General features: G+C 37.7%; 1 protein-coding gene and 1 long non-coding RNA gene across 2 annotated transcripts; both read right to left on the reverse strand.

Moving 5' to 3' along the window:
• Nucleotides 1–16,530: 16,530 nt before the first annotated feature.
• Nucleotides 16,531–19,893, reverse strand: LOC110897056. The gene is made up of 9 exons (XR_002568400.2): nt 19,674–19,893; nt 19,357–19,445; nt 19,138–19,267; nt 18,767–19,059; nt 18,563–18,664; nt 18,364–18,480; nt 18,157–18,276; nt 17,199–18,064; nt 16,531–16,723 (listed from the first exon to the last, which is right to left on the reverse strand). It is a non-coding gene; the product is annotated as an uncharacterized LOC110897056 (long non-coding RNA).
• Nucleotides 19,894–21,769: 1,876 nt separating this feature from the next.
• Nucleotides 21,770–49,524, reverse strand: LOC110893426 (cellular nucleic acid-binding protein homolog). The gene is made up of 2 exons (XM_022140537.1): nt 48,952–49,524; nt 21,770–21,799 (listed from the first exon to the last, which is right to left on the reverse strand). The coding sequence occupies exons 1-2, from the start codon at nt 49,522–49,524 to the stop codon at nt 21,770–21,772; spliced, it is 603 nt and encodes a 200-aa protein (XP_021996229.1).
• Between the last annotated feature and the right edge of the window lie 22,565 nt (nt 49,525–72,089).

A 72,089-nucleotide genomic window follows, 5' to 3' on the forward strand; every position in this document is an offset into this window, starting at 1 on the left:
TATAAATTCATTTATTTACATAATCAAGTTCCGATTTTCTAATTTATATCCAAACTAGGTTAGAACCCCGTATATTACACGGGTTTATTAAATGTAATTTTATATATTATATAATAAAAAAGTTGTATCTTTAAAATTATATGGGCTGAGTAAATATAATTTTATACACAAAATAATAAAAAATTTATATGTATAAGAACCATTTATTACACGAGTTTAATAAATGTAATTTTGTATTATAAATAATGTAAAAGTTATATATCTTTAAAAAACGTGTATATTATATGGGTTGAATATACATGTTGAATAAATGTTATTTGTGTACTAAATAATAAAAAAAGATATATCCTTAAAAAAACTCTATGTATGACACGAGTTGAATAGCAATTAATGATAAAATATTGGTACCAATTCTGAAAATTTGATTTATAAATTATGTAACAAAATCGATGTTACATATTTTTTAATAATAAAATATAGTATAGATAAGATTTAATATTAATTTATTAAATTTACTTAATTAATATAAGATAAGCAAGAAAAAAGACGAGAAAACAAAAAATTAGATGCCTTCAATGATTGATACGTTTCACACATTAATATCTTTTTATTATATGATATAGATAGATATAGATATGCCAATGAAGTAGTGGTGTAGTGGTTGGGGAAAGAATTTGTGTTCCTTGTGACCCAGGTTCGATTTTCACTCTCCTCATTATTTTCTAAGGGCATCCAGGTGAAGAGCGAATACGGGTGGCGCCGGTTCGACTTGGATGGGAGGCGAGGTTTTACCGATTATTCCACTATCGTGCCTTCGGGCGGGTGGAGGTCGGGTTTCCGCGCATCTAGGAAGAGCTAAGGGATGGCGGTGGTCGAGTAGTCGACCTTGGCCACAGCACCCGATATCACGGTGATTGACACGTCGTTCCATGCCGTTAAAAAAACGATAGATATAGATATTACAAATTAAGTTAAGTGAATTATATAAACAAAAAATAAATATACTATTATTTTCAATTAGGTAACCATATAATGGATAGAGAATACATCATTTTTATATAGATTAATAATTTGAATAGATATAGATTGTATTGATTTTAATAGATTATGTAATGTTATCTTGTAACGAAGATAGACAATTTTTTTAATTAAGAAAATAAAAATAAATATAGTATTGATAAAATTTAATATTAATTTATCATTTATTTAATTAATATTATATAGTATTAGATTAGACTTTAAATTTAATTAAATATTATTAACAATAAGAATTTTTATTAGATTAGATTAGATTAAATATTATTATTATTATTATTATTATTATTATTATTATTATTATTATTATTGTTATTATTATTATTATTATTAATAAATTTAATCAATTGAATGAGAGAATGACAAGTGTCCCCCAAATGGTTTCTTTTATTATATAGTACTAGCGGTAAGACCCGTGTGCAAACACGGGTCGTTTCTTAGAAAACCATGCATAACACATATTGATAGAACATATAGATAGGTATATAGACATTGTACCAAAATGTGTTAGATATATCAGTTACATCGATTAAACATAGATCATCGTTTGAGTTGAGTTTTTATGAATTAACTGTTTCATTGGTTTCAAACGGGTTAGATACGGTTCTGTGATTATCAGTTGAAGTATAATATTTTACGGATCATGGTTTGCAAGTGTTACCTAATTCATCAGCAGGTTATATATAAATTAGTAGACCTGCAGAATATACAAACAACAGATCTAAGATTCAACAGAATTTGTTCGCAGAATCGGTTCGTCCGCAGAATTATATCAGCAGATTGTTGTTTACGAATCAGAATTGTTCATCGGCAGAACCTTCATCCGTTGTTATTTGCTGATATGATTTATCCGTGGAATTTCAGTTTATTCACTGTATAATCAGTTTATTTGTTGCAGATTTGAAGGTCATTTGGTGCAGAATTAAAGAACATTCGCTGCATTAACTTCTATACGCAGAAGATGGTAATCTGTCTTGTCTATCCGTTGAATCTGTATTCAGTTCATTCGCTGCGGATCAGTGTCCATTTTTAGTTAACGCACATCTGAGTTTTAGATCCGCATAAATCTGCATTTGCGAACTTTCATTCGCAGAAGTTAACTCTATCTGCAGAACTAAAATACATCTGCAAATACGTTGTTCATTCGCAGAGTTAAAATTCATCCAGTATCATTAGAGTTTTTGATATACTTAAAGTAAACTCAATGAAAAAATGGTTGGACCTCTTCCTCTCAAGTATAATACAGTTTATTTGTTGCAGATTTGAAGGTCATTTGGTACAGAATTAAAGAACATTCGCTGCATTAACTTCTATACGCAGAAGACGTTAATTTGTCTTGTCTATCCGTTGAATCTGTATTCAGTTCATTCACTATGGATCAGTGTCCATTATTAGTTAATGCACATCTGAGTTTTACATCCGCATAAATCCGCATTTGAGAACTTTCATTTGCAGAAGTTAGCTCTATTCGCAGAATTACAATACATCTGCAAATACGTTGTTCATTTGCAGAGTTAAAATTCATTCAGTATCATTAGAGTTTATGATATACCTTAAAGTAAACTCAATGAAAAAATGGTTGGATCTCTTCCTCTCGAGTTGGAGAATTGCGTTCGTCAGTTCCTCCACCGTTTGCTTCAGTTCTGGTATCTCAGCATTCATTTCAACTGAATTGTATTGCAACCTCGACACCTTGGCCTCGACTCTGCCAACAATAATCTAATCATTTGAAGTTGAAGAAAATCAATTTAGGAAGCTTTATTCATTAAAATGCAATACCTTTATCAGACTCTGTTACATTCGATTTCGACCTCTTCCTCTTGAGTTTGCGAATTGTATTTGTCAGTTCCTTAACAGTTTGCTTCAGTTCTGATATCTTAGCATTCATATAGGTTAAATCGTGTTGCAACCTCAACACATCGCTCTCGAGTTCTGCCAACAATAATCTAATCATTTGAAGTTCAATAAAATCAATTTAGGAGGCTTTATTCACTAAAATGCAATACCTTTAGCTGACTTTGTCACATTGTTATGTTTATCTTCAGAGATTGGGCTTTCACTTTTCTTCGACCGCTTTCTTTAAAAAAAACTACGGTCACCCCTTACGCAAAACAATAACAAAAAATAAAAGACTGTCTGTTCAACGAATAACTAAAACTACTTGTTCAGTCCTCTCATTTGACCTGTTTTAAATCCTTTTTATCTTCTAATTCATCAAACTTATAACATTATGCCCCAAAATAACCACTGTTTGCAAAAAAAAGGTCTGTTTGACCAAAGTCAAACCACTGTTTTGCAAAACTATGATTCTTAGTGGTTCAAAAGTCTGTTTGACCAAAGTCAAACCACTGTTTGAGCAAAGTCTGTTTGACCAAAGTCAAACCACTGTTTACAAAAAAAGCAAGCACTGTTTTCTCCATAAAACACTGTTTTAACCCTACAGTGGTTTCAAACATCTGTTTTCATCCATCTGTTGACCAAAGTCAACAGATGCATCAACCGCTGTATCAACAGACGCATCAACAGTAGTGGTTTTAATTGATTTGCATTAGTTATGAAAATATAATACAAAATCATCGATTTTTAAAAGTGAAGCACTTGAAAAAAATAAAATACAGTTGACTCACCCTGCTCATATTCTCGAATGCGCCGCTCAATATCATCAATGCATGCTTTCATCTGCACATTCCAACTGGCATCTGGATCGTTATCGAAACTGCAGAGACGTGGGTTGGTTCCCGGTGCTCTTTTAAGATAACAACTATTACTTAGTGATTTACCCCATATAACCGTTTGATCTCTCCTCGAACTGCAGAATTAGCCACTGTTCCAATCTATAAAATTTTAAAATGGGTGTTTTTTATTTGTATTCATAGGGAATCGAATCGGTAGTTTCAAATGTATCAATAGTTTAGACCACGGATTCTCTCTCGTCAATCTTACAAAATACAAATTTTACTTTTTAGTAAAATTGTTTTGAAGGATTACTAATTTAAAGGTACGAAACCCATACCCTTGAACCAAATATACTCACAAATTATTAATCACATGTATATGCGATAAAAATTATGGGTTTGGAGTGTTTGGATGTAAAAGATGATAAGTTTTAACAGCTACTGTGAAACTGATTATGACTCGAAAGTAACAGGTCAAAAAGGATAAACTTTATACGCGTCGGATTAGTTGACTTAAACACGTTCGCCATTTATTTCTACTTTATTTTAGATAATTATTTCTACTCTATTTTAGATAACAATTTATATTCTATTTTAGATCCATGAAGCGGGATCCCCACACATGAAGCGGGATCCCCACACATATGAATACAAATGGTCCATTGGGAACAATAATTTCCAGGTACATCTGGAACTTTTTTATTACCCATTTACCCGTTAGTGGTAAAATGTAGCCCAAGTCGACCCATTCATATGTAAATGGATCAAAATAATTGTAACCTCTAAAATATACTGCCGTATGGTTGACAAGAATGATGATTTATGGGCTAACTTGTCCTCCATAGGATGCATTTATGAGAGTGGTATTATCTTTCATCACAATTAGTTTCCCACCAAAACCAAAAGTAACCAACGCATGAGGAGGGCGACCAGCAGATGACCTTCCTGTAGTAGAACCATAAGATACCTGATGACCACTCTAAAACGGTTGCTGCATATAACTTAACTGGTTCTGGTATTCGTACGCCTTTTGGACATTCATGGTCTCACTTTGCTCAAAAGGCTGTCTCAAAGACTGACTATAAGGAACAGTGGATTGAGACCCAGAAACTGCAGGGAAACCATTATTAACCTTGGTGATGGTGGCGTTGGTGGTTGTTCCCGCATAGTCGTAAAATTTATCTTGATTAACATGGTTATCTACATGGAAATTACTGCCATAGTGATTACTGTAGGATCGGACTTCGACCTAAATGAGTCGTTCGGAAGAGCTCAAATCCGTTTCAGCGGCGGAAACAAAGAAACGGACGTATACACAGCTTGTTTCACACTTTAATCCTCTCGTATATTGATATTACAGCTTTTACAGTAAGAGGAAATACCGGCAGCACCTCGGTATCAATTCTGAACTTCGTTACAAATGAAATCAACAATGAACCTATTTATACTAGTTAGGAACCGCTCATAGTGACATGCCACAAAGGCGGTTCCAACACTAAACCGTAAAGGCGGTTCCACATGTTGACCTTATAAGCGATCCGACAAGTTCCGTATAAGCGATCTGACATCATTTGACAAAAGAACGATTCATCATGACTGCATAATACACGATCCTCATCATTTGACCTACCATCTTTTTGTCTTTAGTAAATCTTCATGGTGGATTCTCATTTGACCATCATTTGGTCCAATCACAATCAAATGTTTTATCATTTTGTCTTTTGTGGAACTTTGTAAACCTTTTGAAGTATATATTATAAACGGCCATTTCTTGAACTCTTGAATCATGACATCACTTGTGATGTCACCTAGGTGATGTCACTCGTGATGTCATGTCCGATCGGATCCGCAACGAGACTGAGACTCGATATTAAGACGTAGTCGACAGATGACTGCACCAACAGACTCCCCCTCAGATGTTGACGAGTCTTAAGTGTCGAGTCTTCAACGACTTCAGTATTTCTCACAGTCTTTGGACTTCTCTCTCTATCTTCAGAATCTTCAGGCTCCCCCTTTCGTCAAGCTTCCGTGCTTTTGGGATCGACACCTGGCTTTGCGTATCAACAGATTGAATGTTGACAGAATCTTCAGTGAGAGTCTTCAACATGACATTCTCGGATATAGTTCGGTCTTCTTCAAGAATTCTGCCTGGATTTAACTTTCTTTGGCTATAACCTTCATCAGACTCCCCCTATCACTCTGCTAGGATAGTTGTCTGGGATTTTGTTACCACCATCGAAATTATCTCCTGGCTTCTCTCTGTTCAGCTCATCATCTGCATATATCTCCAACACTCTATCACAAACAAATAAAGTTGTGATTCAACTTAATGAATCAACAAATCATTTGAGAATTTTTACAATTTAAACACTGATCACAAATTTGAAACATTTCAATTACTGATTCAACCTAATGAATCATTTTAAACATTTCAAACGATTTAACCAACCTGTCTGTTCATCAAGTTTAGCCTTTGAGATTTTGAAAATCAGCTCTTCACCATCAGTTGTCGAAAATCCTTTTGGATTTTTGAAAATATGAAACATAAATGCAAAGACAGAAATTTAAATGCAAAACAAACATATTTTTGTGAGTTTGTGCAAGAGGATCATATCAGTTTTTGAGACATAACACAAGCACCGTTAAGCTTTTAATCATTTTAAGTTCTAAACGATTCATGTAGATTGACGATATAATTGTCCTCTTAAATTTTCATACAATTTTCAATCTATTCAGGATACTATTTAGGTATTTTATGAACTTAGTTCAATTCATGTGTCCCACCTCTTGAATATACTCCCGTATCCAGAATCCCAATATTCAGTCTTACAGGTAAGAACACTACAATGATGTCTGTACATAAATTAAGGGAAAGATGCGAGAACTGAGGGATCTCAGGTCAGAACTTCCGTTCAGCAGAGAGATATCAGCTTCGACTTAGCAGTGTGTCCCCTTTAGAGGATCTTTTCAGCTACAACAGATGATTATCAATTTTATTGTCTAATCAACTGAGGGCTTTATGCTATGTTTCAAGCATTTTGTGGAAAGTATTAGCCAAGGACTAGGTCAGAACTACCGTTCAGCAGAAGTCCCGGAATAATACCCCAGACATCATAGAGTATAAACACCTAGTATATCAGAATACGAGACCTTTCAAACGTGATTTCAGGGGTTACCTATATATCCAAGTAGTGTTCCCCATGAATTTCATAAGTTTGAAATTTTAGGTTTATATCCCGAATAAATCTACTAAATGTACAAAAACCTATCGTCACATCATCAGTGAGACCGTTTATCACATTTTACATTACATTTCTTTAGCGTGCTGTGATAGTCCAACTGATTTACTATCATTTCCTCTTGTTTTGCAACAAAACTCATTTTTACAATTTTTAATGTTTTTGACATTTTCAAATTTTCTAATTTTTTAAAATTTTTCTCCCCCTAAAATCAAAATATGTTTCAATTTTGATTTTCTGGGAAAATTTGAAACAAACTGTACAAACTTGACAACCTGATGAGAATCACTTCAATTCTCTATCCACCTGGCATAAACAATCAGAACTCCCCCTCACAACAAACTATTTTCCCATTGTGATTTCAAAACACTTAAGTTTGTTTTAATCAAAATGGCTTTTCCGGAAAACTTAGTTTGTTTACCAAACAGTTTAGGTACGGGGTTACTTCATCATCTTGTTTTCTACACAAAAGTAGGAAAATCCAAGTACAAGTTAATGTCCTTGATTTACCATATGCAGTCCAGTATCCTCTGTACCACTTGTAAAACATTCACAAACACAACCAAACCTCTTTACCGTTTGCATGATTGACGTTACCGAATAAAATTCAAGAAAGATGCCGATTCATGATCCACGATACCATCTTGGGATCTCCGGCAATTCCTGCAAAATCTTCAAACACAGATTTAAAAAGATGCCGATTCATGCTCCACGCTTACAAACCTGGGAGCTCCGGCAAGTCAGGTTTTTCTATTTGAAAAGTTTCACCAAGCCTGACCAGCCTTGGGTGATTTTGAATTCTTATTCAACAATGGTGGAAAGTTTTTCTCATCCATTGTTAAGCTAGAATTCTCGACCTTTACTTCAACACATGGCTCTTCTGGTTTTACCATACCAGAATCATTGCCTGAATGTGGCTTGTCTGACTTTGATGAGTCAGATTCATCGCCGACATGTGGCTCCTTTGTTTTTGAAGAAACAGATTCATCGCCAGGAAGTGAAAACTTCACTTTCTTCTTCTTCTTATCCTCTTTAGTCCTCAGATTTGTATCTGAAGAATTCATCTTGCTTGACTTTGCAGCCGAGGAAATTGATTCATCGGAACTCTTCTTCGAGCTGTCGGATGAACCCGAGGACAAAATTCTCTCTAAATACTCTCTTGCTTTCTTCCTCTTCTTTCTCAGTCGGTCTTTCTGCCCTTGAGACAGCTTCACTTTTGTTTCTTGAACTTTAGATTCTTTGACCTTCTGTTCTTTGACATTTTGGCCCGAAGCTTTCAATTCTCCGGACTTGACAACGACTGGTTTCTTCTTTGCCATTTTATGAGACTCGGCTCTCAATCGGTTATTCGATCTTCTTGAGCAATCTCTGGCAATGTGACCTTTAATATTGCAGTTATAGCACCTCCTGGTCTCATAACTCCAGTACTGGCAGTTAACAGCAATGTGTCCGTGATAGCCGCAGCTGTAGCACATTCTGTTATCGTACCGTATACCACCTTCACACCAAACGCACAGATCATAGCATTGTCTGGCTTGGTGATATTCCTTTCTCCTCTTGATTGTTGGATTTGTCTCTTGAGCACTGTGGTCAAACCTGCACCACTTATTACCAACAATTTTTGAATTTTCATTTTTTACTTTTTGTAATTTTTTCTTTTGATTGGATGATCGATCTGATGAACTTTTATTATCTTTTTGTTTCTGTTCCACTTTCTTCTTCAAAGGTTTCTGTTTAGAACATTCACCTTTTTCGGTCGATTGCAAAACAGTTTTCTGAAATTTTTCTTTCAAATTTAAAAACAATTTTTGTTTTTCTTTTTTAACATTTTCATCATCAGGTGTCTCATCACAATCTTCAACTTTGACAGTGTCAAAGTTTGTGACATTGTCACTTATTGGACTTCGACCTAAATGAGTCGTTCGGAAGAGCTCAAATCCGTTTCAGCGGCGGAAACAAAGAAACGGACGTATACACAGCTTGTTTCACACTTTAATCCTCTCGTATATTGATATTACAGCTTTTACAGTAAGAGGAAATACCGGCAGCACCTCGGTATCAATTCTGAACTCCGTTACAAATGAAATCAACAATGAACCTATTTATACTAGTTAGGAACCGCTCATAGTGACATGCCACAAAGGCGGTTCCAACACTAAACCGTAAAGGCGGTTCCACATGTTGACCTTATAAGCGATCCGACAAGTTCCGTATAAGCGATCTGACATCATTTGACAAAAGAACGATTCATCATGACTGCATAATACACGATCCTCATCATTTGACCTACCATCTTTTTGTCTTTAGTAAATCTTCATGGTGGATTCTCATTTGACCATCATTTGGTCCAATCACAATCAAATGTTTTATCATTTTGTCTTTTGTGGAACTTTGTAAACCTTTTGAAGTATATATTATAAACGGCCATTTCTTGAACTCTTGAATCATGACATCACTTGTGATGTCACCTAGGTGATGTCACTCGTGATGTCATGTCCGATCGGATCCGCAACGAGACTGAGACTCGATATTAAGACGTAGTCGACAGATGACTGCACCAACAATTACCAACACAAAAAAACAGTAATAATGTAAAAAAGTCACATACTTTGATGCTTCTTCATAGCTAACGAACTTGAAAGCAGAGTTTGGGACAATACGAGCACAATTAGTGCCATTTTCTTTGAAAAGTCCACGAAAACCCTCTGTCCTCCATATATATTTGATTGCATGAGGGTTTTGAACATGCAAATAAATTCCTCCAAAATGAGTTAATGGCCAAAAAGTCAACTTTTCATCATATTTCATTAAGAAAGATCCATTGTTAGGCCATTTTGAAAAGAAAAAAAAAGACAGATTACTTTAGTTACTTGCCCATTAAAACAAAAGAAAACATAAAGATAGATGATCAACCTGGAGCAAGATTTTCAGTCATTCTGGAGGAGCAACATCAGTTCTTGATCTGCAACAAAACACAACCAAATAAACAAACAGCTTGTTAGAAACAAAAGAGCTAAATAATGAAAGCTGTGAACTAAATAATGGAAGCTCGAGTTGACAACTGAAAGTGATTATTTCAACTTGAATGGTCTGTCACACCCCTTTCTTAAGCGGAAGCACAAGGTGTGATCATGAAAGGTTCTCATTGCATACGAAAGGTAAACATACTACATGCTCGAAAAATAACTTCAAATACTCATACCATTACATTACTGAAAACATAGATTAAGTGTTTACATCACGTGACAACATATTGTCTGAAAAGTTTACAACTTTATTTAAAAGCAAACTTAAACGACATCCACTTTAGTTACCTGAAATACATGTGAGTGTTGGAAAAAAAAACGTCAACATAATGTTGGTGTGAATTCATGCAGTTCTTGTATTGAACGTTTGTATACTTTGTATGAAAAACATGGTATGTATCTCGTATAGATCAAGTATTCTTTTATAAATCAAGTATTCATGTATAAATCAAGTATTCATGTATAAATCAAGTATTCTTGTATAAATCAAGTATTCCTGTATGTATCATGTTGTTAATGGGTTGCAAGGCCATTAACATGTGACACGACATAGGAAGCAACCAAACCATAGGCATTTTTCTATTTGTCGATTCACGACGGAGACACAAAAACACTACTCGGTACTAGTTATCACCAAGAGTGGGGCTGCCCGGAAACCCATTAGATCTAACCTTTTGTTCTGCGGTCTTAGTATGTACACGATTAATGGTGCTTATGATACCCTATTTGTGACACGATTTCTCGTATCATTTCTTGTATCATTTCTCAAAACGCATCATACTTGGTACTAGTTATCACCAAGAGTGCTTCTTGTTTTTATATCATACCATTTATAGACATTGTAACATTTGTAACATGTATTTCACCCCCGAAGTTATAAAACTAAAAACAGTTAAAAGAAAAGGGGGAGCATGAACTCACAACTTTGCGTTCCTGCGTCGTAAACTTCACCGGATTTGCTTATCTAGCGTCATGACCTAAAAGTGTTTTATTAACGTTAGTTACTAGACTTGTATCGCACAAGTACAAGTCACTATCTTTTATGTATTTGTTCTTGTGTTAAAAATAATTTATATTTTTAACTATGTGTCTTACTTACATTATTTTCTCAAAAAAATAAATATAAGTATCTTGTATTTTTCACCCGAATTATGTATTTTGTTTAAATCTTCATTTCATGTTCATAACTTGTTCAAGTCATTTATTCTATCAAGTAATATATTTTCATAAATATATTCTCTTGTATTTGTCTAAGTATGTTGTATGTGTATTTTTGTATTTTCACTCCTTAGGAGTATTTAGTGTATTTTCAAGTCCTAATACACTATCACGTATAATACATACTACATACACTTAGCACAAAATTTGGTGATCAATATATATATATATATATATATATATATATATTCAAAAATATACATACTTAGTATCAATTTTAATCTTGAAGAAATCATCATTTCTTTACACAAAAGTTAGGGAAACCTTGGTAAATATTTTTAGATACATTTTTAGGGAATAAGTTTGTAACACCCCAACCCCGCTAGGGCTGATGTGTCACTCTTACAGATATCAAAACCAAAAACCAATCCATAGCATTAAATAAAAGATCCTAATTACCTTTATTACATTACTGAAATAAAAAAAAAATCTTGACTAGCAACTTCCTAACGCTCTTCACTGAAATCCCCGATCATCCCATATTACCTGTAAAACAAATAAGAAAAAAACACAAAAAGAAAAATACGGTTGAGCCAAAAATTGCTCAGTAACGGAGAAATCAACAGTACAAGTAAAGTAATATCAGCGGGAAGAAAAACATAATAGAACTAAGACTGTACTGAAACGATTACTGACACGGGTACAGAAAACAGATGCAGACGGAAGACTGATATACTAACCAATCTAAAACTTTAACGAAAACTGATACGGAACAAAGTCAGCCATACATATAACTGATATCGAACCCAACACAAAACCGTTGTAGAGACTGGTACGTAGCTGAACACGATGACTAAAATCTTTTATCTTGTATAAACGAACATATTGAAAACCTTGTTTAAATAATCTAGTATCTGTATAACCAGAAAAGTTTCTAACCTATTATTCATAGTTCGTAAATGAAACGTTTAAACAAATCCAAGAAATAATAACTATCAAATATTTTAAACAACGTTTAATAATGATGTTATTTTTTTTAAAATAAGATACTTGGCAAAAGTATTTTCTTTTATATTTTTTTTTAACTTTGAAAAGTTATAACGTAGAAATATAATAAATGTCGTAAACTGGATTGCAAATGAAATACTTATAAAAGTTTCGTAAACTGACATGGAAAGACGATACAGAATCAAAATCAAATACGTAAGCCTAAACATTTTAATACCACTAAAAGTCTTATAATATTTAAAAGAAAAGAATTGTCGAACTATTATCTTTAAATAAATGTTTAGATTTAAATCCATCTTTATTAATTAATCAAATTTCATAAGTTATTATTTAATTAAATAACTTTATAAGTTATTATTTAATTAAAATAACTATTTGTATAGCTTTTGATATTTGTATTTAATAAACAAAATAATCTAGATGACTTGAGTTTAAAAGTAGAATGACTTAATCCTTGCGAAATTTCTTAAACCGATAAGGAAAATGGACACGGAACAAAGATAGATTCAATGACAAATATCGACAGGCACCGAATCAAATACCAAATACAGATATTGTGGGACACAAACTAAACGTATAACACGAAATCTAAATCCAAACTGAGACTGATACTGATCGAGACAAATCAGATACAAACCGTACAGATACTAAGTCAAAACAGACATAGCTAATACATAACAGAAACGGATACCGGACACAATCAGAAGCATAATTAACCCAATACACGATCGGAAACAAAACCGGATGCGTACAAACATATCAAACATATCAGAACAAATACTTAACATATTCACATACAGAAACAAATACTGACTTACACGACAACTATATATCAACAAAATAAATCGTGTAACACAGAAGCACCCAAAGCCAAAAACAGAAACAGACTGGTACACAGCTAGCTAGTCCATGCACCTATGAGATGGTGAGTGTGGCGTTCACCCCTTATTCCATCTCCAGACAAACAAACTCAAACTCAGAGCTAAGATCGATCTATACGCCTCTAGTGGCCAAGATGCTACACATGCACAAGCTAGAGACGCCGTAAACTTTGATTACGCACTTTCACGATAAGTGTCATGCCGTTAACGCCCAAACGGCAAGCCAGACATGCTTGGGTGACAGAATAAAAATACTAAGGCCTTATAATTAATTTACAGGCAACTGAAAATAAGACTAACAGGAACATGCGACCATGATACAAGTCTGAGGTATGGCATGCTACAACACACTAACAAAAAGTGGACAGATACAATACTGACTCAGATAACGTATCACATATCAAACGAATATAGGTATCAAACCATGACAATCAGACTCTAAAACAAAGATAAAGATCCATACTAAAAGTAATGAAAATAAAATTACGTTACGATATCAAGACTTGAGAATTCGTACCCGTAGAAGGAATTGCAAATCATACTACGATGGAAACAAACAAAATCCGTACCAACGAGTAACGAAAAATAGAATTATACTATGATGTAAAAGAAACGGAATCCGTACCTTGATTTAGCCAAGCAAAGAAAAAATCCAAATCGATTCGTCCTTAAAATATTGCAAACCTAAATCCCGTAAAAAAAATGAGTTTTTTTTTTATTTAATCTAAAATATCCTTCTTTAGATTTTCCGGCGACCAAAACTAATTTACCCAATAATGAAATACGCTTTTGGTTCAACAATCACAATAACTAATTTAATCACCCCGTTTATATAATATAGTCTATTATGTCCAGATTAATGTATATATATATATATATATATATATATATATACACCACATTCTCATATTCACACACACGCATGCACAACCAAAACACATGCTTAGACCACATTCATGCACATTAGACACACACATTCATGCACACAACTCACATACACAGTGCATTTGGACTGAACACAGAGCACTCACATCACACATCATACATGCATGCATACACAATTGAATATATACATCATATTCAAATTAAAACAAAATTCATACCCAGAAACACAGTAACGAAATAATATTATGATACACACACCCCTCACTCAAAATCAACTCTCCTTCTATCGTTCTTTTTTTTTAAGTCGCCGGAAAGATCTGTTAACCAAAACCCCAGTACGGTTGATATAAGAAAATTTAGAAGACCAAGAATTTGATTTAGTACAACTCTTAAATCTTACCGAAATCGGATGAAGCGACTAGAGACGTCGGACCGACGGAATGGAGTAACTGCGCTGGCAATTCACCATGGTCGACTATATGATGTGTGGCGACATGTCTGGTTCGTGGAGGAAAAGTGGTGCGGCTGCTTAATCGTCGGCAAAGTGTGAGACGGTTCGCGTGGTGAAGGTGAGCAAGGATGGCGGCTAAAATCCTTGTACAAATGATGGTGGTTTTGGTCACGGACTGAATCGAGACCGATAGCGGAGGCGATAAGGCTCATGGCAGCGCAGTTAAATCTGATTCGTGACTAATAGTGGTGGTGGTTTGTTGGTGATGGCGGAGGTTGCGACGGTGGTGCTTACGGTGGCGTATGGCTAGTACACGACGAACATGTAGAGGTTCTAGGGTTGAAGGGTTTGTCACAGAAAGTTAGGATATGCAAGATTTTCGAAGATAGATTGGCTGTGTCCATATACATTCCATGGGTTTATAGTCATTGAGCAATTAAAATCCTTTAAAGATGGAAGTGAAATCTCAATCAAAGCTACACCTATTTGTCAAATAAATTATTCCTTAATTTAATTCTCTTTTAAAGTTCAACAATTCTTTTTTTTTTTTTTTTACTAGCATTTCCGTTTCTTAATATTCACTTTATGGACTAATAAGTCCCAAGTATTTATATATTAGATAACACATGCATATTAATCCAATTTATATTATCGTTATTATTATTGATAAATATGATTACTACTATTTATTTTCTAAGATAATAATGCCCGACATGTTGTATTATTTGATATACATACAAGCTGGTTAATTAATATGTATTAAATAAAATGTCTGGTACTTGTAGATATAATCACTTAATCAAATTTTACGACACATTTAGTGTAAGATCCAACATATTTATACAATATTTATTATTTTAGGGTTTTTGAATTTTAGTATATTACAATTCTACCCCTCTAAGAAAATTTTCGTCCTCGAAATTGTTAAATACGGAAATTTATGAACTATTAACATAACAGACACGGAACAAACCTTCAATTTCGTAAGATACGCGAACTTTTCCACACCAAGAGTACAATGTATCTGAATGAGAGATAGACCAAGACTGAAACTTAACAAATCAAATTTCATACATAGTAAACTGACATATGGAGTACTAAGACACCAACATGTTCACATATTGGGAAACATATGGTGTCTTCCATAGTAGATTTGCATTTAGAGTGATCCTTCCAAAGAACTTTAACCAGAGGAAAAGAATATCTTGCGTATAATACATTCATTTCCGATAAGAACATATGGTTACCGCTTTACAGTTAATGTGGTCAAGCAAAACAAAAGGAACGAACATGTTACTGTATCAAAATTTTGGTACTTCCATCTTCCATACTAATCAAATTTGTGGGTCTAATGCTTAATCTAAAGTAGGTCTAATAGAGAAACGATTAAGCTATAGTGTAGGCTTTCGGTATATACTAGCCTTTTACCCGCGCGATGCAGCGGGAGTGGTGATTTACAATAGGATACTCGTTTCGCGTCAGCTTATCAGTCGTGTCGTGATATATTGTATAGTACTTAAGTTAGTTTTCTTATTCGTGATATGTTGGCACACGTTTTTATGTTAGTTTATCAATTCTTTAGCGATATACCTTTTGTTCATTTTTTTAGCTATAGGTTCTACGTGATCTAACTATGCCTTGAATGTTTTTGGAATTTTTGAACTGAGTACGAAGAAAATTTAAGGTTGTTAGATACGTTTAGCCAATTTGTTAATTATGACTAACTATGTAAAAGGGAAAACTTTTTTTTTCTAAATACTTAGACGGGTTAATGGCTCAACCCGTTTTTTATACGGCTACAAAGCTAAGAGCACAGTTGAGACTGCGTTCAACTTCTTTAATGCGTTGAGTGACGTGGCATTTGCATATGCGGGCCAACGTGGTGTTGGAAATTCAAGCCACAATTCCATCACCCCCGAGAAGCCTTCAAAAGGTCATATGTGGAAGGGAGTGATTGTTGCCTATACAGTTGTTGCCTTGTGCTATAACAAAATGGTAAATTAATACTATAATAACTGAGGTCGCAAGCAGTTCTATACTAAAAATTCCTATGCAGTTACAACAATCAAATACAGAGTCAACTAATAAAAGATCATTCACATATGCAGAGAAATCAAAACCACATGAAAATGAATGTTTAATAACACCATTCTATAAATTCTTTTTTTTCTTTTCTTTTTTTGATTTTTTTCAGTTCCTGACCAGGCTTAATAGCCAGAAATCATTCTATACATAAAAGATGATACTAATTATTCTAAAACACTCAATCGATTTTGCCTTCTTCCACGTCCATATTTATCTGATGACCTGGAACAACAGTTGGTGGTTCGAGCTCACCATCATTGTCTTCTTCGTGTTCATCATCCTGTTTCATGTACCGATTGAGCTGTTTCAAAGGATTGCTGGACCCAAAGTTAAAACTGTCTAACGCGTCCAGTGACCCATGATAAAGGCTTGTTCCGCATCTGGATCTAAAAGATTTGAAATCTTGCCATTTTCATCTGGCCCGTTAACTCCATCCATTTTCTCCATTAAGTCAGGGGTATTTCTGTCTTTTCAATTAACTTAAAGGTAATTTGGTCATTTTCACTTTATGTACAAGTATTCACTTAAAGAGTAATTCGGTCTTTTTCACTTTATGTACGAAAATACCCCCGAATTAACGAAGAAAAATGAAAAGTGTTAACAAGCCGGATAAAATGGCAAGATTTCAAACCTTTTGGATCCAGATGCGAACAAACCAACCTTGGACAAACGTTGCAAAACTGGCCAAAACTCTGGGACAGAAATGGCATTTTACTCTAATGTTCTTATTCGATTATCAAGGTAAAGGTGGATACCTTCAATAACGCCTGACGAGCTACTTCCCTCTCGAGGTCTCTCTTTCGCTTTGCCTCTAACGCAGCTTCTGCTTCTGCTCGCCTTCTTGCGTTTTCGGCAGCCTCTGCTGCCGCTTGCAACCGAGCTTTTTCTGCTATTATACAAAAACAATGTATGTAAAGACCTAATATCATCCCATAATCATTCAGAAATGTTACAATAATAACTTGAAGATTACAACTATGGTAATGCTCATTTTGTAACTGAATATCTGATGTGCCTAATTTGGTAATTCTAAGGGCCATCATCTTGTACTGCATAATTAAACAAAGTAAATAATGGTCAAAATTATGAATCAAAGTGGTCAACTCAGTTTATATTATTATATCCACTGGGTAAATCAAGTAAAATAGAGAAACTTGGTTAAAAAGGAAACGGGTCAAATGGGTGGCAGATGTCGAAAGTCACCTAAAGCGTTTTTTAATGCACACCAATTTATAAAAAAAATATTCATACTATAATTGAAATAATATTAGAGAGTTTAGTCGTACTTTAGTTTGATCTTACTTTACACCCGGGTGTTTCAGGTCAACCGAAACTGAACCGTTTTGACCATTAATAAAAAAGAATACCCTTTCTGACAAGAATACAATAATCACTCGTTTAACCTGTATTGGGAACCAGCCCATGCAAATTAACCCAAATTGACCCGTTTTGGCCAAAATAAAGAATTTCTCTTTTTGACAAGTATAAAGAAATCCTGTCCCATGCAAGTCAACCCAAACCGACCCATTCTCTATGATGAAGGTGGAATGATCCGACATATGCCATATGATCCTGCTTCACTTCATAAGCCTGCTATGTAGTTTAAAGTGTCCTCAAACTCCTGAACCCAAGTAAAAATCATTTATTAATCTAACTGGAATAGTGTAAATCCTTATGAATTGGTCGATTTAGGTTATGGTTTACAGTCGTTACAAGAGGCACCCAGATTTGTCCACTCGGTAAGGTCCATTGGTGGCTAAGGTTTAAGCGAACTTCACCGCATTCGAACATATGTGGATTGATAGCATAACCAAAAGAGCGAAGGCGGAAAAGCTTTAAGAAGAAAACAAAAACCATAATAATAATATAATAATAATAATAATAATAATAATAATAATAATAATAATAATAATCACACACCACTGAATAAATGTAACCTCTTTTGTGTAACCGGATAATCGGATCAGCTGCGAATCACGAACTCCTCGTTAGAAAAACACTGCGGCTTGTTCGCTCCGGCAACAGTGGTTTCACAACCTACACGCGCGAATGGATCTTTATAATATGCTTAACTAATATTTTATTTTATTTTAAGTCAAATGGAGATGATGAAGCTGACCTTCCAACAAGCAGAAAGTACGTATGGAACGTTAACTGTATAGTATGTGATGGTCTTCTCCGGGTAGTTGAGATCATCAACAGTCAAGATTGTTTGCAGCAGCTGAAATGCCAAAACATCAAAGTTCGTTAAAAATCTGTGTGTGGATATATGTACCTTTAACCGGTTCAATGTCGAAAGCTTAAGGCCGTTCATATCTAAAACCTTCATGCACTTGCCAATATATTTTCCGTGCCTTTTAGTTGCTTCCGGCTACAATGAATTCAGTAGGGGTGAGAATTTCTAACATGACCCGACACATGAGACGGAAATAATTAGGTTTGGGTTCTCATATCTAACTCGTTTAATAAACGGGCCGTGTTTGGGTTGACATGTGTAACCTGTTTAAGCAAACAGAACGACACGACGACATGCCATCTAACGGATTCTAAATCGAGCTTCAACGCTCTAGAACGTGATTCTCGAGGCCGGTTTTTCGATTGATAATAGCCAAGAACCTACAAAAAGTATTTAAAAATAAATAAAAATTGGTTATACAAAATGCAAAATAATTAAGATTCTTGATTCTTGCTGACCTGTATCCAGGGTGCACCTTTGCTGACATCGTTAAGAGAAAAATCTTGACTTCTCGCTCCAACAAGTTTGGTTTCTTGTAATCTTTTGGGTTCACAAACTTTATAACCCCAAATTTCTTTTGGGTTCAACCTAATATTATAGTGACATTATTATCTGCTAAAGATCTGAAATCTAATGTGATAAGACTAAGCGTAATTTACTGGACTTAATATACTAACCCTCTTTCTATTAGATATATAAACTTGATCAAACTTCCCTTTCCAAGTGATTTCCATCTTTTCTTTTATGTACATGCCTCCGTAGAAGCCTGCATGAAACAACAAAATCTATGAATATCAGTTAATATTACATGACAATCAGATATCTTATAGCACGTTGAATCGATAATTTTAATCATTAAAGCTAAATGCCTACATCATACTCTCCAGAAGTCATATATTTATCGAATAAAGACGGCAAAGGAATTGGAAGTACGCTATCTTGAAGCAGGCTTTGACCTCACAGATCTGGTGAGAGAGAGAGAAAACGAGGTTACCTTCATCGATGTGGTGAAATCCTCACAGATCTGGCGAGATCCGAGAGAGAGAGGCCTGATGAAGTCACAATCGCCATAGAGAGAGAGAGAGCAGAGGATGAGAGGATGAGCGGCGGACCAAATGAGAGAGGAGAGAAACCCTAGTTTGTGTGTTTAGTTTAGGAGAAAGGGTATAAGTGGAAAGTGAAGTTTTCTGGTGCTTAAAAGACTTGTACATCATGCTTTAGGGGTGTTTTATAGAAATTTTAATGACTTTAAGAAGTCCTTTGGATATGTATATTATATATAGTATAGATAGTATAGATATGTCGCCAGAACAATCCAAACGTAACCAAAAGTCATGTAATCAAATCTAGAAAGAAGTTCAATGTGGTATCCGAATCTAAAACAATTCAGGGTAAGGCAAGAGCGACGATACAAGAAAGCGTTAACTGTGGCTAAACTGAATGTAGGTGACCAGTCCGATGCAGTAAACTGAGCTAACCAGTGCGGTGGTGATCACGGTGGAGTAGCGCGGTGACAGAGCTAGAGCCATGGTTTGAATAGCGACTAGTCATGGTCATGTTTGCAGCGACGTAACACTCAATGACGGCTGGTATTTGCGATGGTGGTTAAGGCGGCCAATCTCCGACGACCGGAGGGTATTGTTCAGGTCCGGGTGAAATAGAGGTGATGAACGGAATGAGATCTCTAGTCATAATCTCTTAATTATTGGTTGGTTCTATACATGGACTTCAAAATTCGATAAAATAAATAATAATAAAGTTTGAGTAAATGCTATGAACGAGAACAAAAAGTAAAAAATCATGTTTCTTTCTTTCTTTCTTTTCTTTTTCTTTTTTTTTTTTTTGTCAAAAACAAATTGAATTTAGGTTGCATGGATTTCATGGCTCAAAATACTGATAGCTTTCAAATTATATATATTTCTTTAACCACAAAAGCCAACTTACACATCTAATTAATAAAATTTCATCTAGTACATCCATATTATCCATTTCAAGAATAATTAGAGCTTTTGTTTACTACATGGTTATTAATTTTTATGTTTTTTTTTCCAAGTGTTATAATTATATATAAAACTTCGTATTAAGTATGATTTACGAGCAAATTCAACTATAACATATACGAAACATACTTTAAATCTCATCATAGTTTCAAATATGAAACATACTCAAAATGTCAAGATTAGTAATATTCCAAGGTTGAAACTAAAGAGAGGTTATCAGCTCTACGAAATCGGATATGCGCATCATAAGTATGTAAATGTGTAATATCAAACAACGTGCAATGATCTTTATTAAGTACGATGAAATCTTAGGATCTTAAAACATTCAGATAGTCATCGATCTACATAATAGGAATCTAAAAGCGCACATATGTACCTGTAATTCACGATTACGTTCATGACCGTAATCGTCAGTTACCTTACATCTGTGCCCTAATGGTCATCCCGTCATGCATCTCAATGGTCTATCCAAAATGTAAGGAAGATAGAGTGACGATATATGAATCATGGTCAATTACTAGATGATAGCTAAAGTAGGTGTGCCGATTACGCTAGGATATAAATTAATGTGAGACACTCCTTGAAGCACGTACGGTAACAAGGTCACTATGGCACGTAGTCGAGTTCGTTCGATGTCTTCGTTCGATGTCATACTCACTCCAATCATGTTATTCACCAAGTGTCAGGAGGAATTCGATAACGAAACCGCAATGACTAGAGAATATGCTAATTATTCGACACGGTCAAAGCACATAATATGCCAGTAGCAATTACCCATATAAATTCCTACAACAAATAGTTTCAAAGACAAAAGCAAATGAATACAAGGATTGATCAGAAGTGGATATCCTAAACCGACGTCTACCCATTACCTCACATGTTTAATTTTTAAGGTTTAAGTTTTCTACAGGAAGGAGCCTTAGCTCTGATACCATAATTGTAACACCCCAACCCCGCTAGGGCTGATGTGTCACTCTTACAGATATCAAAACCAAAAACCAATCCATAGCATTAAATAAAAGATCCTAATTACCTTTATTACATTACTGAAATAAAAAAAAAATCTTGACTAGCAACTTCCTAACGCTCTTCACTGAAATCCCCGATCATCCCATATTACCTGTAAAACAAATAAGAAAAAAACACAAAAAGAAAAATACGGTTGAGCCAAAAATTGCTCAGTAACGGAGAAATCAACAGTACAAGTAAAGTAATATCAGCGGGAAGAAAAACATAATAGAACTAAGACTGTACTGAAACGATTACTGACACGAGTACAGAAAACAGATGCAGACGGAAGACTGATATACTAACCAATCTAAAACTTTAACGAAAACTGATACGGAACAAAGTCAGCCATACATATAACTGATATCGAACCCAACACAAAACCGTTGTAGAGACTGGTACGTAGCTGAACACGATGACTAAAATCTTTTATCTTGTATAAACGAACATATTGAAAACCTTGTTTAAATAATCTAGTATCTGTATAACCAGAAAAGTTTCTAACCTATTATTCATAGTTCGTAAATGAAACGTTTAAACAAATCCAAGAAATAATAACTATCAAATATTTTAAACAACGTTTAATAATGATGTTATTTTTTTTAAAATAAGATACTTGGCAAAAGTATTTTCTTTTATATTTTTTTTTTAACTTTGAAAAGTTATAACGTAGAAATATAATAAATGTCGTAAACTGGATTGCAAATGAAATACTTATAAAAGTTTCGTAAACTGACATGGAAAGACGATACAGAATCAAAATCAAATACGTAAGCCTAAACATTTTAATACCACTAAAAGTCTTATAATATTTAAAAGAAAAGAATTGTCGAACTATTATCTTTAAATAAATGTTTAGATTTAAATCCATCTTTATTAATTAATCAAATTTCATAAGTTATTATTTAATTAAATAACTTTATAAGTTATTATTTAATTAAAATAACTATTTGTATAGCTTTTGATATTTGTATTTAATAAACAAAATAATCTAGATGACTTGAGTTTAAAAGTAGAATGATTTAATCCTTGCGAAATTTCTTAAACCGATAAGGAATATGGACACGGAACAAAGATAGATTCAATGACAAATATCGACAGGCACCGAATCAAATACCAAATACAGATATTGTGGGACACAAACTAAACGTATAACACGAAATCTAAATCCAAACTGAGACTGATACTGATCGAGACAAATCAGATACAAACCGTACAGATACTAAGTCAAAACAGACATAGCTAATACATAACAGAAACGGATACCGGACACAATCAGAAGCATAATTAACCCAATACACGATCGGAAACAAAACCGGATGCGTACAAACATATCAGAACAAATACTTAACATATTCACATACAGAAACAAATACTGACTTACACGACAACTATATATCAACAAAATAAATCGTGTAACACAGAAGCACCCAAAGCCAAAAACAGAAACAGACTGGTACACAGCTAGCTAGTCCATGCACCTATGAGATGGTGAGTGTGGCGTTCACCCCTTATTCCATCTCCAGACAAACAAACTCAAACTCAGAGCTAAGATCGATCTATACGCCTCTAGTGGCCAAGATGCTACACAAGCACAAGCTAGAGACGTCGTGAACTTTGATTACGCACTTTCACGATAAGTGCCATGCCGTTAACGCCCAAACGGCAAGCCAGACATGCTTGGGTGACAGAATAAAAATACTAAGGCCTTATAATTAATTTACAGGCAACTGAAAATAAGACTAACAGGAACATGCGACCATGATACAAGTCTGAGGTATGGCATGCTACAACACACTAACAAAAAGTGGACAGATACAATACTGACTCAGATAACGTATCACATATCAAACGAATATAGGTATCAAACCATGACAATCAGACTCTAAAACAAAGATAAAGATCCATACTAAAAGTAATGAAAATAAAATTACGTTACGATATCAAGACTTGAGAATTCGTACCCGTAGAAGGAATTGCAAATTATACTACGATGGAAACAAACAAAATCCGTACCAACGAGTAACGAAAAATAGAATTATACTATGATGTAAAAGAAACGGAATCCGTACCTTGATTTAGCCAAGCAAAGAAAAAATCCAAATCGATTCGTCCTTAAAATATTGCAAACCTAAATCCCGTAAAAAAATGAGTTTTTTTTTTATTTAATCTAAAATATCCTTCTTTAGATTTTCCGGCGACCAAAACTAATTTACCCAATAATGAAATACGCTTTTGGTTCAACAATCACAATAACTAATTTAATCACCTCGTTTATATAATATAGTCTATTATGTCCAGATTAATGTATATATATATATATATATATATATATATATATATATATATATATATATATATACACCACATTCTCATATTCACACACACGCATGCACAACCAAAACACATGCTTAGACCACATTCATGCACATTAGACACACACATTCATGCACACAACTCACATACACAGTGCATTTGGACTGAACACAGAGCACTCACATCACACATCATACATGCATGCATACACAATTGAATATATACATCATATTCAAATTAAAACAAAATTCATACCCAGAAACACAGTAACGAAATAATATTATGATACACACACCCCTCACTCAAAATCAACTCTCCTTCTATCGTTCTTTTTTTTTAAGTCGCCGGAAAGATCTGTTAACCAAAACCCCAGTACGGTTGATATAAGAAAATTTAGAAGACCAAGAATTTGATTTAGTACAACTCTTAAATCTTACCGAAATCGGATGAAGCGACTAGAGACGTCGGACCGACGGAATGGAGTAACTGCGCTGGCAATTCACCATGGTCGACTATATGATGTGTGGCGACATGTCTGGTTCGTGGAGGAAAAGTGGTGCGGCTGCTTAATCGTCGGCAAAGTGTGAGACGGTTCGCGTGGTGAAGGTGAGCAAGGATGGCGGCTAAAATCCTTGTACAAATGATGGTGGTTTTGGTCACGGACTGAATCGAGACCGATAGCGGAGGCGATAAGGCTCATGGCAGCGCAGTTAAATCTGATTCGTGACTAATAGTGGTGGTGGTTTGTTGGTGATGGCGGAGGTTGCGACGGTGGTGCTTACGGTGGCGTATGGCTAGTACACGACGAACATGTAGAGGTTCTAGGGTTGAAGGGTTTGTCACAGAAAGTTAGGATATGCAAGATTTTCGAAGATAGATTGGCTGTGTCCATATACATTCCATGGGTTTATAGTCATTGAGCAATTAAAATCCTTTAAAGATGGAAGTGAAATCTCAATCAAAGCTACACCTATTTGTCAAATAAATTATTCCTTAATTTAATTCTCTTTTAAAGTTCAACAATTCTTTTTTTTTTTTACTAGCATTTCCGTTTCTTAATATTCACTTTATGGACTAATAAGTCCCAAGTATTTATATATTAGATAACAAATGTGTAGGTCCCTTTTCGCGGAGGATTACGAACCTAAACCTTGTTATACAAACCTACTAGCGAGTGCGGAATCCAAGCTAGCAAGCAAACCGAGTTAGTAGCAAGTAGAGAAACAAACACACAAGTTCACCGATTAACACAACTTGTATTAATGCAATGAGGGTTCGGTTACAAGCTCAATGTTTACAGAAATGTTCTATAAACTCTCTAAGTGTGTGTGTGTGAGTCCTGGACAGAATGCTCTCAAAGCTCTCTATCTCTCGGATGTGCAAATGGCAGAACTAACTCACACATACACTGCATGGGTATATATATACCCAGCCCATGATGCCAGATCGAAGGATCCGAAGGTTCCGATAGATGGTCCGAAGGATCATCTATCGATCACAAGTTGTTCGAATGATCAGCATTGACCTCGAAGGATCATCCTTCGAGGTCTAATCAGTCGAACCATATCTTTCGTGCACCTCGAAGGATCAACAGCATCCTTCGAGGAGCTATCCTTCGATCATAACACCTTTCACTATTTTACCAACTGTTGTCCAAGTCAAACCGGAGGATGGTTGACTTGGTCAACTTACAACACTAAATAGAACATCGTACATACAGACCGAATACAGACAAAGTACAGACACAAGTGCACCAACAAACTCCCCCTTGGCTGTAGCTTTGTCTTTATCTTCTATAGTTGTAGACTCGTCTCGAACTTCGACGGTCTTTGGTCTTCGAGTTACCAAAACTCTGATGTCCTTTCAAGTCTTCAATGTCGGAGGATCTTCAAAGTCTTCACGTCTTGAAAGCAGAGAGTGTATCAACAAACTACCCGTATCATGTAGGAAGTGTGTTGACAAACTCCCCCTTAACATAAGCTCCCCCTTGAGTTATGCTCGTGAAAAGACTTTATCTTTATGAAGTGAGATCCCTGTGGTGTTGATGATGGCCAACGGCAACTCGATCATTTTCATCACTTGAGCACCTTCTCGTTGTGTCTTCATTCCAGAGCTTGTCATCGACTATGTTCTCCCAGCCTTTAGAATCTGCACATGCAAGAAATCTAAACGCATAATGAGAACAACTGCTTGGAATATAGTTAACATACACACATGACACACGAATGACCATGTCATAATCAAACACCGTCCGACAGTTTGAAAGTTTAAATTTGTCAATTTTAGTTTTTAACTTTCAAACATGCAAATTTTTGACCGTTTATGAAGATTTAGTCAATTCGGTTTTCAGTCAGGTTTCAGGTAACGAAGACTTGAGCTCCAACATCGTACGATCGAAAATAAAGCAGAAATAAAATCTTTTTGGCTTTTATAAAGTTTATATTAAAACACTCCTAAAATCTTTTTGGTATTTTTGAAAGTAAAAGACAACAATTTAAAATCCTTTGAGTGTTATCAAACGACATCACCGCTAATGTCGTGCTGATATGCACCAAACGACGAAACTGTTTAAAAGAAATAATAAAAGTTAAGCAGTACAAAAATATATACAGACATTCTTTTTGTGAGTTTCGAGGGTAAGAGAATCATATCAGTGTACGGTCATGCCAAAACACTCTTGTTGTTCAGTTAGTTAACATTAAGATAAGCATCCTATAATAATTATCGGTATTGTTATCCATTTAAGCTCAACTTATCAGATGTAATCATGGCGAGGGGATACGTTAAGGTATGATTTATACTTACCGACCGGTGTTCATCCACATCACGACACATTCCCGTATCAAGGTATGCACGAGAGTTCATCTTACCGGTGAGTATACCGATTATCATCTGTTTGACCGTATAAGTTGTGAGATACTCACTTATTTTGATTTGAAAACAAGTCCTATGTGATATAATCACTTATTAATGAGGAACTTGATTTTCATATGCATGAGGGCACAGGTGCAAGTCCGTGAACAGGTCAGTACTTTCGTACAGCAGAGAGACGAACTTGACACCCGGACAGATGTGATATTTTATCACTTATTTGATTTGGACATGTGATTGTTTATCACTTATTGAGGTCTAATGCAGTATGTAATATGTACACGTATGTATAGTATCATGGAAGATCTAGACTTGCGTCCCCGTTATTTTTCGGTAAAAGATACAACCATGATACCCAGATGATAAGCAGCATAAAGACCGAATATCTCAGAACCTCGGCAATCTATCAAACGAAATTTCGGTACTAAGACCATATGCCAATGAATGGTTCCCACCTGGTCTTCAGTCGATTAAGATTTATATCACCCTGCACACTTTAAAATGATTGTGAGCCTACCGATACATCTTATATAGAGCTGCTTATCGTTTTGCATTTAAGGTTTAAAGAGGTTGGATAGACCACTGATGTACTATCACTTTCTCTTTTGCTCGCCAGGAAACTCATTTTTGTTTTTCTATTGTTTTTGTGTTTTTGAAATTTTTCGATGTTTTTGGATTTTCAGATTTTTGGATTTACTCCCCCTAAAATCAATAAACTAAGATAAATTTGAAAACACACAAAGATATTTACAAAAATGATTTTCCGATGTTGGTTTACTCTTGCTTGACCTTAATGCCATTTACCAATAATAAGAAGTCAAATCTAGATTTGTCAAAAGCTTTGGTAAATAAGTCGGCACGTTGGTCATCGGTGTGGACCTTAACAACATCGATTAGCCTTTTCTCAAAGCAATCACGTATGAAGTGATATTTGATTTCGATGTGTTTGGTCTTTGAATGCTGCACAGGATTTCTAGTGATATCTAAAGCAGCAGAATTATCAACGTAAATAGGAGTAGTTAGGAATTCAAAACCGTAGTCCCGCATTTGTTGTTGGATCCAAAGAACTTGGGAGCAACAACTTGAGGCAGCAATGTATTCAGCTTCGCATGTTGATGTAGCGACACACGTCTGCTTCTTGCACTGCCATGTAACTATGCGATTTCCTAAGAACTGACATCCAGCCGTTGTGGATTTACCGTCGATTTTGCATCCGCCAAAATCAGAATCACTGAAAGCTACCAATTCAAAGTTATTATCCCTAGGGTACCACAGACCGGTGTCAGGGTACGCCTTCAAATAACGAAAAATCCTTTTGACAGCAGCAAGATGTGAGGCCTTCGGGTTAACTTGATATCTGGCAAGCAGGCACGTTGGGTACATTATGTCTGGCCTTGATGCTGTGAGGTACATAAGAGATCCGATCATAGCGCGATAGTTTGAAGGACTAACAGCTTCTCCCTTCAAATCTGGAGTAATTCCGTGATTAGTTGGCAATGGGGTACCAATGGGCGTTGCATCAGACATCTGGAACCGGCTCAAGATGTCACCAACATATTTAGTCTGATGGATGAATATCCCAGACTCCGTTTGTTGTACTTGTAGGCCCAAGAAGAAAGTCATTTCCCCCATAGCACTCATCTCGAATTTATCCTGCATGATGCGCTCGAATTCCCTACACAAAACATCATTAGTAGAACCAAAAATAATGTCATCAACGTATACCTGTACCAGAAGAAGATCTCCATCTTGTTCTTTGATGAAAAGAGTACAGTCGATAAGACCTCTACGAAAACCGTTCTCCAGCAGATAGTGAGATAAGGTTGCATACCAAGCTCGTGGTGCTTGATGAAGACCATAAAGAGCTTTGTTGAGCAACCAAACCCGATCGGGATGGATAGGATCTTCAAAACCTGGAGGCTGTTCGACGTACACCTCTTCTTCAACCACACCGTGTAAAAATGCACTTTTCACGTCCATCTGATAGACCTTGAATCCTTTGAAGGACGCATAGGCTAGAAAGATTCGAATTGCTTCGAGACGTGCCACTGGTGCATAGACTTCGTTGTAGTCGATCCCTTCAATCTGACGAAAACCTTGAACGACTAAACGAGCTTTGTTTCGGATAACAACTCCGCGGTCATCCTTTTTGCATTTGAAAACCCAACGGGTACCAATCTTCTTGTATCTAGCAGGTTTCTCTACGAGCTTCTAGACACCCAGCTTCTGGAATTGTTGCAGTTCTTCCTGCATTGCTTCAACCCAAGCGCTATCTTTCAAGGCTTCTTTCCATGTTCTTGGTTCTTCCTGTGAGACATAACACGCGAAGGACCAGTCGTTTTGTTGCCCGGATTCTCGAATAGCAGCATACAAGCCTGCATTGTTGTTGTTTCGCAACATGTTTCTTGTTTGTACGCCACTTTGCACATTTCCAATGATGTTTTGTTGAGGATGGGTATTATGAATCCTTGTTTCTGTATTATCTGGAACTGGAACATTTATACCCAGGTTGTTAAGATTAAGATCAACAACCAATTCAAGACCCGGAATTGACGAAGAGGATGATGCAGTAGTCTCAGCTGTTCTATGTGTATCCACTGGAGGAGTACCCTCTGAAGTACCATGAACTGCTGTTGTAGGAGCTTCCTGATCTGCATCTAGAAATTCATCATCCTCTGAAGATTCGTTCAATTCGTTTGCATCATGAAAATCCTCATTGTTGAGAGTATTGTTGTTCACCGAAGAAGATGGTTCTTGATTAACAAGAATTGGACGAACCACCGGTGAAACTGTTGCATTGTCACTCTCAAAAAACATCCTAGCCGCAGCATTTTCTTCAACGGCTTCAACATTGATCGAATTGAAGAAGTCATCGTACTCAAACATCCAAGGTTGACCCGGATTTTTGACTGGCAAGGTGTGCCTTTGTACTCTGACCTCAGACCATTCCTCAACCCTTTTAGTCTCTAGATTCCAGACTCGTAAGTTAGGGGTGGCATACCCAAGAAAGTATCCATCAATTGCTCTTGCCCCAAACTTTCCATTAGGATCGATGATCGTGCATGGAGCTCCAAACGGTTCTAGATAAGACAAATCTGGTTTCCGTTTTTGAAGAAGCTCAAAGCAGGTCTTGTTGTGTCTTTTGACTGTAAGGACTCTGTTCAATGTGTAACATGCAGAGGCCACAGCTTCAGTCCAGAATGGAATGGGCAACTGTGACTCTACCAACATTGTCCTAGCAGTCTCGATCAATGTGCGGTTCTTACGTTCAGCGACACCATTCTGTTGAGGAGTATAAGCTGCACTAAACTCATGAAGAATACCCTTTGAAGTGCAGAACTCCGCCATGGAATGATTCTTAAATTCAGTACCATTGTCGCTACGTATTCGCCTAACCTTCAACTTATACAAATTCTCAATCTGAATGATCAAGTTTTTGATAATGCCAAAGGTTTCACTCTTGTGTGCCATGAACGCAACCCAAGAAAATCTTGAATAATCATCAGTGACCACGAGGCAGTATTGATCACCCCGAATACTTTTGTGCTTGACAGGACCGAACAAATCCATGTGCAAACGCTCAAGAGGAACTGCCACTGTGTTGATCTTCTTTGTAGGGTGCTTCTTCTTTGTTTGCTTTCCTTTCTGGCACGAAACACAGACGTCTTGAAGATGGAAATTTTTGAGGGGAACACCATTCACCAATTCATTTGAAACCAAATGATTCATTTTGCGTAAGTGAATGTGACCCATTCGTCTGTGCCAAGAGATAGTGTCTTTTTCTGTGGCTTTAGAAACGAAACAAGTTGCTTGTGCAGACGTAGTAATAGCTTGGCTCATGTCAAGGACGTACAAATCATTTATCCTTGGAGCCGACAAGAGAATCCATTCTTTTGGAATTTTGAAGCCGGGTTTCAGCACATAACATCCATTAGCATCAAAGTGTACTGAGAACTGCTTGTCACAGATTTGAGAAACACTAAGAAGATTGTGATCAAGTTGTTGCACAAAATTGATCTTGTCAAAGCTGACAATCCCGTTAGATATCATTCCTTCACCCGTAATGTATCCACCTTTATCTCCAGCAAAAGCAACATAACCTCCTCTAATAGATTTAACGTCGTAGAGAAGCTTCATGTCGCCCGTCATGTGCCTGGATGCCCCACTATCAACAATCCAATGACTACTGATAGTTCCTCCTGAAGCACCCTGCACATGAACTCAAATGAATTAGTTGGAGATGGGGACCCAAGCCATTGTGGTCTTGGGTCTTCCATTTTCATCAATGACAATAACTTCTTGTCTTTGATGGTTGGTGAATTGTGATGGTCCCCCTGATTCAGTAACCGATTTAGGTTTCCATGTCTGTTTTGTTTTACCAGAATCTTTCTTTAAAATTTTAACTTCTTGATTGTTTGAAATTGTAGAAGTTTCTGGTTTTACAGCAACAGATTGTTTTTGAACCACATCAGTTTTAATTGCTTTTTCAATTTTCTTGACCTGTTGCCTTTTCTGTTTCTTTTCCCTTTCTTTTACAAGTCGGGGATCTTGTTTTGTGGAAACTGTTGGCTTACGGTCAGTTTTGCCACGGGGATCATCAATCTTTCCTTTTTGTTTATGAAGATATGGACAATTACGAATAATATGTCCAATGGTTCCACACTCAAAACATGATCTTCGTTCAACAAACCCCGAAGAATCATGTGATCGTCTAGCCGATGATGTTGAACTTTGTGAACCCGAGGTACTAGGTTTTGAACTACTTGGTTCATTTCTTTTCTCGACAATAGCTTTCTTGACAAAATCTAAGTTAGATTGATTTTCAAACTTTTCAATTTTGTCCGTTCCCGTCGATTTCACAAAGTTAACCTTTTTCTTCTTCTTTTGGTTCGGCTTCTTGTTAGCTTGAGCCGGTGTTTTACCTTTGGGTTTGGTGTGATTTTGCTGTGTTGGCACTGTTGGTAATTTCTTGTTACCAAATTGTTTTCGAATTTCAGCCTTTGGAATAGGAGGACACTGTGTAACTGTAACTTTAGGTCCTGCCTTTCCCAAGAACTTACTCGTCGAATTCTCAAAGACTTTACAGATTAAGGATTGATTAACATTCTTAATGGGAAAATCTTTGTCTGAGTAAATTTTATCATCACCAACTAGAGTGTACAGCAAATTCACACTCTCCGGCTTTTCTGCAGATGAGGACTCAGTTGCAACAGTCTTAGCGGGTTGAACAAGGGGATCACATAGAATGTGATTCTCAAGAGGTATGTCCTCATTTTTGGCTACCGCATCAGACTTTGCTGGGACAGTATCGTCAGATTCATCATCAGATGAATCAGCATCCTCAATCACAGCTGGAGGATCTTGATTCTGTTCAGCACTCACAAATGTATCTGCTGACACATCTGAATCTGAGGATACTTCCTTTTGGTATCCGAGTCCTGCAGCAAATTCCTTAACATCTAGAGGCACAGAAGGTTCAAAGAAAACCCTGTCCTCTTCATCAGGCATGGCGTCATAATTATGTCTCACTGGTGGTGGACACTTCTTGTAGCCTATGCATGTGACATCTCTCTTTTCCTTCTGAACGTCAATGATGTGATCTAACACATAGCTAGAACTCAAATAACTGTCTAGCTTGAGTTTGATCGCATCACTTTCGGTTTTCACACAAGCCATCTCTTTTTGCATACTCTCAAGGCGAGATATATACAAATTAATATCAGTTTGTTTTCTTGAAACCATTTTAGTCAGTTCTGTTTTATCCTTCTTTAATGTTTCAATTACTGACTTAAATTCTTTTTCATGGTTTTCATAAAACATGTTGGCTTCTGTGCATTTAGAGAGGTCCACAGTCAACTTCTGATTGTGGATGAATGTCACATCATATTTCTCTTGCAAAGCCTCATGCTTGCTTTGCAAGTCACACCAATCAGCACTCAAGGAACTATGTTTGTCTTGCAAGTCAAACAAACTAGCTTGTAAAGCATCATGTTTGGCTTGCAACTCAGACATGTTTCCTTCCAAATCAGCACACCTAGCATGCAATCTATCACATTCATCACAGTTAATAGCAGTGGGTTCATCGACACATACCTGACTTGATGAACCGTCGACATTAGCTATAAAGGCTGAATGGAGAGAAGACGAAGAGTAAGCAGCCTGATCCACCAGAATAGATCTTCTTTGAGTTTCTGCTACAGCTTCCCCCAAGAGTTCATCAATGTCAATATCATCCGAAACATTAGATGTCTCACCCACATGATCATCACCAGAATTGGATGATTCTTCATCAGCACTCCTGCTGTACCCAGAAGAGTCTTCATCTTCAGACGATTCACCACCACTGGCAGAAGATTCTCCACCACTGGTGTGAACTAGCTCCTTCACAATCTGAGCAAAACATGCTGTTTCATCAGGAGCATCAGCACCCAACTGGATTGACCAGTCACAACCTTCATCCACCTGAACTGCAAGTGCTCGGTTGGTTTGGTTATTTGCAGGCACCAATGAACGCTCAGTGTTTCTGTTCTGATTCTGCTGGTTGCCTCGGTTTCTGAAGGGATTTTGATTCCCGTGCTGTGCTGGCTTTGTACATTCCCTTTTAAAGTGGCCCCGTTCACCACAGTTGAAGCACTTAACAGCCTGCTTATCGAACCCATACTTGGTGTCTCGCTTACTTTCCAAGCTGGTTCTGCCAGTACTTTCCATCCAATCCTTTGCTCTTCTCACAGCACTCGCAAAGGCCCACTTGATATCCATCAAGTCCATCTCTTCCTTATCAATCTGCCTGTAATCTTCTTGTGTCAGATTAATGTTTCCAATCTGACCTTCTATCAACCCACAGTACGCGCTTACTACAGTGTTAAGTAGCTCCATGTGTTCCTTAGCTACTTCTACACTGACTTTAGAGAAGCTTGAAGTGTCAAGCTGTACTGTATTTGGCTTTGATTGTTGACCTGCAGCAGATGATGTTCCTCCATAACACGCATATTGTGGTTGTTGAGCAGCAGGAGGAGGAGGTGGTTGTATTGGATTTCCATACAGATCTGTGGTTGGAGGCGGCTTTACAGGAACTTGCACTGGATTGCCATACATATCCGTGCTTGTGACAAACGCCGTTTGAAGTGGAGCATGTGAACCGGCTTTTGCAGATGAAGTAGTGGAGGTGCCATAATACATCTCTGGATTCTGTGGCACTGCAACTCTCTTTGCCTTCAACGTTTCTTCCTGATCCTTGTTCTCCAGAAGCTGACGAAATCGTTGATATTTGTAGTTTTCAACGTTCCGTTGTACTTCAAGATTTCCAGGAAGTTATTCCATTGAGGAGGTAATGCATCGGCAAACTTCTTTACCACCTCTGTTGGAGTCGTAGTGACTTCAAAGTTGGTCAGCTCAGTAAGCAGGTGATAGAAACGGCTTGTCATATCTCCCAAGGACTCCTTATCCATACATGTGAAGCCATCGAATTCTTTCTTCAGTAGATCTCGTCGTAGTTGACGTGTGGCTTCATTACCTACTCCTCTTGTCTTCAATGCATCCCACAGCTTCTTTGTAGTCTTGAAACTGACGAACTGATGATAAATATCCTTGCTCAGTGCTTGAGTGAGAATAGCGTATGCTTTCTTTTCTAAGTCATACGTCTTCTTTTGATCATCAGGAAGATCGGCAAATGTAGCTGTCGAAGAAGCAGCAACCTCGATAGTTTGATCGAATTCCGTAGTGAACCGCAACCACAACTCTGTATTTTGACCAAGAATGTATGTATGGAAACGATCAACCCATCCCGGATATTCATTAAGATGCATCAACTTTGGAGGCCTGTTTAAACTTCCGGTTTCACTTTCGCTTAGTAGAAGACTTTGAATACTCGGAGTTTGATTTGAAACAAACGCCCATTGACCAGCTGGAGTGGCATTTGTTTGTGAGGATGTAGATACCGGAGATTCGGCCCATGATGGAGATTGACTGGTATTCATGTATTTTCCACTGTCTGGAGCCGGACTTCCCCACCAACTCGGATTCATGATAGATGAGCAAAATAAATGCTAAGTAAGAATGATCCGAAAGATACACAGCCGAAGGATCCTGGTCGAAGGATCTGAAATCACAGAAACTTGTTAACAACAAACTGACCACAATCGAAAGATTAACTATTGTTCGAAGGATCAACAGTACTCGAAAGATTACTGTTGAGTCTCGAACAATGATTTCGAAAGATTCAAGAGCTCGAAGGATTCTCCTTTGAAAGATCCTTATCTTTCGAGCTAAATCCTTATCTTTCGGACACTTGTCTTTCGATTAGATTCCTTTCTCGAAGGATATGATTCAGACTTCGAAGGATGGGTCGAAGGATAACAATCTTTCGAGCCTTCCTTGATCGACAGATGTCGAAGGATAGTCTTTCGATGTCGAAAGATATCTTTCGAGAGGTTCTGACACAAACAGATCTGATGTGATAGGTTGGTGAAAAAGGTGATGGGTTGGTGAAGTACTTTCGGCAGAAAGGTATGTTCTGCACACAGATCTTCACCAACTTTTTGACTTTCAAAAACAATGCCCAAAAATGGCAAACCTTATCCACCAAGTCCGGTCACCGGAAACACACCGGAAATTGGCCGGAAAACACAAAGTTTCTTAAAAACCAATTTCCAAGTTACCCAACCCAACTTTAAACACTCCCGGTTAGTTTAGACACGTTTTTACTCAAAGAAAATGCAAGAAAACAAGTAAAAACAGGTGCAAAACCAAGTGTTTCAACACACCAAAACTTGTAAAAACCCGGTTTTAAACAAGGTAAAGAGCGAGGCTCTGATACCACTTGTAGGTCCCTTTTCGCGGAGGATTACGAACCTAAACCTTGTTATACAAACCTACTAGCGAGTGCGGAATCCAAGCTAGCAAGCAAACCGAGTTAGTAGCAAGTAGAGAAACAAACACACAAGTTCACCGATTAACACAACTTGTATTAATGCAATGAGGGTTCGGTTACAAGCTCAATGTTTACATAAATGTTCTATAAACTCTCTAAGTGTGTGTGTGTGAGTCCTGGACAGAATGCTCTCAAAGCTCTCTATCTCTCGGATGTGCAAATGGCAGAACTAACTCACACATACACTGCATGGGTATATATATACCCAGCCCATGATGCCAGATCGAAGGATCCGAAGGTTCCGATAGATGGTCCGAAGGATCATCTATCGATCACAAGTTGTTCGAATGATCAGCATTGACCTCGAAGGATCATCCTTCGAGGTCTAATCAGTCGAACCATATCTTTCGTGCACCTCGAAGGATCAACAGCATCCTTCGAGGAGCTATCCTTCGATCATAACACCTTTCACTATTTTACCAACTGTTGTCCAAGTCAAACCGGAGGATGGTTGACTTGGTCAACTTACAACACTAAATAGAACATCGTACATACAGACCGAATACAGACAAAGTACAGACACAAGTGCACCAACAAAATGCATATTAATCCAATTTATATTATCGTTATTATTATTGATAAATATGATTACTACTATTTATTTTCTAAGATAATAATGCCCGACATGTTGTATTATTTGATATAGATACAAGCTGGTTAATTAATATGTATTAAATAAAATGTCTGGTACTTGTAGATATAACACATTTAGTGTAAGATCCAACATATTTATACAATATTTATTATTTTAGGGTTTTTGAATTTTAGTATATTACAAAGTTTCTCAAAAACTTATATTTTTCTAAGTGTCAAAATTTTATAGAAATTTTGACAGAGTTTCCCCTAAAAATGGAGGTTTCCCATGTTTTCAAACATGTGTTTATTTTCTTTTAAAATCATCTCATCAATCAATATCTTAACCATGACTTATCACAAGCCAAAATCAAGTAGATCACTCTATATCATGAACTTGAAGTTTTGTAAAAACTCGTAGTAACTTACCATATTATTTAGTAGGTTTAGTTACCCTTAAAAAAACATGGTTGTTTGTTTGTAAATATCATTCTTGAAGTATTTAGTCATTTACAACTTGTAAGATGCTTTTTCTAAAAATACTTCTTTTGTATTTTTCTTGTTTCATAAGTGTTTATACACTTGTTTTTCGACCAAAAATAGTGTAGGTTTGAGTAAAAACCAAGATCTTCTAAAAATCATATTTTAAACTTGGTTTTCTTGGAAAATTATTTATAAATCTTGGATCTACAAGTTCACTAGTTTACTTTGTTTAAAATCATTTTACTTTCAAGTTCATGTCAAATCAAGAAGATGATCATCTTTGTATAAACACACAATCATCTCCTAGTCTTGCTAGATCATGTTTCTAATCACAATCTAGCAAGCTTCATATGAAGATTAACATCGTCATCTCTAGTAAGCAACTATCAAATATCATTCATGCACCAAACAATATCATTTCAACACTATTTCATCAAGATATCATCATATTTCACTTTGTGTTTCAAGATTCATGTGTATGTCTTTTAGTGTTCTAGTTATTTCATCATAATATATCTTTTATCCACTAAAAATATGAAGTAACAAGGGTGTTCAAGAATCTTACAACTAGCTTAAAGCTAGGGATGAACAATGAGGAAAATGTGGAGGATAATAGCAAATGAGTGAGGTCCTTCAAGTTCCGAGAGCACCGAGCTTCGTTAAAAACCTTGTAACACCTTGGAGTACACTTGGATGGCTTGTATGAAAATCGAAAATTGATGGTGGTGTATAGGGGTGCTCGGCCGAAGGTAGAGGGCAAGGGAGGAGGAGAAGTTGATGAGTGAAGTGTGTAAGAGAAAGTGGGAATGGTGGTCTCCTTATATCATGCTTATGCTTTATCCAAAGGATCATGTGTTCCTTAAGTAGAACACATAATCCCCACTAAATCACACAAGATCATATGGTATCTTATAAGATCAAGTAAAGATCTTGATGGGGGCCACCATGACCGTCCACCATATAGGGGGGGGGGTAAGTGTAATTTTTAACCACTTAGTTAGCCCATAATTCTAATCCAAGTATCTAGTTACAAGTGTTAGTTATTAGATGTTTTTATTGGGTGTTAGGGTGTTCGGGAATCATAACTAGCTCAGAAATAATAAACCATGCTTTTAGTATAATTTTGATGTTCCGGGTAATGTCCGGTTGTTCGGTTAAATACCGGTTCGTTAAAGTGCTAAATAGCACCGTTTAGTATCTTTTAAGTATTCTTTTGTGACACTTTCAATTCCCAACACTTAGGGAAGTATCCTGGATCATTTAGTCATATTTTTGCATGGTAATATTTTGTTATATTGCTGAATTATATAAAATTCAGCTTTTAAAGTGTATTTCGGGTGCTTTTTAGTGTGTATTTTAGCTTCCGGAATGTCCATATATAAACCCTTGTATGTACTCTTGGGTTTTAATGTATTCTTGTTGTTGGACCTACACCTAGGCTCCAATTCTATTGTCTAACTACTTTCTGCAGAATTGTTGACGCAATGTGTCTTACCGGTGAGTTTACTAGTATTTCTGGCGCAACGTTGTTCATTAATGCATAAAGTAATTCTTGTAGTATAAAACATGCATGAATTCACAAGTATATCATGTAGTCAAACAATGTTGACATTTAAGCACATAATTGTAGTGATTAAATAATAATTAAAGTGTACGGAAATTACCGGTTTGGTGCCAGTTGTCACAGTCTCCCCCCGTTAAAAGAATTTCGTCCCGAAATTCAGGCTGAACTAACTATCGCAGGATTCTTCTTGAACAGGTGGGGGTGCTTTTCTTTGAACTGGTCTTCACGTTCCCACGTGTACCCGTGTCTGTGCTTAGAGTTCCAACGTACTTTGACAAGTTTGACAGTGCTCCTCCTGGTCTTGTTGACTTTCCAGTCCCTAAACTCAACGGGTTGTTCTGTAAATCGGAGGGTGTCATCAATATGCACTTCATCCGCAGGGATGATCACATCTTCTTGTGTTGGACTCTTCTTGAGGTTAGATACATGGAACTTATCATGTACTCTATTAAGTTCTTTCGGTAATTCCAACTTGTATGCCACGGTACCAATTCTTTCCAAAATCTTGAATGGTCCGATGTATCGTGGATTCAGCTTTCCATGCTTTCCAAATCTTACTACGCCCTTCCAAGGTGAGACCTTTAACAACACTTTGTCTCCCACCTCGAATTCCAATGGTTTTCGTCTTCGATCAGCGTAGCTCTTTTGTCGATCTCGAGCCGCCTTAATGCGCTCTCGGATCTACATAATCTTGTCGGTTGTCTCTTGTACAAGTTCAGGACCAACCATTCGCTTGTCTCCAGCGTCTGCCCAACATGTTGGTGCATCCGTCTGTCGCCTACGTCTTGTATCGAGTCTAGTTTAGGGTTAGCCAGTTTAGAGCACGGAATCCAAGAATGTTGTATTAGAAGGTGATTCCGCTCGAAATGACAGTTTGTCATTTCAAGCGAAACCCTTATCATGCTGATTCCGCTCGAACTAGGTTAGTTGCTGATTCCGCTCGAACCTGTAAAGCTGATTCTGCTCGAGTGTGTATTGTAGTGATTCCGCTTGAATCACATTTGTATTTTCGAGCGGAATAGCTGACACTATAAATAGGTGTATGTTGGAGCGAAATCATAACGATTGTCTCCGGTGAGCCACGAAGTGCTGTCGAAGTGTTGTCAGGCTTGTAATCAGATTTATTGATCAATAAAACAACAGTTAAAAGTGAATACGGCTGAGATTGCACCAAAACATTAGTTTCCGCCTCTTGTTTTGGACAAAAACTCTTCTGATCGACTCGTTCGGGTCGGAACACGATCCTACAAGTGGTATCTGAGCTCAGGAGGAAGAGTTCTTGCCATTTCAGCTGTGTTTATTCTGATTTTCTACACCTTCTTCTAAAAATCAAAAATTTTTAAGGTAAAACAGTCTCAATTTCACACAATTCACGCGCAAACTTGTTTAGATAAATCCTTGAAAGTTTCAAAGCTAAAATTGATCTAAAACTTGAAATTTTTGAGGTTTCGCTCGAAAATGTTCGATTAAATGATGGCGTCAGCAGCACTTTGAATCTAATTTCGCTCAGAACCGTGATTCCGCTCCAAAGTTTCTTGCTGATTCCGCTCCAAAATCGGATTCCGCTTGAAGATTTCATCTAATTCCGCTCGAAATCAGGATTCCGCTTGAACGTTTGAGGTTAATTCCGCTCGAAAGTACAGATTCCGCTTGAAAGGTTGAGCTTGATTCCGCTTCAGTTGGTATATCATAGATTCCGCTTGAATCGAACATTGTGATTCCGCTCCAGACCCTGATTTCACTCGAACTTGAAATTTTGTGAACTTTTGAAAAATTTAAAACATGGACAACGAGTTCTATAACGCCTTTGCTGGTCCAATGACTATCAGTCAGAGTACCTTACTTGAGAATGAAACAGGGACATCACAGAAACCGCCTAAGCTCTTGGATATTGATGATTACAATGCGTGGTCCGAATATTTTGGAAATTGGGTTGAAGCTTATCACTTAGATGCTTGGGAACACACTGAAATCCCATATGTAAGGCCCACAAAAAATGGTATCAGTCAATAATCAGAGAAATGAGTGCCGATGAGAAAAAGAAGTATAGAGATGAGAAATTGATGGTGAGTCTGCTTCAGCAAGCAATCAAAGAGGACATTTTGATTTTGCTTCAACATGATGGTAGTGCTTATTCGATATGGACTGAATTGGAAGCAAAGTCTATTGGAAGTGATGATATGCTTATAAACAAAATGCCACTCATGAAGAAAGAATTTGATCTATTTCGTGGATTGAAATCTGAAAACACCAAGCAAATTATTGAGAGATATTGTAACTTGGTGAGAAATATGTCGAAATTGGGGATCAAAAAGGATACTGATGAGCTAATTGAGAAACTTGCTGATGCATTACCACATGATACGTGGGGAACTTTCCTAATGATGTTGAGAAACAATCGGAAGGAATATAAAAAGTTAACATTGGGAGAGTTCATCAAACATCTAGAAGCTCAAGATATGGAGTAGAGGAAGATCGCTAGGATGAAGAACTACGATGGAGAACAAGACATCAGCTTGTATTTCAAGAGTGGTGTTAGTGAAAAGACAAAATCTTTCTCCAAAGGTTGAAACAGCTTATAATGCAAAAAGTTCTTCTGAAAAACCATCTCAGGGATCAAGCAGCACAACAGGATTCTCTTCATTTCCAACATATGATCCACAGTTCACTACAACAAAGAGTGGCAAAGTTCTTCAATGCAACATTGCCTTAAAGCTTGAGAATGATCAGAATTATACTGAGGAAGTTGCTAAAAGCCACATGTCTTTGTTGGTTACAGTACTTGAATCCTATGGAGGATTAGTTGCAGGGAGGATCGGAAATCCAATGCTCACGAAAGAGGATTACGATCAAATTGATGCTGAGGAAATGGAATTGATGGACATTAAATGGTGCATGGCTAGTGTGTTGAGACGGGCTGAAAAATTCAAACAAATTACAGGCAGAGATGATTTTCGCGAGGCACATGTTTCAACTTTAGGTTTTGATAAGTCTAAAGTTACTTGTTTTCGTTGCAGGGAAAAGGGGCATTTCAAGAGAGAGTGCACAAATCGTGAAGCAAGTGGAGCTCAAAACCCTTTCGGAAACAACGACTACCACAAGAAGGCGATTTATCATCAAGTCACACCACCGCCATATCAACAACAACAGGCATCGCATCAGGCACAAACTGTACATGGCAGACATGTGATTGAAGATTCGAAGAGAGCTTGTCTGGGTAATCAAGGAAAAGGTAGTGGTTTCAGTTGGGATAAATACATTCCAACAAACAGCAAAGTGTGTTTGGCAGATTAAGACGATGAAAAGTTGGCTGAAGGTTTCAATTGGGACAATTTTTGCCCAAACCAAGAACTCATGGCCAAAGAGATGTCCAAAGAAACATCAAATGTTAAAGCCTTTGTTGCTAATGCTTATGATGAGTATTGGGCTGCAAAATACAGGAGAGTCAGGGAAAAAGAAGAAGAAGAAAAATGGAGAAAGATTGAAGAAGAGGAAGAAGAAGAAGAAGAAAGATTAAAAGTTGAAGCTGAAGCCGAGAAAAAGAGAAGAGCTGAGATGTTTCAAGTGAGCACAACAGTCAAAGAAGTTCCGGAATTTGAAATCAAAGTTGATACTGAAGCAGTCAAAGTTCCTGAAAAGTGCTTAAATTGTGATTCTTTGATCAAACAAAATAATGAATTGCTACACAACATTAAAAGATTGAAAGAATCATATGATACTTTGAACAGAGAAATCAACAAGTACACTGAGCCGAACAGTGAACAAGCTGTAGCAATGAACACACTCAAAGGAGCTTACATGAGACAGCTTGATGATGTCAACTTCTACACAAAGAAGTGTGCTGAGTTAGAATTGAAATTGGCAACACAAAGAATTGAAACTGAATGTGTTAACAATTTATTAAAAAGTTACTCATGTTCTACTTTTGTTGTTGACAGGATTTATCTAATTATGGAAGAATTGAAGACGTTTGAAGAAGAAAAGACTTCAGAAGAAAAGGAGTTCGTGACAAAAGACGTGGATGAAGTAAAAATTTCTGGTAAGAAACCAAGTGTGGTCTATAATAGATGTCCGCCCCCGGTCGAAAATGGATATTCGCCTCGAAATCCAAATTCCGAAAGAGTCAAAAAGGCAATTAACTTACAATGGGAGTCTGGGCCATCAGATAACTTGCCAGAAAATATTGATGTCACGTACACGTCGTCCGACACTGATCATGAGTCCAAATTGATAAAAAGTGTGGTCGATCAGGTGTTAGATAAAGATGACAGTGAGGAGTCGGTCCAAACCTGAGTCAAAGTCTGAGTCCGATTCGTCAAAGCCAACAATCAAAAAGGACAAACGGGTTTATGATACGGAATTTTTGCTATCAAAATCTAATTTGAATGATGAATCTGTCAAAGTAGCATATACTTTGAAAGATTCTGACAAATTATATTCTGATGAGATTTTTCCAATAAGAAGTGTTAAATTTGAAATGATTAACAAGGTTTTCAAAATCACAGAAATTAATATTTCTGAAATAAAAGATTTAAATCTTTCTGGAAAACCTAAACAATACACTTCAAGAGACCAACAAAGAATTAACAAGAAAATGGGTTACAATTGTCATTATAGTTTCCAAAAGAAACCAAACCATAATCGTAATTTCAAAAAGAAAGGTCTTGGATTTAATCAAACGAAAAATTATAAAAATGAAAAAGTTTATCAACCAAAAACTGTGTTTGTTTCAGGAAAAACGACAGAGTCTGAGAAAGAGCAAGCTTTCAGGAAGCAGACGAATCAAGAATTCCTTGCCAAGAAGCAAGAAGAGCTGAAGAAGAATGTTGTTCAGAACCTGTTTTCAGTGCAAAACTGCTGGGCACATTGTTAGAAACTGTCCTAAAACATTCAAACAAAACAGGAAGTCTCTGGTAAACTGAAAGAGAAAATTGTTGAGAAAACAGAACTTACAACCAAAAATTTTACAGGCTTTGAAAATTCAACCTTTGAAGTGGGAGAATGTTCAAAGAATGCCTTAAAAAGAAAAGATAATTTGAAAAATCAAAAATGGGTTGTTAAGGGTTCAGGAAACAGTTCAGGTGATGAATTTGTCTCCACAAAGACAGAGGAGCCGCAGGTTGTTGTGAAAGATGAGAAGAAAGTTCCGATAGTGGATGATGTGAATTTTCCGCCACTAAGTGCTAAAAATTTGAAATCTAAAATCGGAAAAGTTGAAATTTCAAACCAATTCTTTCCTAAAAAGAAAGAATTGGATATTGAAAAAGCCTTTAACCCTGCTGTGAAAAACATTTTTGGAAATATGATTGAGGGGAAGGCTAAAGGGGTTAAGGAATTTTATCAATTGAAAAGGGAAGATACAACCCCAAATGAGACTGAAAAAGTTACACCCAAGGCTGGTCAGGCTTGGGTGGATACATTCTTCGTTGAATAGAAACCTGACTTGCCGGAGCTCCCAAGTTGGTAATCGTGGAGCATGAATCGGCATCATTCTTGAAAATGTTTGTAAAATTTGTTTTGAAAAGTGTGAATTGCCGGAACTCCCAGGATGGTAAGTGTGGAGTAGGAATCGGCACCTTGAGAATTCAACCATCAGATGGTAATTAGTTGAAAATGTTTGTTAGTTGATCTTACAAGTGGTTGATCAAGGTCTTTTGGTTGAACTTAGTTAACTATCATTAAAAGTGTTGGTAAACAAAGTGATGAAATGACCCCAAACCTACAAATGGTTGATAAACGAACTTATTTTCCAAAAAAAAAACCATTCTGATTAAAACAAACTTAAGTGTTTTGAAATCTTAATGGGAAAATAGTTTGTTGTGAGGGGGAGTTTTGATTGTTTATGCCAAGCGGATGGAGAATTGAAGTAATTCATATCAGTTGTCATGTTTTTGTACAGTTTGTTTTCAATTTCTTTAAATATTTTTGAATTTTAGGGGGAGTAAGAAATTTTCAGAAAATCCAAAAACATTAGAAAATTTGAAAAAATCAAAAACATGATAAAATGAAAAATGATTTTTGTTGCATAAAAGAGGAAATGATAGTACATCAGTGGACTATCACAACACGCTAAAGATATGTAAAGTCAAAATGTGATAAACAATCTCTCTGTGGATGTGTCAGCAGGTTTTTACACATTTAGTAGATTGTGACGAGATATAAACCTAAATTTCAAACTTGCTTATCTCGTGGGAAACAACTTCTTGGATATATGGGTAACCCCCGAAATCTTGTTTGAAATGTCTCTCTTTCTGAGATACTACGTCTTTATACTCAGTGATATCTGGGGTATTATACCGGGACTTCTGCTGAATGGAAATTCTGACCTAGTCCCCGTATAATACTTTCTGCAAAATGCTTGAAATACAGCAAAATCTCTCGGCAAAAATGATTAAACAGTAAAATTGATAATCATTGCTGTTGAAGAAAAGATCCTCTAAAGGGGACACACCGAAAGTCGAAGCCGTCATCTCTCTGCGTATACAGAAGTATCATCTGTGGTATACTCAAGTGGTGGGACACACGAATAAATTTAAGTAATTAAGACACTAATAGCGTGTCTCGAAACAGTTGAACTTTGTGTGAAAATTTAAGTGGACCAGTATACTGACAATCTAGGTGAATTGTTTAGAACTTAAAATGAAATCAAGCTTAATGGTGTTGGTGATGTGTCTCAAAACTGATATGATCCTCTTGCACGAACTCACAAAAATATTGTCTGTAAATATTTCATTTTTGCATTTTCTTTTATTCAAAAATCCAAAAGATTTTTGACAATTGATGTAGAAAAGCTGATTTTTGAAATTCCAAGTACTAAACATGAAGAACAGGTTTGGGAGAGAGTGTATGAAGATGTTATGTTTACAAGTGGTTTTCAGAGAACAAATCATTTTGAATATTTTCTGCAATAGTTTCAAAATTTTAAAGATTTAATCTTTGAGAAACTTATGTTTGAGGTAGAGATTGTGCAGATAACCTGAGCTGGAAGAGAGCCAGGTCAAGATCTTGGAATAATTCTGAATCTATGATTTCCAGACTTCGATCCCAGCAGATTGAGAGAGGGAGTCTGAAGAACAAAGTGCCAGGTTATGATTCAGAGATTGCTGATGAATTTTAAAGATTCAACATTCGAGGGAGAGGAGTTTGTTGGTGATAAAGTTTGAAGAAGGATGCTTACAATGGAGAACATTTCGGAGAGAAGCATGAAGACTGATAAAGATTGAAGGTTGACAACCGAAGACTCGACACTGAAGACTCCGTCAACATCCGAGGGGGAGTTTGTTGGTGCATCCGTCTGTCGCCTACGTCTTGTATCGAATCTAGTTTAGGGTTAGCCAGTTTAGAGCACAGAATCCAAGAATGTTGTATTAGAAGGTGATTCCGCTCGAAATGACAGTTTGCCATTTCAAGCGAAACCCTTATTATGCTGATTCCGCTCGAACTAGGTTAGTTGTTGATTCCGCTCGAACTTGTAAAGCTGATTCCGCTCGAGTGTGTGTTGTAGTGATTCCGCTTGAATCACATTTGTATTTTCGAGCGGAATAGCTGACACTATAAATAGGTGTATGTTGGAGCAAAATCATAACGATTGTCTTCCGGTGAGCCACGAAGTGCTGCCGAAGTGTTGTCAGGCTTGTAATCAGATTTATTGATCAATAAAACAACAGTTAAAAGTGTATACGGCTGAGATTGCACCAAAACATTAGTTTCCGCCTCTTGTTTTGGACAAAAACTCTTCTGATCGACTCGTTCGGGTCGGAACACGATCCTACACAACATAAGGGCGATCGGCACTTGCGGCCATACAGAGCTTCAAACGGTGCGGCTTTTATACTTGTATGATAACTGTTATTGTAGGAAAACTCAACTAAAGGTCCATGACACATGCGCGAAGCATATCTTCTAATGTTTGTATGGTTCGTTCGCTCTGGCCGTCTGTTTGAGGATGGAATGCCATGCTTAGCTCTAGCTGCGATCCAAAGGCTTCCTGAAAGGATTGCCAGATTCTTGAGACAAAGCGTCGATCTCTGTCTGAAATAATTGAGATAGGCACTCCATGACGTGCCACGATTTCTTTCAAGTATAGCTCAACGAGCTTTTCAGTGCTATCTTTTTCTCGGATCGGAAGGAAGTGCGTAGACTTCGTTAATCGATCTACTATCACCCATATCATATCGTGCCCTCTAGGGGTCTTGGGTAATTTTGTTATGAAGTCCATTGAGATTTGCTCCCACTTCCACATGGGAACTTCTGGTTGTTGTAGTAGGCCAGACGGTTTTCGATATTCAGCCTTAACCTTAGCACAGGTTAGGCACTTTCCAACATATATAGCAACATCACTTTTAAGTCTCGGCCACCAATAATATTCCTTTAAGTCTTGATACATTTTGTCCGATCCTGGATGGATCGAGTATTTCAATTTATGCGCTTCATTAAGGATGACTTCTCGAATACCGCCATCGAGCGGAACCCAAATACGCCCCATAAGGTATAAGGTTCCCTCTTTGTTTGGCTCAAGTTTCTTCTCCACACCTCAGAGATATTCAGCTCCAAGGTTCTCTTTCTTAAGGGCTTCTTGTTGTGCGACACGAATGCGCGCAGTGAGGTTCATTTGAATAGTCATTTCCAATGCTCGAACCCTTAGGGTCTTAACCCTTTCCTTTCAACTTAGTACGTCTGCTACCACGTTTGTCTTTCCAGGATGGTACTTAATCTCACAGTCATAATCGTTCAGTAACTCGACCCATCGTCGCTGACGCATGTTTAGTTCCTTCTGATCAAATATTTGTTGCAGGCTTTTGTGATCTGTGAAGATTGTACATTGAGTACCATATAAATAATGTCGCCAGATCTTCAAGGCGAATACTACCGCACCTAACTCCAGGTCGTAAGTGGTATAATTCCTTTCATGTACCTTCAATTGTCTTGAAGCGTAAGCGATGACTTTTTGGCGCTGCATAAGCACGTAACCCAACCCTTGTCGTGAAGCGTCGCAGTATACCACGAAGTCTTCAGTGCCTTCGGGTAATTATAGTATTGGTGCATCGCATAGCTTATTTTTAAGTAGCTGGAAGGCTTCTTCCTGCTTGTTACCCCAGTCGTATTTCTTGTCTTTCTGTGTAAGGGTCGTTAGCGGTTGAGCTATCTTTGAGAAATTCTCGATGAATAGCCGATAATAGCCCGCTAAGCCCAAAAATTGTCGAACTTCAGTTGGGGTCTTGGGGGCTTCCCAATTCTTTATAGCTTCGATCTTGGATGGGTCTACATGAATGCCCTTCTTGTTCACAACGTGACCCAGAAACTGCAGTTCGCGAATCCAAAATTCGCACTTGGAGAACTTTGCATAAAGTTTCTCTTTCTTTAGTAGTTCCAGAATGGTTCTGAGATGTTGCTCGTGCTCTTCTTTCGTTCAAGAGTAAATCAGGATATCATCGATAAATACAATCACGAATTTATCGAGATATGGTTTACAAACGTGGTTCATCAGGTCCATAAAGACCGCTGGTGCGTTCGTCAGTCCGAATGGCATCACAAGAAACTCGTAATGCCCATAACGTGTTCTGAATGCAGTCTTTGGTACGCTTTCTTCTTGTATCCTTAACTGATGGTATCCAGATCGAAGATCGATCTTGGAATAGTAGCTTGATCCTTGCAACTGATCAAATAAGTCATCAATCCTCGGTAATGGATACCGATTCTTGATAGTGAGCTTGTTTAGTTCCCTGTAATCGATACACATCCGCAGAGTTCCATCCTTTTTCTTCACGAACAATACTGGAGCTCCCCAAGGCGAGAAGCTTAGCCTTATGAATCCCATACCCAACAACTCCTGGAGTTGTGTAGATAATTCTTGCATTTCGGATGGTGCAAGCCGATAGGGTGCCTTGGCTACAGGAGCGGCTCCTGGAACCAAGTCTATACGGAATTCGACTTGTCATTGCAGAGGTAGTCCTGGCAGATCGTCGGGAAAAACATCAGGGAATTCCTTCACCACAGGAATGTCTTCGAGTTTCGGCTCCACAGCCTTCTTATCTACAACGTGAGCTAGGAAAGCAACACAGCCTTTCCTTAAGCACTTCTGTGCCTTCATGCAACTGATGATTCGCAGAGGCGCGTCTCGTTTTTCTCCATGTACGATGAGAGTTTCATCATTCGCCAAAGGGATGCGAATGATTTTCTCATGACAAATAACTTCAGCTTTGTTCTTGGACAACCAGTCCATTCCGACCACTACATCGAAGCTACCCAATTGAATAGGTAAGAGGTCGATGCTAAACCTTCGTTCACCAAGTTCTAGTGTGCAGCCTCTAACAACTTCGCCCGATTCAACAAGTTTACCATTGGCTAGTTCTATAGAATAAGAGATATCTAATCTGCTAGATTCCATTCCAAGCATGCGTTTAAATTCCACTGACATGAAACTATAGTCGGCACCGGTGTCAAATAATATGGATGCAAAGTGATTGTTAACGAGAAACATACCGGTGACCACGTTAGGGTCCTCGCGTGCATTCCTTGCTCCAATCACAAATGTTCGAGCCTGAGCGTTGTTTCCCCCTGGGCAATCTTTCACGAAATGATCCTTGCTTCCACAACTGAAGCATCCTTGGTTCTGCCCATTCCCGTTACCATTCCTGTTACCATTGCCATTTCCATTTCCACCACCGTTCCTATTACCAGCACCGTTGCGGTTTCCATTCCCGTTCTTTCCTTTTCCCCAACAGTCCTCAGCATGGTGACCCAGTTTTCCACACTTGTCGCATTTTGGAATGCGACAAACCCCTTCGTGATGACGCTTGCAATTGTTGCAAATGGGCAGAGTGCCCAGGTATCTTTTGGCAGGAGCGTCATTCATGGTTGCAAGATTTTTCGCCTCCTGTGGCGGGTTAGCGTCATGCTTCTTGTTGGAACCCTTGTTGTTATGTGTCGCTTGGTTCAGGTTCGCATGCTTCCTTTTCTTGTGCCCAGACGACTCAGCATGCGTTTCAGCCTTTTCTGTTGGGTTCAACGATAACTTCTTCATTCGAACAGCGTCTTCAGTAAGGCTGACAGCCAGAGTTACAACCTCGGCGATTGTTGCGGGTTTGGCCGAAGTTACCATGCCGCGAAACTCTGGGGCCAATCCTCAAATGTAGCGTTCAATGCGCTTAAATTCAGGAGTCACCATATAGGCTATCACCCTTGACAGATCATGGAACCTTCGAGTATAACCAGTGATGTCAGCACCTTCCATGGTCAAGTGCCAGAATTCAGTCTCCAACCTTTGGAGTTCTGCACAAGAGCAGTACTTCTCTCTCATTTTCTCCTTCAGCTCATCCCAAGACATGCCATACACGGCATCATCACCCAGCGTTTGGACTTGCAAGTTCCACCAAGTTAAAGCTTCATCAACAAACAACCCAGTAGCAAAAGTGACTTGCTGATCCGCAGTACACTTGCTCATACGGATAGTGGCCTCTGTCTTCTCTGTCCAGCGTACAAACGCCACTGCACCTCCAGTGTTGTCGTAGTTCAGCAGTTTACAGTCGAGGAACTGCTTGAAAGTGCAACCCTGAGCTGCGTTTCCTCCAGACGAATCTCCATTCCCATTTTGTCTAGCATTGCTTGGTCCTCCACTGTGTTCAGTACGGTTTGCCTCGTACTGAGCGATAGCTGCGGAGATCCTTTCTTCTAGTAGAGCGTTCAGCTCTTCAGCAGTTCTTGGCAGTGGGGGAGGAGGAGGTTGATCACGAGCGTTCACAGCTCTTCTTCGTGCCATGTTCTGACAGAACACAACACAATAGGGTAAGACATTTGTTTGATATCGTCATACGAGACAGTCGTAGTATATATATATGCACAGGCATATACCACATAAGTGACATCAAACAATCCGCGCAATGCATAAATCAATTCATACAGCAACAAGCATGTATAATTAGGTAAACACCTTACTTCACATTGGCGGTTCTTGTCTTTATACCCTACATTACTACTCTCATAGAGTATTTAATAGTCTGGGGGAGGGGTGTTCACGTTTGACCTTTTCTTGTACTGAGGGAATCTATACGTGACAAGACTTGTTGTGGTTTCTGTGCACTGAATTCCATAATTATGTATGCATCCCTAATTACGTAACTCCTTGCACAGTCCGCACAGTTCGTTTCATCCTCGTATCACTTCCTTCAGATAGGTCATTGCTTTCAGGTAAAGTCACGTATACTTGTGACATTCCACTTCTAGTATATCTATATATCAAGTATCACACATAATTGCAAGTAATTCTTAATCAAAGACATGTGCTACTCCAGTGCACCCTAAGTCTCGTAGTGTCTTTTCTTGACTCTTGTACACAGTTTCAGGTAGTGGATGTCGCGGAAAAGTTTTATGCAATGAAAACTTTTTGAAAAAAATTTTTCGCGAAAGGATCCTAGAGATTGTAGTCTAGACTCGAGAAGGAATCCTGGTTCACTACAATCGCAGCTCTGATACCAATCTGTCACACCCCTTTCTTAGGCGGAAGCACAAGGTGTGATCATGAAAAGTTCTCATTGCATACGAAAGGTAAACATACTACATGCTAGAAAAATAACTTCAAATACTCATACCATTACATTACTGAAAACATAGATTAAGTGTTTATATCACGTGACAACATATTGTCTGAAAAGTTTACAACTTTATTTAAAAGCAAACTTAAACGACATCCACGAGCAAGAGTAAGACCATGCGCACATCCACTTTAGTTACCTGAAATACATGTGAGTTTTGGAAACGAGTGAGGTCCTTTAAGTGCCGAGAGCACCGAACTTCGTTAAACACCTTGTAAAACCTTGGAGTACACTTGGATGGCTTGTATGAAAATCGAAAATTGATGGTGGTGTATGGGGATGCTCGGCCGAAGGTAGAGGGCAAGGGAGGAGGAGAAGTTGATGAGTGAAGTGTGTAAGAGAAAGTGGGAATGGTGGTCTCCTTATATCATGCTTAAGCGTTATCCAAAGGATCATGTGTTCCCTAAGTACAACATATAATCCCCACTAAATCACACAAGATCATATGGTATCTTATAAGATCAAGTAAAGATCTTGATGGGGGCCACCATGACCATCCACCATATAAGGGGGGGGGGGTTTAAGTGTAACTTTTAACCACTTAGTCCATAATTCTAATCCGAGTATCTAGTTACAAGTGTTAGTTATTAGATGTTTTTATTGGGTGTTCGGGGATCAAATGTCACACCCCGATTTCTACGTGTCTCACCGGTGGGCCCGGTGGGGGATTACCGTGACATAGTTGGCAACAATATAGTCAAACCACAATATATGAATGCACAGCGGAAGCATAAAGATAAATATATTTCAACGTTAAGTGTAATATCAAAGTATCACCATTGTTGAAATAAAATCCACAGGGGATCAATAATAATAGTAAAGTATTGTTCAACAGACTTCAGGCATCTTAAGCTTGCGAGACTTCTAATGATGCTAAGGAGAAATCCCAGCCAATTACGCATAGTACCTGCATTTAGTCTTTTTGGGAAAATACGTCAGTTTACACTGGTAAATACATTCAACTGACACTTTTGTAAAATGTTTGATAAAATTGGTTTAAATGCACAAGGCACAAACTCTTTATAACTTGGGATAATTTATAATCAAATCTTGTAAAGAATTACATGTTGCTATGCGTTCGGTCGCCCGGGTCGTGCCGGGTTAAAGTTTAATAGACACACCACATAGTATAAAACCGTGGCGGGTAACCAACGGCTACACTTTTATAGTCATGGACATAATGCCGGGTGTACGCCTACACCCGGATGTCAAGGTCGTGGCCATTTCGTAAAATGCTGCCAAGGATATCCGGGACATGGTCATTAAGCCCCCAAAGGCGTAAAGCCAACAAAACAAGTTTTTAAACGGGTCACATTGATAATACCCAACTACTAATGAGTTGGGGTCAATTGCCCGACCAAGCGGTATTTTAAATACCGTAACCCAAGCCCGTATAACGGAAAATAAGTTAAAAGTATTTACCTGTGCAAGTATAATTCCTTAATTTAAATAGATTGCAGATAGCTTTTACTGGTCCCCTAATCTGGAACGAAGGTTTAAGTTAACCTATTAGAATCCTAACGGGTCTTTAATTTAGCCGTAGCTTAGACCGGTCAGTTTCGAAGGATAGCTACGGTTTAATCGCGTGAAAGGCGAAAACCGTGAATGGAGTGTGATTTTGACCCAACAAGTTTGAAGACTTGTTTTATATGGGTATAATAATCATACTCTGGATTTTGGGGTCAAAACAATATGGTTTGACCCGTTTCGGCTAATTTATGTAAACTAGTTACATAAGCCGAACCGTGCGCGCAAAAGGCGCAACGGGTAACGGTAAGAGTCCTACGCTGTTTTCCTAAGTCAATTTGCTTTAAAGAGGTTGTGGTATCAGTAGGATACCTTCCATAATGTCCGTAACGAGTTTTAAGTTCATATTATGCCCCGTAGGGGTATTTCGGTCTTTTTAAAGATTATAAAAGAGGTTTCTAAGTTCTACAGGAAATCTGAGTTTCCCGAACAGTTTATAAAGTCTAAAATACTTTATTTATTATTTAAAATCAGTAGCAACTGGAATCGGGTCAAAAGACCTTGTAGAACTCAAGTTATGGCCGAAAAGGGCATATTCGGTATTTACCGAACCGTTGCCATAACCGCAGGTTATGAGCAGGTTAAAAATAATTAAAAATCTTTAAAAATCCCAAAATATTATTTTAAATCAGTGTGAAAAAGGTTTGGTGTCGAAATCCGGGTTTAGATAGGCGTTATGCTAATTGCGCTATTTAATTACTAAAGTTCCGTAATTTGCGCTATTTAGCATAACTCCTATTCTGGACCTCGGATTGACGTGAAATTTTAGGGACATGCTTAGAAATCAGTAACCAAGGTTATGATCCTTTCACATGTCCGAAATTCTCGTTTTAAATTAAAAAGGGCGTTACGGTCAACTTTTAAGCATTTAACGGAAATGTGTAAAAGACTCGGACAAACAACGAACCGGTCACAGAGGGTTATACCATCATGTAACCTGGTCCTAAGAGAGTCCTAAGGCATATCTAAATTATACTTTAACGGGTCAGAACTGAAGTCAATGCAAAAGTCAAAGCTTTGCGACTTTCGGCTCCGAACCGGGTCAAAACAGTAAATGGTCGGATCAAACAAGCTTAGATTAGTTAATATACTTATTATCATGTTTTATGAATGTTAAAACAGGTTACACGCCATCTACATTACTGATTATGCGGAATATCGCAAAATAGCATTTCTGTTGACTTTTTCTATGCACGTTTGACTCGACATTCGGACTAGTTAGACTGGGAATCAGAGGGTGCCCTTTTAGGGGTTTAAAGCCCACATGATTACCATCATATAACCATCTTTGATTCGACAAACCACTGGACCATTTGTGATTTATCGCAAAGTCAATCGTTAGTTACGACGGTATGACTACTAAGCTACAACTAAGCGATAACTTAAATAAGAAAGGCTTAGCTAACTTACCAAGGTCCTATGCACGAAATGTGAAGACTTGAGTCTGCTTAGGAGCTCTAAGAATGACCAGAAGTGCACTTGAAGATGTGAGGAAACATGTTGCAACTTCATGGCCTTTTATAGTGGATTTCTCACCACAAGAAGTTGACACACAACTCTACCACTGACCACAACTCATCAACATGTGTCCCTAATGCTTAGGGGTTGTTTAGGGGTCACTTGGAAGATTTAAATGCATTTCATGGCGTTTAGAAGACTGAACAGGCAAGTTAATCATTTTTTCTGCATCTGTGTCTTTCACGCGGCCCGCATGAAGGATTAGGCAATATGGGCGCGGGCCGCCTGAATCCTATTGTCAGGAACCGTATCTACAGATGGCTCGCGGCCCGCATTGAGTTACATGATTCATCAACGCGGCCCGCCTGAGGCCTGTAAACCAAGATTTTCAAATCTTTTGCCATGATGAGCCTGACCTTTCGGTTTCGGAGGGGTAACTTTGCGATTTGGCCCTCGATTATTTACAATGAAGGGCCTCGTGACTTTTACCCGCACTGTTAAGTCCCCGGTTAGTTTAATTACTATCCGAAAAGCCTTAACTTTTATTGTTGACGCTTTTAACCCCTCGCATACGAATTTGATCATAACTTTCTCGTTTTAAAACGGAACTTCGCGAAATTTATATAGTATATTCTAGTTAGCGTATTTTACTGTTACAAAGCCTCGGGTTCATCAAAGGGTCACTCAGAGGTATAAATTAAACATGTTGACACAATTAACCCCTGTAGCTTGTAATCTCTCACTTTCTTCCGCGTTTCGCTCCGTACGATCCATGATTTATTCGTTTGAAGGCACGAGCATCATTTAGGGTTACTATACAGTATATTTACCCTTCGTTGACATTTATAACCCTCGAATTTACATACTTTCAAGGTTTGTCAACTTTAGTCCTTTATTTAATATTTAATGTCACGTGTAAACTCATGACACGTGTTAGCACATTATTGGACACAAAATTTCGAGGTGTTACATCCTCACCCCCTTAAAATAAATCTCGACCCGAGATTTACTGAAATAAATAAGGGTATTTTTCTTTCATCGTGGCTTCAACCTCCCACGTGAATTCGGGACCTCTACGGGCATCCCATTTGACCTTAACAATAGGTACATGCTTCCTTCGAAGCTTCTTTACCTGTCGATCTTCAATCGACAAAGGTTTTTTCCACAAATTTTAAGCTCTCATTTATATGCACATCTGTGTGTGGTATCACTAGTGATTCATCAGCGAAGCACTTCTTTAGATTGCAGATGTGGAACACATTGTGAATTCCATTGAGCTCTTCTGGCAAGTTTAACTTATAGGTAACGGACCTGACACGTTCGATAACCTCGAAAGGTCCTATGTATCTCGGGCTTAGTTTGCCTTTCTTGCCGAAACGCATCACCCCCTTCCAGGGTGATACTTTAAGTAACACTTTTTCACCTACTTCGAAGTGAAAATCTTTACGCTTTGGATCCGCGTAACTCTTCTGCCTATCTCGGGCAGCTTTGAGACGGTCTCGAATCTGGACAATCTTGTCCGTTGTCTCGAAGACTATCTCTGGTCTTGATAATTGGACATCTCCAACTTCCGCCCAACAAACAGGCGATCTACACTTTCTACCGTATAATGCCTCGTAAGGCGCAGCCTTAATGCTGGTATGGTAGCTATTGTTGTAGGAGAATTCGATTAGTGGTAGGTTCTTATCCCAACTACCATCCAAATCGATAGCACATGCACGTAGCATGTCTTCCAACATTTGAATAGTAAGCTCACTCTGACCGTCTATCTGAGGATGGTAAGCCGTACTAAAATTCAAACGTGTGCCCAAAGATTGTTGGAAGCTTTTCAAGAAATGAGACGTGTATCTAGTATCTCTGTCGGAGATAATAGACACAGGTATGCCATGTAAGGCTACAATCTTATCAACGTATAACTGGGCTAACATGTCGGAGCTATAAGTCTCCTTGATGGGTAAGAAATGAGCTGACTTAGTCAGTCTATCGACTATAACCCATATTGTGTCATTTCCTTTCCTTGTCTTGGGTAACTTGGTAATAAAATCCATAGTTACACATTCCCACTTCCATTCGGGAAGTTCAGGCTGTTGCAGCAAGCCTGATGGCTTTTGATGCTCAGCTTTGACTTGCGCATAAGTCAAGCATTTGGCTACATAAGCGGCTACAGACTTTTTCAAGCCTATCCACCAATAATTTGCCTTTAGATCCTGATACATCTTATCAGCTCCCGGGTGAACAGAATATTTGGAACTATGGGCTTCCTGGAGGATAACATCTCGTAGTCCTCCATAAATTGGAACCCATATTCGTCCATTCAATCGTAAAATTCCGTCCTTGCTAAGAGTTAACTGCTCCTCAGTCACCCCTAGCTTTTCTTTAGGATAGTTAGCTTCCAACACAGCTTCTTGCTGTGCAACTAACAACCTTTCAATCAAATTATTCTTCACTTCAATGCTCTTGGCATTGATTTGGATGGGTTTCACCCTTTCCTTTCTACTCAAGGCATCAGCGACTACATTCTCCTTGCCAGGATGATATCTGATTTCACAATCATAATCATTTAAATTCTCCATCCAACGGCGTTGCCTTATGTTTAGCTCCTTCTGATTAAACAGATGTTGAAGGCTCTTATGATCAGAGTAGATCACAAACTTGATACCATATAGATAATGCCTTCACAGTTTTAGTGCGAACACAACGACACCCAGCTCCAAGTCATGGGTGGTGTAATTCTTCTCATGCACCTTTAACTGTCTCGAAGCATAGGCAATAACTTTGCCTTTCAGCATGAGCACACATCCCATGCCAGTGTGTGATGCGTCGCAGTAAACTACGAACTCATCGGTACCTTCAGGTAAAGTCAGCACAGGAGCGTTGCTCAACTTTTGCTTCAGAATATCAAAGGATTCTTGCTGCTTAGGGCCCCAAACGAATTTTACTTTCTTCTTGGTCAAAGAAGTTAAGGGCGCAGCAATCCTTGAAAAATTTTCAATCAAACGCCTGTAATATCCTGCTAACCCCAGGAAACTATGAATCTCTGTAGGCGTCTTTGGCTCTTGCTAATTCATGACAGCTTCAACTTTAGCAGGATCCACTTGGATACCATGCTCGCTGACAACATGTCCTAAGAATTGGACTTCTCGAAGCCAAAATTCGCACTTAGAGAATTTGGCATAGAGTTTCTCATGCTGCAGGAGTTTGAGAATACAACGAAGGTGTTTCTCATGGTCAGCTTGGTTCTTCGAGTATATAAGAATGTCGTCTATGAAAACGATGACGAATTTATCTAAGTACGGCTTGCAAACGCGATTCATGAGATCCATGAACGCGGCCGGTGCATTAGTGAGCCCAAAAGGCATCACTAGGAACTCGTAGTGACCATAACGAGTCCTAATGCTGTTTTATGTACGTCTTCATCTCTGACTTTCAGTTGATGGTTTCCTGACCTTAAGTCAATCTTCGAGAAATAACTTGCCCCTTGTAACTGATCGAACCAATCGTCGATCCTCGGCAAAGGATACCTATTCTTTATCGTGACTTTATTAAGCTCGCGATGATCGATGCACAGACGCATCGATCCATCCTTTTTTTTGACAAACAGGACAGGTGCTCCCTAAGGAGACACATTTATGTTATGAGTCCACGAATTTCTTAATCGGGGACATCTACTAGGTCAATTCCATTCTGGATATCCTATTTGAATACTACTAGTCAACTTTAGTACAATATGACCATTGGGATATCTTAGGGGTTCCACGTATTAAACCTCCATACTGATCAGGCATGGAAGTAATCTATGGGACACACCAGGATACGCCAATCTTTATATGGTACTTTTATCAAACATAGTTTGGTATTCGCAGGTGATAGAAAAACAAATGAGGAAAATATATTAAAATAACATATGTTGTCGTACTCTATGCGAAGAAAGAGTACTCCTAGATTTTTCGGAAGGATTTCTTGCCGATACGAGAAGAATTGGTTACTATGGTTTCCTTGGTAAGTTATACCTTGTGGATAATATAAAAGTTTGCTAAGCTTATGGTTTATGAAGATTTATTATTGCCTGTATTAAATCAGGACACTTAGCAGGAATTATCATTGGTAGATGAAAATGAACGTACTTGATGACATCGTAAACTGCCTTTTGGCGTTCATTAGGTGAGTTCAGGCATTTCTTCCTTTAGCCTCTCCAGGCTTAGCTGTGTTAACCACCGCTTGGAAATTTACTCCATTAATATTGAGATTTACGTTTGAGACATTATTTGCTTTTGTTCGCATTAATAGCATTGCGACTATTGCCTATCTCATCCGAGTTTTCCATACTCAAAACTTGGTACTAAATACCAAATTAATCCATTATTAGTCATTATCCTACTGTCCTAACATAGGTTAGCCTCGGCATCCACGAACCGTATAGGCCATTATGTTCCGAACATTCTTAATGAAAGTTATTTGAATGTATATCTGTCACATTTAGCTTAGGTCACAAAAGGACTATTAATGGCATTCAAGGTTTGGAGCGTGTCCAACACCTGCTTGACAGGGGACCATAATGTCACAGCTGTCTTTGTCATAAGGACGATTATAAATAGCTCAAAGGCTAGCCTTACGTGACTTTGGTTATATATATATCCATAAATGGCATAGAAGCCTGTCACGAGGGACGTAGAAAGATACGACAATAAGCCTACTCATGAAGGACATAAGTAATCATATGGCGCGAAGGCCTTGTCGTAATGACAATTAGATGCGGCCCAAATGGCCCTGTCTCTAGGATGTTATAGGATATGGCACTAAGGTGTGACAACTGTGCTCTGTAATCGATGTACGATGTAAAACAATGTTGATTATTAATAAAACAATGTGCTTTGGTATTATCATATGTGTTTTGGTGTTATTTTGTGTATTTGTGGTTGGTGATTTTACAATTCGATTCAATTCCAACTTCAAGCTCTAAATCGCTTTCTGGAAGGTTATACGCGCACTAATGCGTAAATATAACCAGTTCAATGCAACGAACACTCCAGAATAGTGAAATAGGCTTAACATACCTTAAATAACCTCCACATAACTTAGAAATAAGTTCTAGATGGTTTGGTGTGTAGAAATCAAGTTTGTTCGATCGTAGGGACTATTTGTGTCAAACTGCGAAACTATACCGATTTGTGTAGTAACGAACATTCCGGAACTTGATCATAAGTTAAACATACCCTAAATAACATTTACATAGCCTAGAAATAGGCTTTAAGGTGTTTGGTGCGCAAAAATAAACTTATTTGATCAATAGGGACAAAAAGTGCATAAGTTTGCATTTTCGCGCATATCTTACATTCTGAATATATCCGGACTTCCAAAAAAAAATTATGAAATCATTAAAATATTTTATTTTAGTGATTGGCATGATAAAATTCCATTCGTCGCGTAATTTGGATCGTTTTTGCGTTCATTACGACTTTCGTCGTAATTAACCGAATAACGCAACCATACGGCCAAACGAACCGACATTCGTGATGTCTTTGAGCATATTTTAAGTTCCCTATACTTTAACATCATTTTAGAACCTTGAAATGAGGTAAAGGGGTTTAAAAGTGCCAAAAAATTCAAGTTTTACAAGTGCAGGGACCATTTTTGAAATTTCTGGCAGATACATTGAACTTGGTCCATTTTTTAGGCACCCATGGTATTTCAAAACAATGTGCCACACATGGATAGTTTTGATCCTTGTTTTGCAATACCATTTGATGGTTTTAAGTATTCCCATGGTTTTGAAAACCATGTGCCCACATGTAAGGTCTAGATCAAAGCACGTTTTTCGACGAACGATCTTAACGGTTCTTGAATTCCTATAAATACCCAAACCCATTTCACTCCCAAAGCACACTTGAATCTGATTTTGGCTCTCTAAGTTGAAGTTTATGCTTCATACCTGAGAGTAAATCGGATCAAGAGCTTGCGAGGACCTTCTGTAAGTATTCTTTCGTTCTTTTCATTCGTTTCTATCGTTAAAGTCAAACTGTGTTTGACTTTCTGCTTTGACCAGTTTATGGTCAACGCGAAGTTCGTTTGAACTTCATAACGTGAGTGTAATCACGATGGTTATAGTCCCTAAGTGACTATACCTACTGATTACCACGTTATCTAGGCTCAGTGACGAGTCGTAGTTTCGGCCAAAATGCGTTTTCTCGCGTATTTTGTAACCAAACTACTCTAGGATGTCAAAACTGGTTGTTTTGATATCAAAACCTGTTTTCTAACTTAACTAGACATGTTCTAACATGTTTAGCTCGTCACTTTTTAGTTTGGTGCTTGTGTAGAGTCGTAAGTCAAGCGGAATAAACACCCGCTTAGACTTTCTAACACGACCCGTTTGGTCGATCGTTAGGATCCAACCAAACATGTTTAGTCACCATAGTAAGCATAGGGAATAACCTTCCGAGGTTATACCTTATGGTCACTTAGGTTTGATTAGTCGCATGATAAGTAGTTTATGTGCCTTTGGTAAATTACCAAAATACCCTTTTCATACATAATTGGTAATTAAGCATATGTGACCTAAATTTTTGACACGTAACTAATTATTTAACATAATTAAACATGTATGGGCATATAATACTTGTCATAAGGACTAGTTAGACGTCTCGAATGCGCTTTTGCGTGCACGACGTGTTAAAGTAGCGTGAGCTACCTTAATGGGCCACAATGGGTCGAAAGCACTTAGGTTAGGTTCCGATATTAGAATATAGGCCTTGCTAAACCATATCACATGAGTCCCAACACTCATTTGGTTTACAAGTCCTCATTCTGTCCGATCTTCCGATTTAGGCGTCTATTGTTTGACTAGTGATTCGATTACTAGGTACTGTTTGATTTCTCTGGTTTGCTCGAGTTTGTTGAAGTTCTATTGATTAAGGATACTTTGCACTCCATGTTAGTACATAGTTCCCCTATTTTACTGTTTTTAAATGTTTTGGGGTGATTCATATGTACGAAATGTTTTCAAGGTTTAAACGATGATTTAAAAAACGACTAAAACGATTTTTACTAAACTAATAACGATTTCAATAATGTGAATAAAACTTGATGGTTGTAGTTACATAACAAATGACATTCATTAGCATTGATCAAGCCGACCAGTATTAGGTTATGGTACCATAGGATCTGACAAATCCCGTTACTTTACTACACCCATGGTTATGTGTGGGGGTTGTGGGTAGCGACTGAATCTGATGTTTGTTAACTTACCCTTTAGTGGTTTGTTAATTCGAGAAGCAAGAAGCGAGGTGATCGAGTCACGAAGGTTTGAATGTTGTTAACGAGACGACCATATATAATTTATCACAATTAAAACGAGGACGATTTAAACGATTTAAACGAGTAAACGATTTGGGAACGATTTGGAAACAATTTGGAAACGATGTTAAACAATTTGGGTAAACGATTGGTTTTTGGCTAGTGTTTAGATAATGGGACGGGTGTAATATGGTGAAAACATGGTAGATACGCCGCTGGTACTTCTTATATATAAGTGTTTTCAACATATTACATACCGTGGCGTTATTTAGTTCACTTGGGTAAACGATTTTGGAACGATATCACACAAACGAGGTTTTCAAAATGATATAAACCATACGAGTTTTATTAACGAGATTTTATTAACGATTTAATACGAGATGTTTTACAAATTGCTTTACTAAAACAAATGTTTTTGGGTTAAGAATCATGGCTACGAGGTTTTTATAAACTATAACCCACTTGATTTGAGTTGGTTATTTAAGTTGCAATATTATACTTTTTTTTGAAACAAAGTTTTTAACAAAGTATTGCAACATTTAAACTAGTCAAGAATCCAACACTCCTATAAAACCTATGTACTCGCCAGCATTTCTTTGCTGACTAAGTTTTTACATATGTTTCAGGTGTTGATGCTTGATTGACTTCTAGGATGCATACGTCACATAGGATCTGGCCAAGACCTTAGTGACATAATAACTATGATAGATGATATAAAACTTGTTTGTTCTATGTGTTAAGACAATGTAATGTTTAATTTTATCAATAAAACAAAACTATTTTGTATCCATGGTTATGAAACAATAGCTTCTGTTGCAACACTCCCCGACGTTTCCGCCATGGTTTGTTGTCCTACGTGGTCGGGGTGTGACAGAAGAAAGTTGGTATCAGAGCCAATGGTTATAGGGAATTAGGTTATTAGTAATGCTTTGACCTAGACTATAACTTTAGGACCCTAACACAGGTTTACTTGTGTTTAGATTTTAAAACAATACCGTCACCTATCCTTAGGTGATAAACACAACGAGAACACAAATCCGAATCTGCTTCAAAAATTAATCATCCGGTCTAGGATGATTGATTACTAGATTTTGAACCCTCTGTTATATGGTTTTGAACCCTTCCAGTTTGATTCATATTTGGCTTAGTGCCTTTTGAATTTTCAAAATCTCGTCAAAGTTTGGATCTAAATAATGTGAACACGTGCAAACTGGAAGAGTGAATGCCTGTACTCTAAGTTTTATGTCTAAGGCTAGAGTGTTCGTACAAATCCACATAATCGGACTAGTCACTCTTACCTGGGAATTCTTGGGGTGAGTGTTCACTTATAGGCGAGCATGTCTTCGCGATACATTATTTTGATTCATTTACTTTGATTAGTCACTGCGTATCGTTTGTTTGTTCGAGGTAACGAACAAATGATCGCCTTCCTTGTGTTTTGTCGATGTTTTCAATACCTCTTTTGTTTATCCAAATGTGAACGCGAATGTAAATCCCGCCCGTGGACGAGCGTACAATCTGAATGCAAACGAGGCTCGAGCTGACAACCTCGTTGTCAATAGTACCTTTGTTGTCAATGGTACGTTTCTTGTTAATAATCAACCCACATCTATTCTTTCTGATTCTGGTGCCTATAGAAGTTTTGTTTCGTTATCTTTTGAACCTTTGCTTGCAATACCTAGAACTAAATTGAGGAAACCCTTATCTGTCGAAGTTGCTACTGGTAAACCTCTTGTCCTCGACTCTGTTATTCATGATTGTCAGTTGAACCTCGATAACCATCTTTTTCCTGTTGACCTTACGCCAATGCAACTTGGGAGCTTCGACATTATCGTTGGAATGGATTGGTTAACCAAACACCACGCTGAGGTAGTTTGTTTCGATAAGATTGCTTGTATTCCTTTGTCTTCTGGCGATGTTCTGGAGATACGTGGTGAGAAGCCATCTGGCGGTTTGAAGCTTATGTCCTGTACAAAGGCCCAAAGTTATTTGAGAAAAGGATATGTTGCTTTTCTAGCACATGTCAATGAGGAGAAAGACAAGAGTAAGAGTATTCAGGATATTCCGATTGTTCGGGATTATCCGGAGGTGTTTCCTGATGAACTGCCTGGTTTGCCTCCAGTTCGTCAAGTTGAGTTTCATATCAACCTTGTACCCAATGCCAACCCGATTGCGAAAGCACCTTATCGTCTTGCACCATCAGAGATGCAAGAGTTATCAAAACAGCTTCAAGAGCTATCTGATAAAGGATGCATCCGTCCGAGTTATTCACCTTGGGGAGCTCCTGTCCTCTTCGTGAAAAAGAAAGATGGATCTTTTCGAATGTGTATCGATTATCGTGAGCTTAATAAGCTTACCATCAAGAATCAATATCCCCTACCTCGAATCGATGATCTCTTTGATCAGCTGCAAGGTGTTACCTGTTTTTCCAAGATCGATCTGCGTTCCAGGTATCATCAGCTTCGTGTGTTCGAATGAGATATTCCCAAAACTGCTTTCCGCACGAGATATGGGCACTACGAGTTCACTGTCATGCCTTTTGGTTTGATGAATGCCCCAGCTATCTGTATGGACTTAATGAATAGGGTCTGTAAACCTTATTTAGACAAGTTCATTATTGTGTTCATCGACGATATTCTCATTTATTCGAGGTCTCGAGCCGAGCACGAGCAACACCTTCGCTTAACATTGGAACTCCTGAAGAAGGAACAACGTTTTGCTAAATTCTCCAAGTGTGAATTCTGGCTTAAAGAAGTTCAGTTTCTGGGTCATATAGTCAACGAGCAGGGTATTCATGTGGATCCATCCAAGATTGTAGCTATTAAGGATTAGAGTACGCTGACGACACCGACAGAGATTCGATCTTTTCTTGGTCTTGCTGGTTATTATCGTCGATTCATTTCAAACTTCTTAAAGATTGCGGTTCCACTCACTGCTTTGACTCAGAAGAATAAGCCTTTTGAGTAGGGACCAAAACAAGAAGAAGCGTTCCAAACGCTGAAGCAGAAGTTATGTAACGCTCCTGTTCTATCTCTGCCCGAGGGAAGCGACGATTTCGTTGTCTATTGCGATGCCTCCAACTTAGGCCTTGGTTGCGTCCTCATGCAACGAGGTAAGGTTATAGCATATGCATCTAGACAGCTGAAAATTCACGAGAAGAACTATACGACTCATGATCTTGAGTTAGGAGCTATGGTTTTCGCGCTTAAAATCTGGAGACACTACCTCTATGGAAAGAAGTGTGTGGTCTTCACGGACCACAAAAGTCTCCAGCATATTCTTAATCAGAAAGAGCTGAACATGAGGCAACGACGTTGGGTTGAACTCTTGAACGATTACAATTGCGAGATTCGCTACCATCCTGGTAAGGCGAATGTCATGGCCGATGCGCTTAGTCGAAAAGAGTGAGTCAAGCTTCATTCTGTTCAAACGCTATCTGATCTTCAAACTCGTGTTCTTCAAGCTCAGCAATTTTGTGTTTCACAAAATTTGATAGGTGAGGAGTTGCCGCTTCAACTTGAGCTTAAGCTCGAAAGGAAAGGCGATGGTTTACTCTACTTTAAGGATCGTTTGTGGATTCCGAAACAAGACGATCTTCGCACCTTGGTAATGAACGAATCTCATAAGTCTCGATATTCTATCCATCCTGGTGCTGATAAAATGTATAAGGATCTTTGTACTCAGTGTTGGTGGCCTGGTATGAAGAAGGATGTTGCCTTGTACGTATCGAAATGCCTAACTTGTCTCAAAGTTAAGGCTGAACATCAACGACCTTCTGGGTTGCTTGTACAACCAGAGATACCGGTTTGGAAGTGGGAGAACATTGCGATGGATCTCATCACTAAGTTACCGCGTACGTCTAAAGGTCATGATGCTATTTGGGTTGTTATCAATCGATTAACGAAATCAGCTCATTTTATTCCAATTCGCAAGGACCTATCTGCTGATAAACTTGCAAATATTTATGTTGATGAGATTGTGACACGACATGGTGTTCCTTTGGATATCATCTCTGATCGTGATGCCCGATTTTCATCTCATTTCTGGAAGACCATGCAATCTGCTATGGGAACCCAACAAAATCTAAGCACTGCTTATCATCCCCAAACAGATGGTCAATCTGAGAGAACGATTCAAACTTTGGAGGATATGCTTAAGAGCATGCGTGATAGACTTTGGTGGTAATTGGGATTCTCATCTGCCATTGATCGAGTTCTCTTACAACAATAGTTATCATGCTAGCATTAAAATGGCACCATTCGAAGCTCTCTACGGTCGAAAATGTCGTTCACCTGTCTGTTGGAACGAGACCGGTGAAGCTCAGCTTACTGGACCTGAGCTCGTTCTGGAAACAATGGACAAAATCAAGAAAATCCGCGATAATCTTGTGACAGCTCGAAGCCGTCAAAAGAGTTATGCGGATATGCGATGCAAGCCCTTAGAATTTCAAGTCGGAGATCGTGTCCTACTCAAGGTTTCACCTTGGAAAGGAGTCGTGAGATTTGGAAAGAAAGGAAAACTTGCACCTCGATATGTGGGACCATTCAAGATTGTGGAAAGAATTGGGAAGGTTGCCTATCGACTAGAGTTACCTCCAGAGCTTGGAAATATTCATCTGACTTTTCACGTGTCCAATTTGTGAAAGTGTTTAGCTGACGCTGATCTTCACATTCCTCTCGACGAGATCCGAATCGATGAAACGATGCACTTTGTCGAGAGACCCGTTTTGATAGTGGACCGTACTTTCAAGCAGTTGAAGAACAAACGGATTCATTTGGTTAAAGTTCGTTGGGAGTCCAAACGTGGCCCAGAATTTACTTGGGAACATAAGGACCAAATGATGACCAAATATCCGCATTTGTTTTCACAAGCTTCCTCTAGTTAAAATTTCGGGACGAAATTTCCTAAAGTAGGGGAGACTGTGACAACTGTGCTCTGTAATCGATGTACGATGTAAAACAATGTTGATTATTAATAAAACAATGCGCTTTGGTATTATTATATGTGTTTTGGTGTTATTTTGTGTATTTGTGGTTGGTGATTTTACAATTCGATTCAATTCCAATTTCAAGCTCTAAATCGCTTTATGGAAGGTTATACGCGCACTAATGCGTAAATATAACCAGTTCAATGCAACGAACACTCCGGAATAGTGAAATAGGCTTAACATACCTTAAATAACCTCCACATAACTTAGAAATAAGTTCTGGATGGTTTGGTGTGTTGAAATCAAGTTTGTTCGATCGTAGGGACTATTTGTGTCAAACTGCGAAACTATACCGATTTGTGTAGTAACGAACATTGCGGAACTTGATCATAAGTTAAACATACCCTAAATAACCTTTACATAGCTTAGAAATAGGCTTTGAGGTGTTTGGTGCGCAAAAATAAACTTATTTGATCAATAGGGACAAAAATTGCATAAGTTTGCATTTTCGCGCATACCTTACGTTCTGAATATATCCGGACTTCCAAAAAAAATTATGAAATCATTAAAATATTTTATTTTAGTGATTGGCATGATAAAATTCCATTCGTCGCGTAATTTGGATCGTTTTTGCGTTCGTTACGACTTTCGTCGTAATTAACCGAATAACGCAACCGTACGGCCAAACGAACCGACATCCGTGATGTCTTTGAGCATATTTTAAGTTCCCTATACTTTAACATCATTTTAGAGCCTTGAAATGAGGTTAAAGGGGTTTAAAAGTGCCAAAAAAATCAAGTTTTACAAGTGCAGGGACCATTTTTGAAATTTCTGGCAGATACATTGAACTTGGTCCATTTTTTAGGCACCCATGGTATTTCAAAACAATGTGCCACACATGGATGGTTTTGATCCTTGTTTTGCAATACCATTTGATGGTTTTAAGTATTCCCATGGTTTTGAAAACCATGTGCCCATATGTAAGGTCTAGATCAAAGCACGTTTTTCGACGAACGATCTTAACGGTTCTTGAATTCCTATAAATACCCAAACCCATTTCACTCCCAAAGCACACTTGAATCTGATTTTGGCTCTCTAAGTTGAAGTTTATGCTTCATACCTGAGAGTAAATCGGATCAAGAGCTTTCAGGGACCTTCTGTAAGTATTCTTTCGTTCTTTTCATTCTTTTCTATCGTTAAAGTCAAACTGTGTTTGACTTTCTGCTTTGACCAGTTTATGGTCAACACGAAGTTCATTTGAACTTCATAACGTGAGTGTAACCATGATGGTTATAGTCCCTAAGTGACTATACCTACTGATTACCACGTTATCTAGGCTCAGTGACGAGTCGTAGTTTCGGCCAAAATGCGTTTTCTCGCGTATTTTGTAACCAACCTACTCTAGGATGTCAAAACCGGTTGTTTTGATATCAAAACCTGTTTTCTAACTTAACTAGACATGTTCTAACATGTTTAGCTCGTCACTTTTTAGTTTGGTGCTTGTGTAGAGTCGTAAGTCAAGCGGAATAAACACCCGTTTAGACTTTCTAACACGACCCGTTTGGTCGATCGTTAGGATCCAACCAAACATGTTTAGTGACCATAGTAAGCATAGGGAATAACCTTCTGAGGTTATACCTTATGGTCACTTAGGTTTGATTAGTCGCATGATAAGTAGTTTATGTGCCTTTGGTAAATTACCAAAATACCCTTTTCATACATAATTGGTAATTAAGCATATGTGACCTAAATTTTTGACACGTAACTAATTATTTAACATAATTAAACATGTATGGGCATATAATACTTGTCATAAGGACTAGTTAGACGTCTCGAATGCGCTTTTGCGCGCACAACGCGTTAAAGTAGCTTGAGCTACCTTAATGGGTCACAATGGGTCGAAAGCACTTAGGTTAGGTTCCGATATTAGAATATAGGCCTTGCTAAACCATATCACATGAGTCCCAACACTCATTTGGTTTACAAGTCCTCATTCTGTCCGATCTTCCGATTTAGGCGTCTATTGTTTGACTAGTGATTCGATTACTAGGTATTGTTTGATTTCTCTGGTTTGCTCGAGTTTGTTGAAGTTCTATTGATTGAGGATACTTTGCACTCCATGTGAGTACATAGTTCCCCTATTTTACTGTTTTTTAATGTTTTGGGGTGATTCATATGTACGAAATGTTTTCAAGGTTTAAACGATGATTTCAAAAACGATTAAAACGATTTTTACTAAACTAATAACGATTTCAATAATGTGAATAAAACTTGATGGTTGTAGTTACATAACAAATGACATTCATTAGCATTGATCAAGCCGACCAGTATTAGGTTATGGTACCATAGGATCTGACAAATCCCGTTACTTTACTACACCCATGGTTATGTGTGGGGGTTGTGGGTAGCGACTGAATCTGATGTTTGTTAACTTACCCTTTAGTGGTTTGTTAATTCGAGAAGCGAGAAGCAAGGTGATCGAGTCACGAAGGTTTGAATGTTGTTAACGAGACGACCATATATAAGTTATCACAATTAAAACGAGGACGATTTAAACGATTTAAACGAGTAAACGATTTGGGAACGATTTGGAAACAATTTGGAAATGATGTTAAACAATTTGGGTAAACGATTGGTTTTTGGCTAGTGTTTAGATAATGGGACGGGTGTAATATGGTGAAAACATGGTAGATATGCCGCTGGTACTTCTTATATATAAGTGTTTTCAACATATTACATACCGTGGCGTTATTTAGTTCACTTGGGTAAACGATTTTGGAACGATATCACACAAATGAGGTTTTCAAAATGGTATAAACCATACAAGTTTTATTAACGAGATTTTATTAACGATTTAATACGAGATGTTTTACAAATTGCTTTACTAAAACAAATGTTTTTGGGTTAAGAATCATGGCTACGAGGTTTTTATAAACTATAACCCACTTGATTTGAGTTGGTTATTTAAGTTGCAATATTATACTTTTTTTTTAAAACAAAGTTTTTAATAAAGTATTGCAACATTTAAACTAGTCAAGAATCCAACACTCCTATAAAACCTATGTACTCGCCAGCATTTTTTGCTGACTAAGTTTTTACATATGTTTCAGGTGTTGATGCTTGATTGACTTCTAGGATGCATGCGTCACATAGGATCTGGCCAAGACCTTAGTGACATAATAACTATGATAGACGATATAAAACTTGTTTGTTCTATGTGTTAAGACAATGTAATGTTTAATTTTATCAATAAAACAGAACTATTTTGTATCCATGGTTATGAAACAATAGCTTCTGTTGCAACACTCCCCGACGTTTCCGCCACGGTTTGTTGTCCTACGTGGTCGGGGTGTGACATAAGGCCTGTCACCAGCGATGTTAACATTTAGTATGTTAACTTGTTACGAACGACGAACTATAGCATGGAGGCTTGTTATAGGTGACTTGTAATATAAATTGTGGGTTTGTCACAAGGACATTAATTCATAGGTTGCAATCTTATTAGATCAGGAGTTTTAAGGCTTGAACATAGTTCTTCACCTTTGGACAGGGAGTCATAGACTACAACTGTCATCGTCTTGAAAGGCGATTCTCTTGACAGTAAGGTAAACCAATTAACATCACTAGTGGATGTCTATTTATAATTATCATATCTACTGATATTAGTCATGATCACATCGATCATATGGACTATTAGGTTTGAGCGCAGCTCACTACCTTAAACAGGGGATCATGAGATCGTAATGTTTGTGTCACAAATGAACAATATAATTTGGCCCGTAGGCGAAACATCACTAATGGATGTTTATAATGTATTTATCTTTTTAGATGATATAAGTCAGGATTGCATTAATCATATTGACTATTCGGCTTGAGCATAGCTCACCACCTTAGACAAGGAATCACAAAGATCACAATGTCAATGTCTCAGATGGACAATTTATTATAGCCCATAATCAAAACATCACTGAAGGACGTTAAATAATATGATCATCATATTAGATGATATTAGTCATGATCGCATTGGTCATATAGACTATTATGTTTGGACATAGTCCAACATTTTAGACAGGAGGTCAAAAGACCACCACTGTCGTTGTCTTATTGGACAATAAGTTTAGCCCGTAGGCACTTCATCACTCACGGATGTTTATAATATGATCATCTTATAAGATGATATAAGCCTTGATTTCTAGATCATAAGGCAAATTAGGAATAGAAAAAAAATTCCAATATATGGATGACTGTTGTGATTTTATCGAATCACATTTGTCAGGAGTGCTAACACGTTCTTAGGTGTTAACAAGGATCTGAATCCCTTGAGTAGGTTTCACCATCTTGGCCGCGTAGGCTAGGTTTCACCTTTAAGATTCCTTTTTTTTTTAATGCATACTGGCAGGGAAGGAAGGATATTTATTTTATTCAGGATTTTTATCATAAAATCTAATTTATAAGTTAATAATAGCACAAATGGCCTAGTCGCGTAGACAAGTTTAATTTATAAGCCATGATTTCAGAGAATCGCGGCATTAAGGTTTGAATCAAAGTTCATCACCTTTTCCTGACAGGGAGCTATAGGCTACCACTGTCTTTAGTCTTAGAGGACATCAACTATAGCTCGTAGGCACTTCCCTTCTAAGGGATGTTTATTACGGAATTGCCCCTTAGGGAAATTCATTAACCATGGTAAGCAGAGACCATATTTGGTTAATTTATTAATCATATTTATTTAGGATTTCTATTTTAACAGTTTTATTAGTGGCACCCATTGGCCTGGTCACCTGGACATTTATAAATTATAAGCTTATGATTTCAGAGAATCACAGCATGAAGGTATTCTGGCACAATAGGCCTAGTCACAAGGATATTTATAAATTATAAGCTAGGATTTCAGAGAATCAAAGCCTTGAGGTTTGAACCTAGTTCATTACCTTTTTCTGACAGGTAGTCATAGCTACCACTGTCTTTTGGCTCATATGGAAATGAGCAGGGCCCGTAGGCACTACATTACCACATATGGTTAAATTATGATCACCTTAATTGATGATGTAAACCCAGGATTCAGAGATCATTAAACTGGGTTAGGAATCTTTTGGATAGGTTTTACCGTCTTGGCCATGTCTGCAAATGACATTTAGGCTAGGTTTTACCATCTTGGCCATGTCTGTATTGACATTTAGGCTAGGTTTTACCGTCTTGGCCATGTCTGCAAATGACATTTAGGCTAGGTTTTACCTTTAAGATGCTTTTTAATATTTAACGCAGAATAATTTCTAAATTGAAATGTTAATAAGGATCTGAATCTAATTTGAGGAACTGCCATCTTGGTCGGTCTTAATATGACCCGAAGCTAGGTTTTGTCCTTTTAGATTTTGCCATTTTATTATAATGGTAGATCTTATATATAAAAATGTTATCTTTCATTTTATTTCATATTTCATGTTTAGAATGAAAGTTTAACTTAATCATTCCACTATATAAAAATAAAAGTATAAAGTTGCCCTAAGCGGGACTTGAAATGAATAATGTTGTCCTCGAAGGGACTGAAAAATAAATATGTCCTTATGAGGACTATTGAGGAAACGATCTTCAGCAAAAGGAGTTTCTTCTTCATTTTATTTCTGAATGCTTTCTCCTTGGTTGCACGTTTCATCCTGGCCGCGGTACTAAGCTCAGCTTTCCAAGGCTCCGGATGTGGAGAATCCTTATTATAGCTTCTTCGCTTGGCGACGTATATATATAAAAAAAATTGGAAGCAAAATTTTCCAGATTAGGATTGGGATTATTCCTATGTTAAGTCTAGACTCAAAAGGTCAAAGAATGTGCTACTGTGTCATTGAGATTAAACACTAAGGGCTATTGTTTAATTCA

This window comes from Helianthus annuus, chromosome 12, assembly GCF_002127325.2.
Source record: "Helianthus annuus cultivar XRQ/B chromosome 12, HanXRQr2.0-SUNRISE, whole genome shotgun sequence".
NCBI classification, from domain to species: domain Eukaryota; kingdom Viridiplantae; phylum Streptophyta; class Magnoliopsida; order Asterales; family Asteraceae; genus Helianthus; species Helianthus annuus.

What these genes read in the sequence shown, in the direction of transcription:
- LOC110893426 (XM_022140537.1), bottom strand. Translation starts at nt 49,524, where the DNA reads ATGGTAACTTCGGCCAAACCCGCAACAATCGCCGAGGTTGTAACTCTG. An exon ending in ACGCTCAGGCTCGAACATTT is followed by an intron (nt 21,800 to 48,951) that starts GTGATTGGAGCA and finishes TTTGTTTTACAG; the next exon opens with GTAATATGGGATGATCGGGG.